The sequence below is a fragment of the Scomber scombrus genome, chromosome 16, assembly GCF_963691925.1.
Source record: "Scomber scombrus chromosome 16, fScoSco1.1, whole genome shotgun sequence".
Taxonomy (NCBI): Eukaryota; Metazoa; Chordata; class Actinopteri; order Scombriformes; family Scombridae; genus Scomber; species Scomber scombrus.
In genome coordinates this window covers 27,687,039-27,759,127 of record NC_084985.1, presented here as the reverse complement: position 1 = coordinate 27,759,127, position 72,089 = coordinate 27,687,039, and the positions used below count along the sequence as shown (strand labels likewise).

Here is a 72,089-nt window from a genome sequence, read left to right as displayed (position 1 = left end):
CTTTCTTACCTGAAAGACCAATCATCACTAAACACAGAGTCCACTGCCATCTCAGTTGTTCCATGGTGAATATCAGCCAGTAAACCTTTGTCTAATATTACTCTGATGATTTCAGTTGATCTCTCTTTCATGTTCGGGCTTTTATTCATTCAGTATGAGAATGGGCAGGGATTAGAGGCTGGTCCGGAAATGAATGATATCTCTTCTATATCACTGATTGCCCCATTCATATGTAAAAACACATGTGCCTAATGTACACCTTCAGTGTTTACTTTGGCTAGAAAAGAGAGCTCAACTAAGTTTGATAGATATGTGTGTGTTGTGTAATCTCAGTACTGCAATTATTATTTAATCTTAAATTTGCTGCTGTATACAACACTGCCAGGGTTGACTGAGCTGAAAGCTTTATGGGATATCTGCCTTTTTTTGCAATTAAAGTCTTCCACACTTTCCAAGTCTCTCAGGATGATTTGAATTTTTATTAAGGTTGAGGATTTTATTAAGATTTCATGATTGATATGAGCATGTTTGACATAGACTATTTCTGTTAAATATATATATTTTTTTATTGCCACAGAGATCCTATATGAACATCTTACTGCTTAGTGTTTTTAATAGCTGCTCACTTCTTACATTTTTTAAATTAAAGTTTGAAAGTAAAGCCTTGTGATGGGCGTATTAATAGCTCAGTATAATCACCACTGCTGTGTTGGAGAACGCTGTCCAGGGTGGGGCAACACAGTGCACAAAAATTAGTCCATGCCCCATACCCCAACCCTTCCACACCCCACCCAGCATCCCTGATGGGTGTGTTCAGATCAACAGAGGAAACTTTATTTGTTGTCTTACTTCATCATCGACCATCCAAAGCATTCAAGAATATGTGTAAGTGTTCCTGCAGGTGGCCTGAACAGTGTCCTGGACCCAGTGAATGTTCTGATGTCTGTTTCTGCCTCCACTCCTATTATTTTTAAGTGTTGATTGATTGTCATTGTGCCTCTCTCTCACTCTCTCCCTTTTCTCCCTATCTCTCTTTCTCTCTCTTTCTCTCACGCCCTCTCCTTGTTACTTTTCCTTTCTCCCTCTTCACCTTCTCTCCATTTCCCTCTCTCGAAGATTTTCCTTGACACTGTCACCAAGTGCTGCTCATGAGGGAATGTCAGATCTCTATAAATTAAACTAAAGTGTACAGTCTAGACCTGTTTATGTGAAATATGCCCTGAGATGACTTTTGTTGTTATTTGACGCTATATAAATTAAGATGGACTGATTGATTGATTGACTGAAATATCTGCATAAGATACAGATACAGAAGATGTGTGTGATGGTTTATGATAAATGGGGCTTGGACACAGCTTTATTATCATCATATTGCTCTACTGTCCTTGATTAAAATACATCACAGAGAATGGAGTGAGAGCTCCTATGCAGCCTTTGTTGATACATTTCAGATAGATTTCAGTTTGTAAATGTTAATGATAAATCCTCAATGCAAACAAAAGTTAGACACAGTGTTCCTCAGGGTTCAGTGCTTGGACCAACACTATTCTCCTTATATATGCTTCCTTTAGGAAACATTATTTGGAAACACTCAATAAATGTTCATTGTTATGCAGATGACACTCAATTATATCTATCAATAAAGCCTAATGCAATCAACCAGTTAACTAAACTACAAACATGCCTTAAGGACATAAAGGCCTGGATGACCTGTAACTTCCTGTTATCAAACCTTATTGTTCTTGGCCCTAAACACCTCAGAAACAAATTATCTAATGATATAACTACTCTGGATGGCATTACTTTGACCTCCAGCACCACTGTAAGGAACCTAGGAGTTATATTTGACCAGGATTTGTCCTTTAATTCACATATAAAACACATTTCAAGGTCTGCCTATTTTCATCTGCGTAACATTTCAAAAATTAGACACATCCTGTCTCAAAATGATGCTGAAAAACTAATTCATGCATTTGTTACTTCAAGGCTGGATTATTGTAATTCATTATTATCAGGCTGTCCTAACACGTCTCTAAAGACTCTCCAACTGGTCCAGAATGCAGCTGCACGCGTTCTGACAAAAACTAGAAAGAGAGATCATATTACTCCTATTTTAGCTTCACTGCATTGGCTTCCTATAAAATCTAGAATAGAATTTAAAATCCTTCTCCTTACTTTTAAAGCTCTTACTGGTCAGGCTCCATCATATCTTAAAGAGCTCATAGTACCTTATGTACCTACTAGAACACTGTGCTCCCAGCATGCAGGCCTACTTGTGGTACCTAGTATCTCTAAAAGTAGAATGGGAGGCAGAGCCTTCAGTTATCAGGCTCCTCTCCTGTGGAACCATCTTCCAGATTCGGTCCGGAGGGCAGACACCCTCTGTACTTTTAAGAGTAGGCTTAAAACTTTCCTTTTTGATAAAGCTTATAGTTAGGGCCGGCCAGGCTTGTCCTGGACCAGCTCCTAGTTTATGCTGCTATAGGCTTAGACTGCCGGGGGACTCCTACTCCCATGATGCACTGAGCTCCTCTCTCCTCCTCTCTCTCTCTATCCATCTATCTATATCCAATAACATTCATGTACTATTAATGCATTCAGTAACCTAAACTTCTTCCCCGGAGTGGTCTGTGCTTTCTCGTCTCACAGGTAATCTGGGCCTGTAGACGTCCGGATGACAGATTCCAGTCCCGGACCTTCTAGCTTCAATGTTTATTTTCTATGTGCTTCTCTCTCTCTCCTATCCTTCCTCTCTCTCCTCTCTACCCCAACCGGTCGAGGCAGATGTTCTCCCACTTTGAGCCTGGTTCTGTCTGAGGTTTCTTCCTGTTAAAAGGGAGTTTTTTCTTGCCATTGTCGCTAAGTGCTGCTCATGTGGGAATGTTGGGTCTCTTTAAAATTAAAACCTGAAGAGTTCGGTTTAGAACCTGCTCTATGTGTAAAGTGCCTTGAGATAACTTTGTTGTGATTTGGCGCTATACAAATAAAGATTGATTCAATGGAAATGTTGCCAGTGTGAAACCAAACAGACCCAAAGGCATCATCCACTGATTCAGACCAAAGCAAACAAACTATGGATGTGAAAACGCCCTTACTCTTATCAATACCTCGGAAATCCATAAATTCCCCATCTGTCATCAGTCATCATTTGATTAATCCGTAATGAAGCTGTCAGAGTGTACTCTATTTATTAATGGAAAAAACATTGGGTCTATTTTGGTTTCACACTGGCAACATTTCAAGTGAATCAAAATGTATCAACAAAAGCTGCATAGGAGCTCTCACTCCATTCTCTGTGATGTATTTTAATCAAAGACAGTAGAGCAATGTGATGATAATAAAACTGTGTCCAAGCCCCATTTATCATTAACCATCAATGAATTTAATTTATTCATTTGCTCAGTCTCTTTCTCTGTGACAATGCATATTAATGAACACTGAGACATACATTTTCCCAGGTCAGAATGTTACATTTTTCCAGTATGTTACAGTGATGAACACTATTGTTTCTTATTAAAGGTTTTCATGATTTTAGTGCAGTGCCCATTCAAAACATGTTAGGAACAGACCGGTAGTTTGGCTTCCAGCTGCTGCTTCTATGTATAGAAAAATGAAAACAGTTGATATGAGGTGTGAATGAGTATACATACCAAAAACATGAAATAAACTGACACTGTTATAAACAGATGATATACATAATAGGGTAAGTACTGTAATATTAAAGACATGTTCATTTTTCATCTGTCAATGTTTGTGTTTGAGAATAGAGTTTATTACTGTGGTGCTGAGGATCCTTTATATTATTATATTAGAATATGTAAAGTATTAAAAAGTACCTCCAGTGTGTTCTGTGGCTGTATTCTGAAATCTCAGAACATCTTATTGAAGAGATACGGAGGGATGAGAGAAAATGTGTTTTTGTGATTTGGGTGAATGGAACTATTAAATAAAATGTTTAACTTGCTTTTATTGAACTGGAGACAATATGTGACATTGTAGACATTAATGAATGCAATTGTAATGTTTGTACGCTAAAGAACATTTGCAATAAAACTATGAAATATATGAATGTAGCAAAAAGGAAAATAAAGAAAAAATAAGCAAAGCAAAGACTGGTAATGGATTAACACCATACTTGCATGACCAGCCTAGATTTGGTTTCATTGTTTCAGCAGTGTACACAATTTATGGAAGTGACTGCACCGTGGATTCAGCAACTTAAAGTATATATCTCTTTATTAATAAAGAGACTTTAACTGATAGGTTCTCCTGACAATGAGAAAACATTTATAGAAATACAAATGCAGTACAGTCACTCAGAAAATGACCAAGTTAAGAAACTGGAAATGCAAAGTATATATACATTATGAATACTGTATGTAGGCATTTGTGCTGATAAATGTACATAAAGATTTATTCCAAAATGAAAAACTTCAATGACATTTCAGCAGTAAATCACTGAAGGTGGTTATCAGTGATTGGTGAGACTGATGTCTTTTTAATATGTCAGCAGTAACTTTATTTACACTGTGATTAAAATGTTAAAACAGTCATTTACATTGGTGTTAATCATGCTATTCTGCAATTTCCACAAAGAATCTGAACAATACTAACAAGCCAGGACAGGAAAACAGTGTCTGACACAGTGCTGAAGCCTAGAGTTTAGACATAATGAGTCGCAAATCCTCCCCTTGTATGAATGACAGGGTTAGGGTTAGGATTGTTGTCTAGTTTGCTTAAAATAATAAACAGCTATAAGAATTATTTTTTACAATATCACTGTCAGACAGATTCTTCTATCTCACAGACCTATTTGATGGTGATCCCTTATGACTCAGCACATTCCTGTGCAACACCTATATACATGTGAAATCCCAGAGCCTATTATTAATGAAGGCCATTACATATGGCTGACATGGACAATACATTCAGAACAATAAATTCAGTATACAGAGGATGCTTCCTGTTTAAAAGCATTATGTTGCTTGTATGCCTCGGTGCTTTTTGAGTGTATAATGTTGATATAGTGATTATGGCGTCTTAATCATTTTGTAGGCCTGCTATCTAAAGGTCACCACTTATTGTTATCTTGTGATTACAATTCACATTTATTATCTTATTGTCTCCAGATAACAAGGGCTGGACAATCCATTTTAGAGGGTTATTCATGTAGTGGAACACACACCCTTCTCCCCAGCCACTTTCTTCAGAATTTCATAGGGTGCCTTGAAGGATTGCAGTGGCAGATGGGATGTGATATGTAAGCCCTCCAGTGTGTTTGGGGAGACATCCAGTGGACATCCTTATCAAATGCACAAACCACCTCAACTGGCTGCCTTCAGTGTGAAGATGAGCTCTTCACGCTGTCAAGCCAGACTCTTATATTCTCTGTCATTATCAAAATCTCACAACCATGTGAGCATTAGACTGGAAATCAAATGGTAAATTATGGACAATCCCTGTCTGCTGTGACAAGACCCACACATCCATGGAGTCTTTCATCTAATGCAGCAATTCCCCCATTGTTCATGTTTAGCTTTTTAAACCAAAAGAAGCATCACTGAATATGATGAATTGTGATGTAATAGTTGCTTTCAAAGACCTGATTCTAGATAATGAGGTATCAAACTGTTATATCTGGATTTTACTGTTAAAAATAATCACATAAAAATAACAAAACAGAAAATCAAGGTGTGATCACAATAAAGTAGTTTGTTGGACCTTCCACCAATACCTAATGGTACATTTCTGTGTAAACAGTTGTGTTATATCTGTAGCTTCAGAGGAGCTGACAGGTCTGACAATATAACTGCTGTTACATGACTACGATGTCACAATAACACTGATGACATTATAATGTTGCACTGTATGAAATTTATAAGAAAAAATACTTCTGTTTCAAACAGAGTGACTGGAGACCAGATTCACCTGGCAGGGAGGGTCTAGCAAGAAAATGCTATCAAGCTGAATTATGGGAAATGTAGGATCCAATGTTTCTGAAACTTGATTCATCCAAGGGACTAAAAGTCAAGATATCTTGACTATTCATTTTGAGTCTCCTGACTGCAACTGAATGCATGTGTAATTTTTTGATACTAGCCATAACATTGAATGGACAATAGACAACAGATGGGCGGCTGTAATACCTCATCAATTCATTTTGAATGAGCATTAAGACAAGTTTAGAATAGCATACAATCAATAAAAACATTGATTTATAACCAAAGAACAAAAAAATTATTATTTATGTAATACCATTATTAATTCTATTTAAACTATATCATATTTTAGGCAAGAAAGGTAGAAGATGTTTGAAAGGCAGAATGTTATTATGAGGAATCTGCGTTCATTCTAATGAACACAACATGTACACACACTGTGAGTGAAGTGAGTATATCATACTGTGCATACTATAATAGTGACCAAGCTGTCTCAGCTTTGGGTAAAAAGCTTATTTCTCTGACTATACTGATATTAGTGGTAGTCAATATTACTAATAACACAAATCCATAACATGATCACAACATACTGTCGTGCAGGTCCAGTAGTGCAGACACTGACGCTGTGCTGTGTTCATGTCATGCCAGATGTGAAGGGACAGGATGACAGCGTTTTGTTCCGACAAGTGTTAACATGTTGAAATTTGTTGAGACATTCACATGAACTTTTTCATATTATTACTATTTTTCTCACCTTGTACTGCAGTCATCAGCAGATTTGTCACCCGAGTTGATACATCATTTATCAAGCTAAGTGGGAGATAACTGAGTCCATATTGTAATCCCCTGTTTACATCCATATTTACATTCTGGCTGACATGACATGACTCCACAGGTTGAGCAGTGTGTGTTGATGTTCAGGGTTCTGTGGCATCCTCTTCTATCGGCTCCACCTGGGGTTCAGTTGGTGGAGTGGAGAGATCCTCCAACTCCTCTGAATCGGGTTCAGTCACAACTACAGCCACCTGTTGACACACAGAGAGCAACGGAGTCACTTTAATCAGAATGTTGAGGAAATACCAACTTATGGAACTGTTATTTAAGAGTGTGTTCACATGTGTCCTATTTGTTGAGGTTGAGAGGAACCCTGCTGTGTTCTATCTATACCTGTATTCAGATTCAAGTTATCTTCTTATCACTACCAAACACTATCATGGAGGAGATAAACATGCTGCACACAGAACACAACAAAGCTTGGACTGTATTTGAACACAGAACAAATAGAGTGAGTCTAAACTGAGTCTAAATATGAGCTGTGAATCACATGTTTATTGTTCATGACTTAAATGTAACGTATTATAACATAATTAATGCAACTGTCACCACACTTTCTGGTGTGCTGAAATGTACAGTACAAAATAAAATAAATCTTGTGGCACCCATGGCCCATGTCTTAAAGGCCCCCAGTGTCCAGTAGCACTCACTTTGAGAACTACTGCCCAAAATAATGACTGTGTTTGTGGTACCTGAGACACAGCTGGCTCAACTGCAACTGCAACGGCAACTGCAGCTGCAGCTGCAGCTGGAGCAGCCTGCACAGCTGGAACATGTGGGGGACGAGACTGTGGATAGACGGGTCGATGGCTGGAAGCCTGCAGGAGACACACACACACACACGCACACACACACACACACACACACACACACACGTTTTGATGTCCATTCCTCTGTCAAACTACTGACAGTAACAGGAGCAGCTGTTAATGGCTCTAAACAGAAGATTTTAAACAAATCTTTATATAAACCATACTAAAAGCAAGAGAACACACTAGACGTTTATTAAGTAGCAGGGGACATTAAATCAAACATTAAAACCATCTCTAAAAAAGAGTTTTTTTTAAATTTATTCTTGACCTTTAAAAATCAAGTTTGACAAAAGGGTTTCAAAGATTGTAACTGCATCTCATAGTTTGACTCCACTCAGGAGATTTACCTTAGTCAGCACCCATCCACTGTGACAGCTGACCATCTGATGAAGCACCTCATAGTTAATGTCATATTTCCTGGCATTTCATTTCCACCAGTTATTTCACCAGTATATCTTTCCCTGTCTGTGCACTCATCACCATCTAATCCAGTTTACCATGTACCTAATGTTTTATTATTTAAACTAGACTAGTACTGTGCTACCTACCCAACTGTCCAACTAATAACTAATTACTGTATTTTGATGGTTTATCACCTAGTATATGAATAGATGTGAAAAGATGATCTAAATGGGATTCAAACTCTCAACTTTCACTGTTCGGCAAGGTGACGCTTTGCAATTGCGGTGACAAAAGCTTGAGTAGTTGTCATGGTGATAGCGTTCTGATAGAGTGATTAAAAACAACAGTTGTGAAGTATTTCGGTGTCTGATAAGCCTTCAAATTCACAGATCTGTTATAGATCATATTTCATTGTCTCACTGGAAAATGAAGCACCACCAGTACAGCTACCTGCATTGCTTTAACACAATGTTTTTTAACAGTCTGAATTCCCAGTTTGTCTTTGAGTTTCCCTGCACTCTACAGGTCAGATATTACTTGATGTAACTTACCTGAGATGAACCAGCAGCCAGAACGCTGAGGCCGAACAGCATGGCAGTGATACAGATCAACAGCTCCAGCACCAGAAAGATCACCAGCGTCCCCAAGATTCCATCAATCAACAGCTAGTCAGAGAAATCAAACAGAATGGTCAGAAAACAGGACTCGTACTGATTCCATGAAAAGATTTAAAAACTTAAATATCAACTCTGGACATCTATTCTATCAGTTAAATACAGTCTGTTCTCTACATGCACTCCACAAGACTACACATGATAGCAGAGAAAAAGAGGAACCTATCTGACCAAAGTGGTAACAGACACTTACTTTACACTTTTGCTCGATCAGCCCGGTGCATTTCCTGAAACAATGTTGCTGCAGTGGACAGTAAAGACAAAGAAACATGGAGTCTGCTTTTTCACAACTATCAATTCACGTGATTCTATTAAATCGAATGTGCAGTCATGCATCAGCGAGGGCTCTGCAGCCTGGTGCATGAAAATATCTACAAGCATGTTTGACTTGGTTACATGAAAAATGAAGGGGACATTAAAATGGGTTGCATCTGTTCTCCTCTGTAGATCTATAGACTTTGTGTATTTCATCATGTGACAGCATCTCAAGAAAAGTTGAGTTCGATTCAGAGAAACTATGACAGGTTAGCATGTGCGGGAATATTTCTGTCCTGCAAACATTGTTTCAGTCTTGCACCAGGCAAGACTCAAATTAAGAGACTGTTTCTGAGAGCATATTGCATATTATGATATTCATGTTCACCTTGAATATGTAATTCAGTGATGTACTGTGTACATTGGTCGTAATGTACAGACTGTAACATGACCTGCTACAGAGCCAGAGAGACTCCATGCTAAGTTTTCTATAGCAGCAGCAGTTACTGACATCGTTGTTCTGTGTTACCACACATTGCTCTGTTATCATTAAAACTTTAAACCTAATGAATGTCATATGGTGCCCCGGTCATGTTGTGTATGTTTTAAAGAAAATACCACGGCATGCAGCTCCAGTCTGCGGCAGTGTTCACAGTGGTAAGAGTCCTGTCGGTAGGGGAGGTGTTTGGACATCAGACCCAGAGCAGCGGTGGCAAACGCAGCACTGATGAGATGCAGCACCAGGACACATTTCACCTGTGAATGATAACAGTAGTGCTCATGTACAGTTAGGTAATCACACAAACCCTGCAAAACATCATGTTTGTACAAAGGCCATTATTGATCTTTTTTAAATCAACTGTCAGTAACAACATTAATATTAACGAGAAAACATTTGATTTACTTGGAAATTGTAGAGAAAAAGAGAATAAACAGCAAAATAATATAGAAAATATATAGTGGAGGGTAGAGGGGTTTGTTTTCCATCTAAACTCTGCACATCTGCACAAGTAATTACACAAATAAAGAAGACAGTGTACCTATCTGAATGTCTCACAAGAATGGCAGATAAACACAAACAACTGTGTGTAATTTTCACACAATGAAAATACACTATATAATACTATATACTAATATAAGAGGCAAAGTTTGAATTTCTACTGTTATATAACATTACAGATTAATATCTTAAGTAACCCCAATGTAAACCTATTGGCAACTGCTCCAGCCGTCCATTGACACAATAAGATGCTAGAAGACACTTCACAACATCAATCTAATTCCCATGTTGTTGTTTTTTAATGTGATGATATACTCAACATCTTTCAATACAAAAACACAAAGTGTCCTTGATAATTCAACATTGTTATGGTCATTAGTTTTAATTATTTCTCCTTTCATTCTGAGACGTTCCCGTTTTTTGTTACTTTTGGACAGCAGAGGGCTCTACAATGTTTAAAAGATAGAATTTTAGTCATGCAAGTCTCAATGTCAATGGAGCATTCATCACACACACACACACACACACACACACACACACACACACACACACACACACACACACACACACACACACACACACACACACACACACACACACACACACACACACACAGTGTCATTGATTAATTACAGAGCACTTGAGATGGTCAGCACTGTAACACAGAGCTCTGGTTTGACTCCATAGGAAACAGTCTCACCCAAAACATAGTCGGTTTCCTCCCACTGTGGACCAACACTGATCCAGACAGGGTCACCTGGTGGGTTACAGTTAAACTTAGTTAAACACAACATTTGCAGTACATGTATGGAAAGTTCTGATATAAAAAGCCAATGAGTTATATTTTTGATTAACTTTCCATTCAGTAGCCTATAACTGACCTGTATGACAACAATCAGGAAGAGGGCAACATCTCCAGTGAAGTGGACCTCATGGATCTGGAGCACAGAGGCACTCAGACAAAGAATCAAAGCCCCAATAACGATCTGGATCGCCTGACAAGTGGGTGAGTAAAGAGCAGTTAGAGGGGCCCTCAGCATGTAGGATCCAACTGATGAAATAAAACAGCCTCTAATTGGGATAATGAAGTGGAACAGCAATATATCACACACTCTCCTGACCTCTGGAACACGTATGAGGTTATAGTTACAGTATACACATCCTGCTACTTGTACTGTATGTCATGTGAGTTTGTATGGGACACAGCCAATCATCCATTGACAGGTTATGTTGTGTGTGTGGTTTGGTTTCTGCTCACCCCCAGAGTCTTGGGTTCCATCTTGAGGTGGGACTGCAGCTGGGTTGGGGAGAGGGTCGCCGTCCCCACTGCAGGCACCTCGTCTTTCTGATCATTAGCCATCCTGCTGCTAATGGAGAAACAACAGCTTTAACAGAATGCCATACTTCAGTTCACCAAACTTTGAATAAAAACAGCTGAGACATAGTAGAACATATCAGAGAGGATGAATGTTGTCATCATTTTTTATTCCAGTGTAAATAATCCAGTTAACTGATATGTTTTCACTATAAACATATATATATGTACAGGTATAAATAAATACAAAGCCACCCATAAAAAGTAAAGCTTAAATATTGTGTTCTCAAAATCAGAATCTCTTATAGAAAAAAACATACATTCATATTTTCTTAAAGATTTTCTGAAAATTCTGTGAATATGTGTGATACATTTGCTCTGGGCCACCATGGGGGCCCTTAAAGGTATATTACACAAGTGAAGTCAGCCAATGTGTGAGTTATTATTTATTAAAGTATTATGTCCTTTTGTACTTTTTGCTCAGTCAGTAAAGTGAAAGATGATAAGATGCTATATGTCTCTCCTATCTTCTCCCTGTTATTACTCTGAGATTAGTGAACTCTGATTCATGCATAACACATTTGGAATATTAGTTCAATACATTTTCATCAGACTGTAAAGCATCAGCGCTGTATGGTCTGAGAGGAAAGATGCTGAACTAGCGGGATGTCTCATGTATCTGTGTTGAGGCCAAAGCCTGCAGGCTGACTTTCAGTCCTGACATGCAGCCTTGAGTCAGCAAAACCAAGGACTTCTGCTATTACCTGCAAGTCTCCATAAACACAGTGTTGGAAAAACACAGGCTTCCATCATGACTGTATAAATATTTAAGTGCGGACTTGCAGAATATTCCAGATCTGCAGTCGACCTTTAGCAGCAGCCAAAACGCACAGTTTAAAAATCATCCGTCTCTATGAAGTCATATAGACAGATATGGGATGAGAGATGGGTGTGGGATGATCACACAGAGCATCATAGGGAGTTGAGAGGAGTCCGGTAGTGCGGATCTTGGTGGAATCTGGCATAGTTCCAGGAAGATCGAGCCAGGCCGACTCCCAAATACTAATCTGGACATTTCTACTCTAATATCGTCGCTTTCCATAAATACTAAATACTATGCCCATGCAAACCATTCTGATGTATAATGAAGCCTGGTGATCGGCTTCTCAGCGCTGTTTTCAATGACAGTCCGTCCTGTCGCAGTTTACCTGTCCCGCTTCTCCTGCGGGACAGAATGCGGCGAGCAGAACAGATGATCTTACCTCAGCTGTGTCTCAGCGTGTCTTTCTTATGTGTTTTCAGTGCAGATGTCCAGCTGATGCTGTCAGAGTCAGTGCGGTGCGGCTGCTCTGCAGGCTGCAGCAGGGTGTGTGTGTTCTGGAAGCTGGATTTCACTGCAGCACACTGATGCGGCTGCGACTTTTTTTTTGCAGACTTGCTGTCTGGTGCAGTACATGCACGACTGCAGACAGGGGAGTCTACAGCAGGCTGAGCTGCGATTATGTAATCCTGTGCATTTCTAAAAAAAGTGTGATACAGTTCATCCTAAATCATTTACAAGTTATGCTTTACTTTAAGTTTAGCATCTCAGCTGACTGTGAGAGGACTGTCAGGGCCAACATGAGGGGTTATTTTTGGGACCACACAGCCTCCACCCCTCATGTGTTATTTATCCCAGCTCTGATGAAACCAGTCTCTTGTGTCTAACCACAACCATCCTCTGTTAAATTCTTTTTCATGACCCAGTTCCTCTACAGTCCACACAGAGAGTATAGGCTATTTGGAAAGTTATGATGTATTTGTTTGACTTCATATTTCTCCAATTACTTTTGAACCTCTAAACTTTGGTGACTGTGTTAAAAGGGCTTCTGTCTATATTGATATAAACCCACTGAGATTAAAACTGAGACGTGGTACTTTAATATAGTATTCAATATTTAACAAACACGTGTAACTATCTAAATCCATACAGTCTAGAATGTAGCCTACTGTATGTCCCCAGTGACCAATTAAGGATTAAAGTGGTAAAATAATAACTGTAGTACATTTTGGATGATATTTCTTACAGTAAATAAACTAATATGACAAAAATTTAATTGACGACTTTACATTTTTAATTGGCCTTGTTATGGCCAGTTATGGGCCCTTAGCCACTCACGTCTAACTGGTGGGGACAACATGCAAACTCTACACAGAAAAGAGTAATCAAGCTTCATTGCATGACAGTTACACTTTTTGATTAGTCAGTCTAACTTTAGAAAAAAACAATTCAAAACAGAGTGGCTCATATTACCGTTACCTGGTAACTGGTGACATGGCTGCACTCCCTGTCCTGTCTGGTCTTCACTAAGTCACACAATGAGTTGGTTTGAACTCAGTTTAAAAAAAAAAAAAGGGTGTAAAAAGTTTAAGTAAAATTGAGTCTCCTGCAGCTCTAATTTCTCTTAAATTTCTGTTAAGAAAAAAAAAGAAAAGTCAACTCCAGTTACGCCAAACGTTCTTAACCCTTACATACTGTTCATATTCTACACTCTCACAGTATGTTCTAGGTCAGGTTTGACCCGGTCTAAGAATCTCCTCATAAAAATTATCTATACCACTTTTTGAACCACAGATGTGTTTAGAAAACATCAATAGTGGATCTGACTGATCAATAAATGTGTGATTAAATGATTCATGTTTCAGAGAGCAGAGAGAGAAGAAAAAACAGCTACTATCACACAATATCATCATGTCCTATTTGACCTAAGACATGAAAATATAACATAGCAATAATGATGTAAATGTATTTTATGTAAAGTGAAAATGACAAGAACTTTATGGAACTGTGGGGTTTATTGTATAACCATTAGAGCCATCAGTCTTCACTGCTACATCATAAAAAGAATGATTAAAACTATTAACTATTCATTTAACATAAACACATGTCAATAGATAGTACGGCTCAAATTTGACCCAGAACAGACTCAATGGACAAACATTTGTAGCACCTGTCTAATGTCAAAACGGGTCAAATTTGACCCGAACAGTATGTAAGGGTTACCCAGCCAAATCTTCTCTTACTGATGTGTGCCAAATGATGAATCCCACTTGATTTTAAATTGGAGGCATGTGGCTGATCGTTACTTATCAGCATAGGTGATGCCCCCTAAACACTGTATAAGTGCAGGTGTTGTGTTCATGTCCAGGAATCACAGAGATGCCACCAAAAAAAAAGCAGTAAGAAGATGACGAACTTTAGCAGTAATAAATAATCTTACTTTTATTATATGATATTTATGTGTTTTTTATGTTACTCAAATTTAAAGCATATGTTTCATTGTGTTGTAAAAAACAGTTTGTCCAACACAAGATTCTTTTTCTTGTCTTGGTAAGAGTGTTCTGACACACTTACAAAATAAAAACACATAGTAGATACAAACAAAAATAAGTAGGAATTTGTTCATATATGGCTTCTTACATGAGGTCCAGTGAATCCTACAACATTCTCTCAGTATAGATGTGCATATCCTCAAACACCCATAATGCTGAAAGTTACTGAAAGCTCCTTAACTCATAGTCACTGGCATAATGCAACTCTGCCATGGGAACAACAGATGTAAAATACTTCAGTTAAATGCAAATGCAAGACTTTTACCATGAATCTATTCAGTGCTGCTCTTACTGTTCCTCTTCTCTGTACATAAGAGCACATGCGTGTAAAAACTATGAAACTATGACTTCTGAAATACAAAATGTGGTATTAATAAGTTAAAGTAAATTGAACCTGGTGTACAGATGCTTCTCTGAGTCTTCATGAGTTTTACATAAAGGCAGATAGAACATGACAAACTCTGACTTAACATCACAAGCTGTCTGTGTGACACAAAATCAAATATCTTTACAAGCTGTCATGCTACTAGTAATAGTGGTTTGTATTATTATGTGCATCCATGACCATGACAGTTAAAAGGTTATTAAATGGAGGATTTAAGTTTGGGATTTAACATGAAATGCATTTTGTCCACAAGGTGGAGCCAAGAGACAACCAGGATTTCTGTGACTATAATAGTGTAGCTGCAGCATTGTCTCCTCTAGCAGTCTCTAGCAGTCTCTAGCAGTGGTTTTCAAAGATTGACACTGTGAGCCTTCTCTCTGACAAAGCCTCACCCCTACTTAGTTTACTTGCTTAGTTTTGCTCAATTACTACATAACTTCAAACTACACCAAATACATTAAGAAAGTACATCTGAAGGCATTTACTCATTTCTGACTTTTTAAAAAAAATCTCTAAAACTAATGATCACTTTTACCAATTCACACACATTTAGGCTATTCTATGTGATCTCCTGTTGATAACTAATGTAAATGTGATGTCATATTTTTTCACTTCCATTCACTAAGCCTCCCCTGAAACCGTCTTCCACTTTGAAAACCTCTGGTCTTTCGTAATGTTGAGTCCAGTAGCTTCCCCCACTGCCTACACTAAAAGAAACCAGATTCACAGATACATACACATGGAAGCCTGATACAGTGTACAGTATGTGACATTTCTGAATGTACTTATATTGGGTTTATACAGCGAAAAGAGTGAAATTTGCAAGTTGCATCTTGCCCAACATCGTGATCTTTGAAGCATCAGCATCAGTTATCCACAGTGATCTACCTCATGTTTGATTTTATGGACAGACATACAGTGTAGGATGCCACTTCTTCACACAGTATGGAGACAAGCTGCCAGTTCTTACTCACATCCTCATAGTATATTGTTCACATTTCATCTGTTGAGTATTCACTAAGCTCTACAGGGAAGTGTGTCCTCTGCATTTGAGCCATTCTAACTATTTGGGAGAAGTGGGCGGCAACTGTGGCCAAACATCATTACTAGGGGTATTCCTGTTTCCTTACATGCATGTGTTAAAAGGGTCAAAACTCCCACATTAACAATAGGCCTCTCTTCTGAACAAAAAAAAACATCTTGATGATCTCTATCTGCAGAGCCAGCAGCCAGCAACTCTTTGTTTTGTTGTGACAGCTGTGTTCAGTGTCACGCTGTGGAACAAGGAGATGAGTTTTTTTCATTTTTTTTCACAGTTGACAACTTTCAGCAGACTGGAGGTGGCCAGATTCTGCAGATTTAACATCACATTCCAACACATGTCACATTCTAATGAGTTTTCATTTCAATTCAACACTAGATATGAGACACACTGGGTTCTTTCAGATTGGTTATTGGCTCCATTTCTCTCAGAGGAGACAGATGTGCCTGGCTGACAGTTACGGTAATAAATAAAATGATTGTAACACTGCCTCACACTCACACCTGCACCTAATGTTCTTCAGGAAACTGTTAAAGCAATGCAGAGATATTTCAATGAAAAATATTAAAATTTCCCAAATATGTGACAGTATATTACAAAGCAGAGCAGCTTGATGGAAGCTAATGATGACTTATGAATCTGAATAATATCTATTCCATATTTTTAAAGACACTATGACATGTTGTTGTTGTTCATTTACACTAGACATACTGTATATACTGCTCCAGTAGGATAAATGCGTGAAAAATGTGACAGATTCAAATATAGTTTATACATCACACACTGTCTGTTTGTGTGTGTAGGAGTCATGTGAATAAAACACATCGATGCACACCCTCTATAGACCAATCATTAGCTCATTGGCAACACACAGGCTGAAAATGTTGGACTGTTCCTTTACTTTAACAAGATTCTTTCAAGTCCACCTCCACTCAGGAATATGTTTTCCTTGTTCCTACAGTTGGATGTTTGAGCTCCACTGAGCAGAGTTTGACACTTAAAGGCTGTTTTCACATGTATCAGCTGGAGTGTGTGATAGAGCTTTTCCACTGCTTATGGCTCAGTTTGGGGTGTCTCAAATATCACCACTAGACATGTTTTAAAATGTATATAAAATATCCTATTTTAAATAATAATGTGTGTCTGATATGTTTTTTTCAACAAAAAAAAAGTTCAATTAGGAGCTCCATGGTAGCTGAGTGGAAAAAAGGAAGCGTCCCTGGTTTGATTCTGGCAAAGGTTAAAGTTAACTACTCCTTCTCTTATTAAAAAGTCCAGAATCTTTAAGTATGTAAATATATTTCATTTCAGATGTTTAACAGCTGGACACAAGATGTCTCCTACTTCACTGTAAAGTCTACTCTCAGTGTTTGTGCACTGGAGGCTTCAAAGTTTCAACATCACTCTTGTGTAATTTTAAATATTGGACCACGACTAGCTTCCAAACTAATTGTGATGTCACATGATCAGCCCTGTGGCTGACTGGTTACAGAGTATGCTACATACCCGCAATGTCCCTGGTTCAAGTCTGGCAAGAGACCTTTGTTGTAAGTCATCATACCCCTTTCTCACTCCACTTGTTTCCTGTCAGCCTCTCTGACACCAACTGTCCATGTAAAAAAAAAATTGTGATGTCACAAATCCTGCTCACAGGCCTGCCCTTTAAAATCAGATTTTAACTGAGCAAAGAGAAACTTTCCTCTTCCAGCAGATGATGTGAACACAAACTGTACATCCATCATTCTACACAGAGAAGCTCAAACATCACACTGTAGGAACAATAAATAAAACACATTCTTGAGTGGAGGAGGACTTAAAAAAAAATCATTTTTTACTCTATTCTATTCTTATAATAATTATACATTTTATTTACAGAACACTTTTAATAATACTCAATATTCTTAATTATTTCAGATGATTCCATCTTTGCAGTCAAAAGCTACTATCTGAAATCTGAAGGATCCATAAAACCATAAAATACATAAACATATAAAATGGTTTACCTGAGAACAGAATTAAATAAAACTTGTTCGTTGATATGATCGATGACTTTTATTAGTTCTAGATTTCCAAAACAACAACATGGAGCTGGTCAGAATGACCACTGGGGTGCAGGGTCATCAGCTGTTCATCAGCTGTTCACACCAGTGGCACAGTGGTCAAATACAGTCTCCTAAACACATGAAAACATCGTCAGTGACCCTGATACGATACAAAGTGAGTGATGATTGTGCTGAAGGTAAGAAAATAAAAGGCAAAGCAGCAAAGAGTCAGCATGATGACAAACACTAAACAGAGCTTCTATTTATGAAGCATGTCAGAGTCAAAAAAAAATATGTGGGAATCATTAAGAATTCCGACTGTAATGTACATTTGGTCCTGAGAGGAAAAGTCTCCTCCTTCATGAATCTGTCCAGTCCTCCCATCAGCTGTTGGATCACACCTCAGCTTAGAAGGACTGTAACATTTCACTTAAAATATTTAACCCAATTTAAAGTGTCCAGAGTTTGTAATTCACACACATGTGCAACATGAAGTACATAAAACTTGTTCACAGCTAAGTGTCTGTAGATATATATACAAACCAAACATGTGATGGATCATGTGGTACCTCACACATCCCGACAGTGTTCCCAACATGACGAGAGATAGTTTGAAAAAATGACTTTAACTGGTGTCCTGAGATAAGACTGAAGACTTCACACACTGTCACTACATTCACAACACGAGAGAGCAGCTTACTCAAAGAAATACTCTTATTAAATCCATGTGAACATACAGTGATGCTGCTGATTTGATCTGGAGCTATGATACAAGACGTCTCCTGATTGTGTGTGTGTGTGTGTGTGTGTGTGTGTGTGTGTGTGTGTGTGTGTGTGTGTGTGTGTGATAGGCAGTGAGAGGACAGACAATGTGCCTGGCTTATGTATTGTTTTAAAGGGGCTACTTAGTGGCAGTGTCAGTTTGTACCTTTTTCTGTCTCAAATGTCACCATCTAGTAAGTGAAAACACAGAATATTCACAACATCACAGTTAATAAAGTTGAGGCTGTGGCAGCAGTAAAGAGTACCGTCTCAACAGTCATGTGTCTTCATTAAGTACCACAGGTTGTCTTTCATCCTGTTGGATCCATATCTTTCTAATCTGGATCCACAGGAGTCCACAGGGTTTGTACTTCATCGCTGGCTGTGCAAACAGAAGCTCCGTCACCATGGTGACCGTTGTACCTGGCAGGGCCTTCCCTCACCTCAGTCATAAAGTCTGGGCATGTTTAGATAGGGGTGTTGGGTAAATGCCCGTTAGAGCCTGTGAGTGCCCCGTTACAGACCAACCCACTGGCCTGTCCGCTGTGCAGGGCTTGTCCGTTACGCTTGCTCATGAACTGATTCCCCCTGAGGGCCTCCTGCTCCACAGGGGTCCTTCTGTCAGAGTCTCTGCTTGGAGTCCCTGACTGCGGGGCCGTCCGGCTGCGGCAGCGCTGTCTGGCCACGTACAGGAACATGGTGATGAGCAGGCTGAGGCAGAGCACCAGCAGAACTGACACTATCACCAGCTCCTTCAGGTAGCTGGGGCCCCGTGAAGACAGCAGGGGCTCCCCGTCCCGAAGCTCTGCCTCCTTCTGCCCGGATCCCACCGTCCACAAGGTGGTGAAGTTCCTGCCCAGCTGTCTGGTGGTGACCCGGGTGTCACCGCTGGTTGGAGTTGGCTCAGTCTCTTTCTGTCTTGTTTCTGTTCTTTTAGGGTCCGAAGACGTGTGAACCCCGGGCCTGTCAGCACGCGTGGTGGGGATAGGGGGCGACTGAGGCCGGCTGTAGCTGGTTGGAGTTTGAGGCACGGGGCTGCTCTTCTGTTTGACGTGATAGATGGCCATAGTCTGCTGGTAGCCATTCTCAGTGGACAGACAGAGGTAGTGGCCCAGCGTGGCGGGGGTGGCCACGAAGCTCAGACTGCCGTCCTCCAGGTGCAGGTACAGGTCTGAGGAGAGCCGGCTGTTGGGACGTTCCCACAGCTGCCGGGACAGCCGAGACGCGGCGGGACACTGCAGACGCACCACTTCGTTCAGAGACACCGACACCAGCTCACCTGCAGGACATGAGGCTGATATACAGATTACAGCTCAAGACCCTCCATACACCATTACATAATATCACCAGATACAAGACTCTGCTGATGGCAGCAGCTGCATTCATGTGCTCATTATCAAAGCAAAGGCTGCAAGCAGTCTCTTTTGTTCCACTGGCTCAGACTCATTACATACTCCATACACAGTGTGCTAGCTAACATGAGCAGATACACACACCTGCTTTATTGTGTAATCAGGTCAGTGATAATTAAGTGTTGGCAAGATGAGCAATTCAAGATCAGTTAAAACTAGATTTAAAAGCAGCATCAGGTTTGTTAAAATGTACATTTAGTATTTTTGTTGGTTTTATATCATTTGAAATGACATTTACACCATTTTTAACCAAAAGTAAGACTGAATGCTCCTGAAAATGTCAAATGGTGTAACCACAAAAGAATGATACATATTACATATTTTATCACCTACAGTGTATTTAAGTGTACTTATACTAATAATGACTTCATTTAAAACATGTAAATGTTTCCTGATCTCCATGGTTACCAGATGAAATGTAATATTTAGAACAATTGTATTCCATTACATTTATTTAATATAAAAGTTATAATGTAAGATCATGCCAAACTAGTTGATATGGTGTTTTATTGACAATTTAGTGTTTTTATGCAAGTTGAATTATTTGGTACAAAGTTTTTATGGTTACACCACTTAGACATAATAATAATATATTCTCTCAAAATGTTTGCCATAATCCTCTAATATATTCTCTTATCTTGTTATGGGAACTAAGTAGTTCTTGAAGTACTTGTACTTTTTGAATATTTAACACATTTTTTAAAACTTTGCTCTGCTTCTATATGTATTTGTACTTTTCTATCCATTACCGTGAAAAAAACTAACTAAAGTCACATGAAAAACTGTGAGAATGGAACAAAAGAAAGAGACAAATCATCAGCAGAGGAGAAGCTGCTGGTGTGTCTGCAGCAGAGCTCACACTGTTAATGTTCTAAATGTACGCTGGCGGAGCATCGGGGGGGAGAGGGGCTGGGCAATACATTTAAGGATGATGTCATTATGTGTTTTGGTTATGTTTGCATTATAATAGGTAAAATAACAGGTCATGAATCAGTGACTTAATGCACCATAACGGCCATATGTATTCAATCACATGTACATTTATACTTTACTGACTATATTATTTATGCTTGTTGTAAATGTACTGTCTGGTTGCTTTGTGCTTTAGTTTCTAGTTGGAAAAAAATAAAAAAATAAAAAAATAAAAAATAAAAAATAAATCAGTTAATTTAATGATGTAGCTTAATAAGTGATTGTTACACCTGCCAGAAAGTCAGAAGTCCTTTTTATTTATTGACAGTAATTTTAGCTGAACTGTCTAATCTAACAGTTTACTATAAATGACAATCATCATATAGTAACTCCCCCCCCCACACACACACATTTAAAGCTGTAAAGCAGTAACGTCTGAAACTGACCTACTTTTGACTTTTACCTCTACCTCCAGCACTCTTCCCATCTCCAGGAGTATTTAACCAGCTTGAGCAAAGCAAAGCATTTAGAGATAGATCAGTGTCTCTTACCTGCAGGAAGGTTGTTAGGACCAAATCTGGCTCTGTGTGTTAATGTAAAACATGCTTCTTCAACATTTCCTCTGTCAATGTCCTGGCCTCTGAGGAGGGAAAACACAGTCAATAAATCAATATTATATCCATATCGTGATATTTTATAGATATCATCTTAGATTTTGAATATGGTAATATTATGATATGGAATGAGTGATGTCTTTTCCTGCTTTTAAAGGCTGCAATACTTTACCAATGTAACAGACTGTTCTATTATCTGCCTTCATCCACTTAGTCATTATATCCACATTACTGATGATTAGTTATCATAAAACTCAGTGTGTAAATATTTAGTGAAAGCACCGATATATTGTAGATCTCTACAATATTGTCAAAATATCAATATGGAGGTATTTGGTCAAAACTATTGTGATAATTGATTCTGCTCATATCACCCAGCCCTCCAGTCAACAGATTTACTGCTGATGGATGCAGTTGGGGGTCAAACACAAACATGCTGTGCAAACAGCCCAAACATCAGCTGATTCTCAGCTGAGTCTCAGCTGAGGTCAAGATAAAGGAAATGAGTCAGTGAGGTCTGATCTCATGGTTCAGTATGATGCTCTGATTTACATGTGTTCATCGGTCAGTCAACCAGTGCTCAAAGTACTAAAGACAGTGCTGGATAAATAGTTGGTTGTTACATCTGTTACAGCTGTGTCAGTTACTAAGAGCACAACACACACTGGATGCTCAGTATATACTGTTCATATCCTGACTCATAATTAGTCTCTACACTAATTCACATTCATACATTCACCATCAGTCATTAATAAATGTTTGATTCATCTTATGGAAAAAAAGACATTCTCAATCACTATTTTATGGTCCAGCAGAACCTTTTATAGAATATGATGAATACAACATTTCTGAATGCTGATTTTGGATTTTTTGAAAAAGAAGAAGAAAAAAAAAAAGAAGCATGCATTATATTTATATTTATTTTTCATGTATGCTGCTGGGATGGGATGCTGAACTAAGTTTTGTTGTGTGTTTATGTGCAATGACAATAAAGTATCTATATATCTATCTATCTATCTATCTATCTATCTATCTATCTATCTATCTATCTATCTATCTATCTATCTATCTATCTATCTATCTATCTATCTATCTAAAAATCGTTTTTTACATTTTGACCCTGAACAGTATTTGAAGGTTACAGTTAACTAAAAGACAGAAACTTAATCTGAATACTTGAGGGAATAGTGTCATCATGCTCTGAAAACCTGATTTTCTATAGTTGCAATAACTATTTTTTTGTGCAATATTAAGGGAAATTGTGCAATGTTTGACAGCAGCATGTGGAATGTCTTGTGTGTGTGTGTGTGTGTGTGTGTGTGTGTGTGTGTGTGTGTGTGTGTGTGTGTGTGTGTGTGTGTGTGTGTGTGTATGTGTGTGTTTCAGCTTTTTAGTTTTAGTACTAAATATTTATTTTTTTATAGTTACACTATCTTTTATGAGCACTTTTTTAAACTTGTGGCACTAATAAGGATTGCTTTCAATTTCACTGTACATGTACAATGACAATAAAGACTATTCTATTCTATTCTATTCTATTCTATTCTATTCTATTCTATTCTTCAAAGTCCACCACAGTCTCAACAAAAAGAGTTTGACTCTCAGCAGCACCACTCTCCTCCCTCTTCTCTCATCCCCTGGCATCTGCCTTCAGGCGCATATTTGATAGGACCCGCCTTCTTGAGGCATAACAACCAATCAAAAACGACAAATGACAACATGTGACTGAGAAGTAATCAATGTCTGTGAGGATTCTCAGTCATCCAGGTCCTGCAGACTCTAGCTTTAGATTCTAAAGGAATCTGAACCAATCCCAGTTGAATAACTCAGCATGTCTACATTTGCCAAAAATGAAAATTTGCCTTCAATCATTTTTCTGAGTCACCTGATGAAATGTCTGTTACTTTTTCAGTTAACTAGATGGGCTCTATGTTTCACCAGGCAGCGATGTGACACAAAACAGGAGCTTTGATGTCCACAAAAGAGAGAGAAGAGGAACATTATCTTCTAAAAAAGTCAAGAAATGCTGCTTTTGTCAAGGTGCAAAAGTTAAAGAGTTCATTATAGTGGCTACATGATAAAAAACAAGAGCAACACACTCTTCCTAGAGAGCTATGTATCACTCTTGTGTTACTCACAGGCTGGTCTGGGTGCTAGAAGTCTCCACACAGGCCCTGCTGGCAGGGTCCCAGCCACAGAAGGGGTCTCTGGACAGAACACACTGAGCACAGGTCCAGTAGAAAGAGCAGTTGGCTGTTGGAACCCTCATCACACCCTCAGATGTGCCGACATAGATCATACCCTGCAGCGGGATACAATGAGACAAAAACCATTAGAAGAGTTCAGTAAGAGGGTTTTACATTGTAATCCTCCAGAGAGCAGCAGTGTCACATACAGTATATGTTTACTTGTGGTGTAACTGTATGACAAAGACAAATCAGTGAGGTGATTCAACCTGGATGAGTCTCTCAGCTTTCAGTGATTATGATGTTTATCAGTGAATAACAAGTAAAAACAAAGTGTTTCACTGAGTCATTCATTCAGTCGCTGACTTCAACTGTCGGTCAATGAGGTTTATTAGTTGTGGTGTAGTCAAATTTAAAGGGGTTAAAATAAACGTATGAATAACTTGCACACATTCTTTTTTTTGTGGACCCAGCATCAAATTTCTGCTTTTAATCCATTTAGAGAGAATATATTAGAGGATTATGGCAAAAATGTCTAAGTGGTGTAACCATAAAAACTTTGTACCAAATAATTCAACTTGCTTAAAAACATTAAATTGTCAATAAAACACCATATCAACTAGTTTGGCATGATCTTACATTATAACTTTTATATTAAATAAATGTAATGGAATACAATTGTTCTAAATATTACATTTCATCTGGTAACCATGGAGATCAGGAATATCTTTTAAAATGAAGTCATTATTAGTATAAGTACACTTAAATACACTGTAGGTGATAAAATATGTAATATTTATCATTCTTTTGTGGTTACACCATTTGACATTTTCAGGAGAATTTTGGTGTAAATGTCATTTCAAATGATATAAAACCAACAAAAATACTAAATGTACATTTTAACAAACCTGATGCTGCTTTTAAAACTAGTTTTAACAGAATTTGAATTGCTCATCTTGCCAACACTTATTTGTCACTGACCCATACACAGAAGTTTTTATAAATAAATTCTCTGACTTCTTGACTTTTATTGAACCAGAATCTGACAATCTTTTCATTTAAGGTCATTTTAATTTTCGCTGTCTATTAAACTATGCAGCCTGTAGTTTACTTTTTCAATCTAGCCCAGTCAGACATGGGTCCTCCTCCTGTATGCAGTCATATTCTCAGCCTTATCTCAACTTGTGGTGTTCCAGTCTCAAATGTCCAGATAAACCATGTCAGTTTATTTGGTCACTCCCCTCTGTCCCTCCTAACCCCATTTTATCAGGTCTATGACCTCTTTCACTGCCAGGCTGTTCTCTGATGCTTTCACCTCTGCTGCTGTTAAAACTCCCCCAGTAAAGCAGTTTACATTATCCAAATCCATTTGCACAAATATTTTAGACTCAACTGACCCAACGTCACAAAACTACAAGAATGCAAATAGAAAAAAGATAAAGTCCAAGTGTTCTATCAGCCTCTGAGAGACTGTTTGCCTCAATATGAAGTGAGAGTGTGTCAAAGCAGAGAGTGCTAAATATTTTTCTGATATGATCTCCAAACACACCCATAGACTCAGAGTCTTATTAAATACAATAAATACAGGGACACTCCCCTTCTACAAGCTCTAGAGTTAAACTAATGCTCCTCAAGTTTGAACCCATCTCTCTGCTCACTGACCTCAATATCTCAGCTATGAAACCCAGCTGATGAGCCTTACACATTATTCCCACAACAGTTTTTTATAGCAGTGCTAGAAATGACTAACTGATTAACTCCTTGTTGAGCAGCAGTGAGGATGGTAGATGGACTGTACTTATACAGCACTTTTCTTTCTGACCACTCAAAGCACTTTCACACTACATGTCACATTCACTCATTCACACACATTCATACACTGATGACAGGAGCTACCACACAGGGTACCAACCTGCTCATCAGGAGGGAGATTAACATTCACACACTAATTGAAGCAATTAGGGGTTCAGTGTCTTGCCCAGGGACACATCAACATGTGGACTGGAGGAGCCTGGAATCAAACCACCGATCTTCCAATGAGTGTACGACCCGCTCTACCTCCTGGACCACAGCTGCCCATGTAAAGTCTTTTTTTCTGCAGCTAAACCAGAACAACGGGTCCTAATCTACGTCCCAGCAGACTTCCTCCCACCCATAATGAACACTACTGGGTTTGTATCGTCATCAACTCTCATGAAAGAAATGTAGGTGTTATATTTGATTCTGGTTTAAGCTCTGTTGTCAGTACCAGCTTCTTCATGTTTGTTTAAGCTGTGATGAAATTAGATTAGACAGAATGTTAACTCCACATTAATATGCACTTTCATCTTTTCCACACTTTACTTCAGCACACACTTGATATTCTATGCCTGTAGTTTTTGATCTTGTTTTATTTTAAGCTACACTGCTCTCAGGTGTGCAGGGGAGGAACAAAGTAAACAGTTTAGGAAATGAAGGATCTAACTGAGAGAACTGTGGCTGTGGAGGACCACAAAAAGGTATCCAGTCTAAATCTGACTTAAATGAAATAATAAAGCACCTTTGGTATGGACAGCTTCAGACTCTTGACAGGCTGAGGCTTCTCAAACACCTGGATCTCTTCAATAATGTGGGCACCACTCTGCAGCAGCACCACTTTGTTTAGGTAACCAGACTCTGAAACAAAGTTAGTGAGAAAACAAAGTACATATTTACACAGTGGACTGATGTACTACTGCATAATATACATGGAGCTGATAGAAACATTGTATTATAGTGTTTTGATGGTAACCCAGCCCTAATTTGGGCTGCAATATGGGTCCCATGTGGGTTTGTCTGCAGTTTCCATGGAGGCCCAACCTGTGTTTACCCATTTGGGCTTCATGTGGGTTCTGACTGGGTTTCAGGTGAGGCCCACTGGGTGAGTTACACATGTGGGGCCCATGTTTCTGAAACAATACAATTTGCTCTGTTTATGCCCATGCCCACTTAGCCCACTTACATCCCTTATGGGGCTCATACAGTCAGCTCACATGGGCTTCACATGTTACTGAAACCATGTGGGAACCGCAACATTTGCCCAGTTCAAGCCCACTCAGTACCAACGTAGCCCACAATTAACCCATGTGGGACCCACATGGACATGCTGGATGGGAACTTGTCTGAGGTGAGTTTTGACACAACACATCACAAATCAGCATCATCAGCATTTGAACCTATGCTATGTAATGCTATTCAACTCCATCCCTATTGTGTTGCAGAGCTAAGGCATTTGAATAAGACAGCAGGGCTGTGCCAAGTAGAGAGTGTGAGGAGGATAAAGGACACACGGTGTCACATAAGTGCTACCTGTGAGTAGAAAGAGGACAGTGTAGTCTCTGTTGTTGGCAGCTTGGACTCTCTGGACAGTCAGGTGGCTGTAGTTGTGCTCTGTAGACACCATGGTCAGACTTCTTCCCACCGGCCGAACGCTGTCGTCCGCCAGGAAGTTCTCTTTGACGAAGCGCAGGGCGTTGTCTGAGGCGTTGTGCAGGCCACACTAACACACAGAGAGCAACACACTGATGACACTGTTCACAGTTCAGCTGCATTAAAAGGATATCTACTATTTATGTCAAGGAAAGCAAACCACTTTTATGTAACTCGGTTCTTATTTTCTTTCTTGTCATTAAAGTATTATTTATTTATGTATACCTGAACAGACATCATTACATTACAGAGAGAGAGAGAGAGAGAGAGAGAGAGAAAAGAAATAAAGAGAAAAAAAGGACATATATATATACACACACACACACACACACACACATAGAGATCTCAGAACTAAAAACTTGGATCTTATTTTCATTGTGTTGGTACCATCTGTATTATACTGTCAGAATTTTAACAATCCCATAATGTTCCCTTCCCTCCCAGCGCAGTCTGTTATACACTCTGTATATCAGAGCAACTGATATACATTAAACTGCTTCTATACATCACGAAGCTATTTCCTTGCATCAGTTAACATCCTGTTCATGTTTTCCTTTCAGTCTTATCAGCTGTTATCATTATTAAACATGACTCAACAGCTGTTTGCACAGTAGTAAGCAGACGGAGAGACGTTGACTCGGCGAATAGTCATCGTCTCCTCAAACATGATCATCAGTCAGCACAAGCCTGACGTGTGTTCAAACTACAGTGACTGATGTATACAACAAATCTTTTGTTACATCAGCTCCCACTACCTCACCTGCTCTGCCCACTACTTCCTATCCTGTGTCTCCTACTAAACCGTGGCCACGCCCCCCTGTGGTTCTCTCTATCTCCCTCCCTATATGTCTGCGTGAGTCAGAGCAGAGTCCAACCAGCTGCACCCCATTCCATAATGAAGATATATACTAATACTCAGCCTAGTCAGATATTAGACTCATCCTGGCAGTCTATGCTTCAACCTCATTTCCTCCTCCCTTATGTATGTGATTTTATTGCTGTCTGTTCCTGCTCCCAACTTGCCCAATTCTGCCCCAGCCTCAGCTTGAGCCCCAGGTTTCCAGGTCAGAGCTTCCCCCTGGCTCTCATCCCATTTCTCCCTCCTTATAATAAATAACCTTGTTCTACCAGATTCCTGTCTCCTAACCTTTGTCTGCAATTAGGTTCACCTTCTCCACCCCCATATAATACCTTTAGTGTAATCATGTAATCTTTCTTTTTCTCAAAAGGAAAAAAAGGTTTCCTGTCTGACTGCTTTTTTTTTCACCTGTCAAACTTAATGACTGTACCCAGATCTCAGCTGATAACTGAGTGCTCTGTTTTTCACTGATAGGAAATGACAACAGAACAAATGTAAGACCAGAGTTGTAATAAAGTGGAACTACAGTGTCCTTCAAATTAGGAGCTACTGTTACTCAGCCAGTTTAATTTGCTAGAACATCTTTAAAACACAAACATTTGAAAGGCCGAATAAGAAAAGCTGCCTCTCAAACTTTCTTTAATAAGTTGGGATGTGAACTCAGCTTGTTAGAGTCACAGGCAGTGCTGCATATCTGCCTACATGTCTTCATTTTCTTCCAAAAGAGCAGTCTCATGTCTGTTTCTTTCCATTTTCATATCAATTACAAGCAACCAATTACCTCTCCTGGGTTTGCAACCTTCTCTTGAACCCGTGTGCTCCACTGTAGCGTGTCTCGATTCAGGACTTTGTAGTTACCAGAGAAAACTGATTTGATGTCACTGAGGCGGAAAGAACACACTGCAGACTGTCCGGAGTTAACAGACCTGGTTAATGGAAATAAAACATTGGAGACAATATGAGTATGAACTGCAGACTGAATCCACATGATTCTACAGCACACAACTCATATTGATCCTCCTGTATAAGGGTCAGTAATAAGTGTTGGCAAGATGAGAAATCCAAAAATCAGTTAAAACTAGTTTTAAAAGCAGAATCAGGTTTGTTAAAATGTACATTTAGTATTTTTGTTGGTTTTATATAATTTGAAATGACATTTGCACCATTTTTTACCAAAAGTAAGACTGAATGCTCCTGAAAATGTCAAATGGTGTAACCACAAAAGAATGATAAATATTCAATATTATATCCACCTACATTTCTACATTTACATTTTGTCAATATTGAGGAGGACATATCCTAAAAACAACCATTTTTTCTAAATAGGTTTTGACAAATGATGTAAAATGTGTTACAAACCATAATGTTGTGCTGCAATAGTGGATTATATTTATTCCACATTTTAGTTCACAGTGGACCAGGTACAATATAGATCATGTAATGGCTATTACTGACCACTGAGATGTGAAGATGCCATAAAAGAGTGTGTCATCTGCAGGAGCTCCGTCTACTGGTGGGAGGCTGTCTATGTCCTGGATCACATTGTAGGGCAGCTCATTGTCAGCCTGGCACAACAGCTGAGCTTTGGCAAACGTAGTCCAGCGTCGCTGCAAGGTCCTCTGGCCTCCGACATCACTCTGACACATGAGAGAAGAAGAAAGCATCAAGCACAGCACTGCACTGCAACCTGCTGCTGTCACAACTTATACAGGCTTTCCTGTTAAGCCAGTTTGGATTGTTTTTTTTTTTTTTTAAAGGTATACTATGTAGGATTTTTCTAAAAACAAACAAACAATATAAAGACTCATACACAAGTAATCACTCTCAATCATCACTTTAACCCACTACAAGTGCGTGGTGGTATATTTATCTATACAGAGGATCTACTCTCTGCCTGTAATTCATTCTTTTCTTATTATTTTGCAGTGTTTAGAATACATCTGAGGGTCAACCTTTGGCCCCAGCCCCCAGCCAATAACAGCACCCAGGTGTGAGGTCAGGACTCGTAGAGTAATGACCAGGTTACATTGTTGTGTTTTATTTGATTTGGTGATTCTCCGTCTACCTCTCTGCTTCATGCTGCTTTGTTTCAGCCTATATATTGTCATATTATATACCCATCCTAACTATTGAGGAGCAGTGGGCATGCTTCATGCTTCCTTTAGGGGCTCTGTAAGTCTATACTCTTTGATTTCCACATTTTCTTTGTGCTACCATATGACCCCCAACAAGCAAAGTGATCTCAGAGGTTTCTCAATACACTTCCATTTTCACTATACTGTGTGACTTTAAGACATGTAGAGTTAGGTTTTGAAAACAGTAATGGTACTGACAAGTGTTGCATATCAGCTAACATTGTAACAATGTACAGCTTATAACTTTTAAAAAGGTGGCCATCCCAGGTGCATACCAGGAACGGTACATGTTTTCTTACCATGCAGATCTGAGAAACACGAGAGACGATAAATTTGTCGATGAAGTCGTACTCTCTGCCCACTTCACTGAAGAAGAAGTAGATTTTCTCCTCATCAGGGATGAAACTGGAGCTGATGAAGGTTGGATCTATGGGGTAACAAGAGTGTGCCGCACATGTAAGTTTGTCTGATATAGTATGACAACATCATAACAGCTGGAAATAGAAGCAACTTGATCACATTAAAATAAGGATATGATAGAGCTTATCAACATGTTGTCAGTGATGCTAGACGTTAGGTACATAACTGCCGTAACTCCCACAGTAAAAGGGGAATGTACTCCATTCACCGTGAAGCAAGTTATAAACGCAAGACGAGAGAAATGTTTATCGTTTGTCACTAGATGTCGTGTTATCTTTAATTCATCACATGTTGACTCAAATCAAGAATTTGGCAAATTTAGAAGTGCAGTGTAATACTCCTAAACTGTACCTTTGGACTCAAGTATCATTCGGTAACTCACTCACCCTCCAGCCATCCTAACGTATCATCCAACTTCAGGTCAACTCGCCTGCCTTCACTGAGGTGTCTGGAGATCACTGGCCGGTTCCCCCTGTAGTCTGCCACTGTCCCAGTATACAGCTCTCCATCTGCATGACATCAGGAGCAAAATGAATTAAATATGAAAGATGCTTCATTCTAAAATAGGAAGGTGAAAGAAATAGAAAGAAATAGATGGTGCATGACAGGGTTGATAGTTATATGACGTCATTCTGCAAAGGTTTAAATCTATCTGCAAAACTAGTTAGAATGAGTTAAGATCCGTTATTATGCAGACGACACATAACTTTACATGACATTTCCCCTGATAACATGAGCTTTTTGCCCTTCTTTAAATTAGTCCTACTGTATAGTAACTGTGCATAAAGTTTAGGTTGAACTACAGGTTTTATAAGGAGATGGACTCATGCAGGATCAGGACATTATCATTTCTTTCCTCATACAATCTGTACACTTACTGTAACTGCACCTTCCTGTGACAATAACATCTGGTTTTGTGAAGATAAGATAATTACATCTTATTACCATGCTCACTGAATTTATCTTACTCAAACTGCCTCATTCTAACTTCAGATTAACTTTGGAATTTACAGTCACCGAGCACACAGGAACACTTGTGCAATCAGTATAAGTGATGTGGGACAAAAATCACAGTTATGTACCAATACAGACTCACTGAGCACTTTATTAGGAACACTTGTGCAATCTGGTACAATACAACAGCTCTGCCATAATTCTACTTTATGTTTATTATTGAGGTCATAGTAGGTGGTGGTCAGACAGAGACATGTGAGTATTGTTTTGCAACACACTTGAACTAGAAATACATTACACATCCATGTCTGTCCAGACTCATAAGATTTGAAATTCACTTTAGGCTTTCTGTACAGGCTCAAGTCCTGTCTATCCACTGTATCAAAACAGCATTTAGTTGCCGACCTTTTTCTGTCCTAGGCTGATTTTGGTGATATCATTTACAGGTTTGCGAGGTATCCACCTCATCACTCAGTCCTGAGATACATCACTAACTCTGCTTTCAGGACCCAGCACTGCACTGTATATGGCTTGGTCAGATGGTCATCTCTCACTTTGCATAGACTGCAACATTGGTACATTTGACTTTACAAAGTGATCTCAGGCAACTTCCCTACATACATGAGTCAGAAGTTCTCACGACAGTTCTCACTCTCACAACCTCAGGTCACGCATTCAGCTTCATTTCAAAGTTTGTTCTGTCAGAACTGAAACTGGAAAATCAAGCCTCTCTCATTACAGTCCCTGGTCCTGGAACCAAACTAAAGCTTGACACCCTCGTCCCTTTAAATGATTTTAAATGTAGGATTAAAGACGAAGTCACTGCTAGCTGCAGTTGTCTCAACTGAACAAGAACATTGTCTATTTATTACTGCCTGTTGTTCTGTTGTATTTTGCACTTTTATATATTGTTAAGTTGTTGTTGTTGTTGTTGTTGTTGTTGTTGCTAACTGACCCTGTCTTGGCCAGGTCTCGCATGTAAAAGAGGTTTTAATCTCAATGTGACTTCCTGGTTAAATAAAGGTGACATTTGTAGGGAAGACTTTGAAGATCACAAAATGATTATGACCAGTTCAATATCTGACCACATGTGAAATACGCTCACAATCTGCCCCTCTATTCCTGAGTTATGGTTTTGAATAATGGGCAGAAAAGTGTTTTTGCAGAACATTATGATGCTGCAGCTGTAAAGTTGACCTTTGACCTTTTGGATATGAAATGTCTTCACATGTTTGTAGTGTAGACACACTTTAGAGCGTTTAGGTCACATCTTGGCTGCTGAACTGTTAAGCGTGCTAACTCAAATTCACCATGACTTCACCACAGACAGGTTGTAGCTGCTCTGGCAGTGGACCAATCACATGTCACATTAAATCCATGAACGCTTGCTTTGATTGGCTGAGAGCAAGTCCATACAAATAATCATATTTTCTAGCTCTGGGTTCTAAAAGGATGGATTGCAGGTATAGTTTGACGGGAGACGTTTCCATACTTCTTGGTATCTATTTATTTCTGCTGATAAGATAAGATAAGATATTCCTTTATTAGTCCCACAATGGGGACATCTGTCCACTGTAATACAGCCTTCAAAACCAGACGTTCCTGAGATATCGTGTTCATGAGAATGGGACGGGCGGACAACTCGAAAACACAATGCCTGTAGTCATGGTTGTTGCCAGCAAGGAGGCATAAAGATTGTGCCCATTGAAGCTCATTTTCTGGACCACTTTACGCCATGTGACTCCCAAAAACACCTGTCAAATCTGTACGGCTGATCATGCAGTAATCTACAGTTATGACTTAGCTTTCAGTAATCCCAAAGGAGCTTTCCCATGACAAGAGCCCAGTGCTGCTCAGTGTTACCTCTGCTGGTCACCACACACAACAAGGACTGAACGCTTTTGTGATGGCACTTGAAAAAAGGTCAGAGTCTAACTAAGTTTAAACAGTCTGCAGTATGCTGAGTCAGACCTCAGTGCCCCCTCCGTGACTAAATAAAAAGTATTGTGATGCTGCTCATGCTGTAGTAAATGTCTTCATGTACACCTTAGTGTAATGTTAATGTATACTGAGTTCTCAATATAAATGTAGATTTATCTTTAATTAAGCACTTTTAACCAGTACAATGGGTTTCTTTAAACGTGCACTTTATTACGTCATGTGTTTTTATAACAGATATTAGCATCATATTTATTTATACACATTACATATGGTTTTTATCTTGCACTTTATAATCATCTCAGTCTTCCTTTGCTGGGATATATTGTGCAACAGCGTTGAGTAAGCAGAGCTGCTTAGCCAAATGCCAGATGGCTCATTCGTTGGAGATGGTTCATGAGTAAAAGATGCTGATGAGGAAATAGAAATCATCATAGAAACACAGTTTCTCCACCTCCACTGTTTGGAGCACAGTTGGGGTAACAGGAGTGAGGTGTTTGTATGTTTGGATGCAGCAGGAAGTGTGCCGGAGGTGCTCTCCCAGATGAGCCTGGTGATGTAATCCCTCCGCACACAGGAAGAAGCACAGAGCTAACGGTGGCATCGTTGTCTTACCTACGATGATGGCGGTGTTGCGTTGGTAGGGGTCATACGGGCAGCGACCTCTTCCTTCATCAGGCTTGACGCTCATCATTAGAGACTCTGTGTTCTGGACAGAAAGGAGGGAAAAAAAAATCAAGCTGATGTGGAACTAAATGAAACTGAATGGAGAAATCAAATCATCCACTTTTAAATAAAACTTGCTGATGTAAAGAAACTTACAATATAGGTGCAGCATGGACTGAAGGCAAACGTTCCACAGGCGTAGATGTGGGTGGTGTTCAAGAACTGCAGCACACGGATGAAATTTGGACAGTCGGCCTGGAAAACATGTAATGATGTAAAACAGAACCCAGCAAGTAGAACCGTTGTATTCAAGAGATACAGAGAGCAGAGATATGCACATTTACAACCTCACTGTGTTTCTGTAGCTGTATGTTACTGATAGTCTGGTCCTGTGTGTACTTACCATCTTCTTGCCTTTCATGGAACACTCTTCAAGGTCTTTATCTGACGGGCTCCAGTCCAGCTGAAACACACACACACACACACACACACACACACACACACACACACACACACACACACACACACACACACACACACACACACACACACACACACACACACACACACACACACACACACACATTTGTCCGTTATTTTGTGACATATTTTAGAGAGATGTTACCCATTCATCATCATCATCATCATTATCATCATCATCATCATCACCATCAAGTGTTTATCATTACCATTATTATTTATAGCTTTTATTCTATTCTATCCTTCTATTTATCTAACTGTTTAGTCTGTTTATTGTATCATTTTAGTTGTTTATATTATTATGTCCTTGTATTAATTTTAACTTTTTAATTCTCTTTTGATTTTAATTTTTATTAAGCCATCTTTTAATTTTTGAAAATAAACTTTGCATTTTTTAAATTGTATTTATTTATTATTAGTTTGAGTCTCTGGTGTTTCCTCACTGCTAATTGTTGAGAGTGTGGTAGCGCTTCTTCTTCTTCAGTTTTCAGTTGCTTTCTTTCAGTGTGCGTGAGAGTGTGTGTGTGTGTGTGTGTGTGTGGTTTTTGGTTTTGCTTCTGCTTTATTCTTGCTTGCCTTTATTATGTAAAGCACTTTGTGATACATTTTATTGTATGAAAAGTGCTATATATATATAAAGTCAAATTGATTGATTGATTGACTGATTGATTGATTACCAGGACAGCTACACTGTTCTCACATCATCATCATTTTATTATTTTCATGCAGGCATGAGAGTCTCACATGTTTCCAAATAATTAACTTTTTTTTCAAATTAAAGATAAAGTTTCTCACACGTAACTGACTCTTCTGTTTCATATTGTAATTCAGTGGATTATAAACATGAGTGATTGTTTGACACACTGCAGCATCAGCCTCAAAACTGGACCTGCTTTACTGTTTCTTCTAATGAGAGTCCAGTCTGAATCAAATCATAGTGTCAATAATCAAAAGACATCATGAGATCAAACTGTTTGACTTCTATCTTCTCATCTGACTCTAACAAACGAGTTTATCTTTTAAAAACTGCAGTGACTCTCAAACTGAGCATAAAGAACTACATGTTATCTAACCACACTTCTCTTCCTGGGCTTATAGTCTGCAGATCATTTAATGTTACAGCGTTGTGAAAATCTTCAAATTCTCATTTGAATCTGAAGACTTTTTTCAATAGGTTGCGACTGCTTTTTATCAAATCCAAACTTTAGGGTTAATATCTTGCACTGCGCTGTAACCTTTTATTCTCCTGTTACTTTTATTTCCAATTTAACTAAATCATATTTAAATGTCTTTTCATTTTGCCATGTGTTACTTTTATAGCCTTTATAGCCTGGTGCATTTGATGTTTTATGGTAAATGGACTGTACTGTCCCGTTACTGGGGCCAACAGTGTATGAATGTGTGTGAATGTTATGGCGCTTTTCCACTACATAGTTCCAGCACGCCATCTCACATGGCAGCTTAACTCCCTTCAATGCTCACACTTCAAATCCTTTCAGGGCCTCAAACACACTCTTCAACTGCTTTCAGCATTTCATCTTACACTAAAAGTCTCATTAAACATCTCACACACAAACTGTTTGCACCTGCAATTTTCAGCATTGGTGCAATTTCCTTAGTCAGTAGCGATGACTCCCCCACCTTGCTCCTCAGTACGATGGCTTCTTTGAGGCTCACATCCAGCGCTAACACAGCATCCCGAGCTCCGACATACAGCATATCTCCGTCCTCGCTGAGCAGCAGTGTGGTGGTGTTGCTGACGTCAGGGCTGCTGAAGCGGGTGAGATGTCTCCCAGGACTGCCTGTTGAAGCACAGCAGGTCACACTCTGATTAGTGGCTTTCATTTAAATCAGCACAGGTTTACATTATCTGTCAATGAACTATAACACCTAAAAAACAAAAAAGCCTGTGCAGAGAAACTCAGCATGCAATTTGCAGTGAATCTACTCCCAAACTCTCATATGTCAAATCAGCTGTTTCAAGAGTTATGAAATCATCCTTCACTGGAAAATATATGACACACACACACACACACACACACACACACACACACACACACACACACACACACACACACACACACACACACACACACACACACACACACACACACACACACACACACACACACACACACACACACACACACACACACAACACGATGCAACATCTACCTCACAAAACATTTGCACAGCTGTGTTTCATGTTTTGAAGCCTGCACTTTCCTACAATCTGCTTTTTTTCACTGCAGACATTTAAACATGCCGGAGCAGGAAAAGGTGCAATTAAAAACATTATTCATGACTGAAGTTTGACTGAGTTTTTCCAAAATCCTGACCCTGGTGCTGTACATTATGGTTCATCACCATGGACACCTGAATGGAGCTGAGCTGTCATCCATGTCATCAGTTCCACCTGTATTTCTCCTGATGTGACAAGTTAAAGTTATGTGTGTGTGTGTGTGTGTGTGTGTGTGTGTGTGTGTGTGTGTGTGTGTGTGTGTGTGTGTGTGTGTGTAGAACTCCACATCAGTGTGTTTTCAGGTTGTATTAGGTAGTATGAAGCTTTTTGTGTCTTGTGAAAGCTGATACATTGCTTCAAGTGATGTCATTTGAGTCAGATCAAGTGACATCACATCAGTCAGTGTTAAGACTACAAGATTAAAAAGTTAAAAAAGTAGGGCCTGACTGATACTGGATTTTTGGGGCCGATGCCGATACCAATATTAGGGAATTAAAAAAAATTCAGATATTGATATATTGGCCAGTTATCTTATACAGAATATGTATGTTGTTGTTTTTTTTTTCAAATCCCTGTGATAAAGATATGTGATGCAGGCATGATATTTTACAGTTGAACTATAAACACAGTGCACTGAAACTGTTAACTACACTGGGAATTTAATCATTATTCTTTCCTATACATAATTAAACATATTTATAAACATGAATTAAGAAAAAGGATTAAATACACATAAAACGCTGCGTATGTAATGTAAAAAAAAATCTGTCAAAAGTCAGTATTGGTCAATAATATGGTCTGACTGATACATGGGACTGGCTCTATTAGAAAGAAGTGAGGTTAATCTGTAGTTCTGCTGAATCATGTTTGATCCTCTTTTTAATAAACTATCCACCATGAGTGTGATGATGATGTTATATGAGTGCAATACTAAATCTGTAATAATCCCTCCTGTTGTCTTCAGGTCAAATTTGATCAAAGAGGATCAAGCGTTAATTTAAAAATAATAATAATTGACTGTGGCTGATTGGTGATAAATTCCAAAAATATGTGTAAAACATGCAGTAAGAAGTTAGAATGAAGTTGGCTAAAAAGGTGTAACACATAATTGGTTGATCATTTCTACCTTATGCTTTATAAACAGTCAAACCAGAGCAGAATTTAAAAGAATGAGAAGTGTGTTACTCACCCACAGGGAAGGAGACTCTGGGAGTCAGTGTTGTCAGACATGGGCTCAGGAAGCCCAGCAGAGCCATGGTGAGTGACAGCAGCCTGTGATTCTCCATTACAGCAGGAATGAAGGGAGTGTGACCTCAGTGACAGTGAAGGTCTGCAGGAGAGCGCTGTGTCTGATGTTCATCCAGAGTGTCAAAGACTGGTTAGGAGGGGTGGAGGTCCTATCTGAAGCCACATCCTCTGGTTTCTACAGCAGACCATCACTGTATCTGAGACAGAGAGACACACATATGAAAACGGAGGTTAAAGAATGCTTGTTTCTTCTTGTTTCTTACTCCACTGATTCATTACGGTCCTATCAGGACATGTTTCAGTCTAGAGCCACAGGTTTATTTAGTCCAGTGATCCTCGGGTAGGTTATATATCCATTAGGGCTCGGGTGAAGAGGTGGGCTCGGCCACGGTTCAGTTGGACTCGGGGACAGAAAGTCAAACACGACGTCAATTACGCGACTGTCGCCATAGCAACAAAACTGGCATAGCAACAAACCGATGAACGTGAATTGTAGTCGGCAAAGTAAAGCTGCAAATTCCTCCCTCAACATCTGCTGCCTCTGTAAAAAATCTTATACGCCCACAACGACTCAAAGTAAGCAAAGCGGTTAACTCCATTGTACTGTGTGACAGCTGTTTCACCAACACTAAAACAAATCGCACTGTGATGATGAAAGCGTGCCTGGACCCAGATCATTATATACTGGCCAGCAGGGGAGTGTATCTTTGACATATCTTTGTCATAAGTGTCATAAGGGGCTCATTGCAAAACAAATGTATGTTTATGTAAATATTCTTCATACATAAAACTATCAGGTGATATATATCGTTATCTGAATTTGTTTACTCCTGAATATCTGTATTAGCATCGGCCCCAAAAATCCAGTATCAGTCTGTCCTACTATCCATATATTTCATCAACATAGAAGATTCCTCTTGTGAATTCCTGTCAAGTCTTTTTTTCCTGATTGTACTGCTGTTTATTGCTCCAGGTGCATCTTGTTGACTTTTTTAGTTCAGTGCTTTTGTATGGCTGCCACAGTCTGTCTGATGTAAGCACACTGCACACACAACTGACCTGAAGGATCTATGCAGCTACATCATTCTTTTCTTTTCAGACAGCAGGCAGCATGATGGGGAGATATACGACATGCAACAAAGGTTCCAGGAAGGAATTGATCAAGAGACTTTGTAGCTATATGTAGTGAGCCTTAAAGGACAGGTTCACAGTTTTTTAAGTGTGTTCTAAAACATCAGTTTCCCTCTCTGTAATCATTCCTCCTGTTCATACTGACTATTAAAAGATCTACTTCACATGTGCTTTCAATGGAAGTGTGTCCAAACAGTCATTTAATGCAAACATGTAAAAATCGTAACTTACACTACACTTTAAAAGACTTGACAAACTGTCATTGTCAGACTACAGTTCTAAGTGTTATGTTAGATAAAAAAACACACAGTGAAGCAGCTTTTTATTATTACGCTCCATGTCTGTGGAACGGCCTTCCTGAAGACCTGAGAGCAGCTGTGAGTGTAAACTACATTTTATTTAAAGGTTTTATTATATTATATGCTTTTATTTATCTATTTTAACTGTTTAGTCTTTTAGTTTATTGAACCTATTTATTGCATCATTTAAGTTGTTTCTATTATTATGTCCTCATATTGATTAACTTTTTAAATTCTGGTTTGAATTTATTTTTATTAAGTCGTCATCTTTGAAAATGAACTTTGTATTTTTAAATTTTTTAGTTCCTTTTATTTATATGCTTTTATTTCCTCACTGCAAAATTGCTGAGAGTGGAATAAAGCTTCCTCAGTCTTCATTCAGCTGCCTTCTTTCAAGTGTGTATGCATGTGTTATGTGTGATAGAACGTGTGTGTGTGTGTGTGTGTGTGTGTGTGTGTGTGTGTGTGTGATGGTGGTGGTGGTGGTGGGGGGGGTTGCTTTGTTTTTGCTTGTGTTTATTATGTAAAGCACTTTGTGCTACATTTTACTGTAAGAGAAGTGCTATATAAATGAAGTCTGATAAACTGTACTTATATAACACTTTTCTAGTCGTTATGACGACTCAAAACATTTTTACATTACATGTCACATTCACCCATTCACACACTGATGACAGGAGCAATTTGGGGTTAAGTGTCTTGCCCAATGACACATCAACACGAGGACTGGAGGAGCCAGGAATCACCAATCTTCCTATTGGTGGACAACCGCTCTACCTCCTGAGCCACAGCCGCCCCATTGATTGATTGATTAATTGATTAAGCCATCAGTTGTCTATATGTAGGTGTGTGGTTGTGGAAAAATTGTGAGAATGTTTGGATCACAGCATTTCCTTATGGATTGGTTGTTTATTGGAGCAAGTTGCATTATTTTAACAGTTAAAAGCAGGTATCATACCGTATGCTAGATGTGATTGAGTGAGGTTGAAGACTATAAAGTGATGTATGAGTGTTAGTACACAGCTGCTCATCTACTGACATCACTTCACAAACCACATGTCACTTGGGTTCCATTAGCAGACACTATGATCCAACAGCATTACACTTACAGGTATAGTTAAATACCACAGAGCAACAACACATGCCTGCTAATTATCACTTCCATACTAAAACTGATCACTTTCAACACTATTATATCCACACATGTTTAGTCCACGAGGATACACGAGGGAGGCAGAATATTAGGAACACCTGTTAACACAACGCACTCACTACAACACCAACAACTGCTCAACCAACCATTGTTCCATTAGCTCCTATAAAGCATGTGTATATACAGGAATTTGTTGCACTGACCGGACGGAACAGATTTGCAGCTGATTGGTTCCTGCGGTGTAAGTAGATAAAGACAGTGAACGCACCACGAAGCTGACATTAACAGAGCCAGCTCAGTACTATGACAGCAGCAGGGAGTCAAGTTAACAGTTAAAAAGTTATCTATCGTGTACGTCAGCGCTGATCAAACACGTGCTTCCCAAAGTTGAGCTCAACAGGCTCAAACCTGCTGCTTAACAAACACATTGTGCTCTTTATTAAAGCCACAGCTGCCTGCTCGCTTTACAAAGACACGCTGTGATGCTACATGCTGTCTGACGTTACTGCTCTGATCAGCCTCATACAATCACCATCAACTCAAGACACGTCTCCTCTATGTGCAACAGGACGCCAAAAAAAAACTAAAAGCAGCTATCATGTTTTGGTTCTTCTTTAAAGAGCAGCAGCAGAAGATGTGACACAGTTAAAGAGATCTTACATGTGTGTGTGTGCGGATGGTTTCCTCCACCGCGTCGCTTCCTTTCTTCTCCTCTTCCAGCACTCTATCCTCTCTTTGTGTCTGCCTTCCTTTGCATCGCTTTGGTGAAAAGTGGCCTGAAGAAACGTGACCCGGTGAGGAGAAAACGCTGACCGCGTTGAGCCTTTACTACAACAACAAAGCCTGAGAGCCTCCTCCCATCTGAAGGTCCAGCAGACTCCAGCCTCCACCTACAGGACAGCCACACACATTACAGCCACAACCGCCGGCCAAATGGAGCCTGTGCCACATCTGTTGAGCCCCAACACTCAAGAGAAAAGCTGCTGTGTAGCTCTCAGATCAGTCATGCACAGGCAGTGATGGACAGTAACATAGTGCATTTACTCAAGTACTGTACTTAGCCTAAATACAAGTTTGAGGTACTTGTACTTGAGTATTTCCATCTGATGTTATTAGCATACTTCAGATGTCTATGAGTTGTTAACAGCTGGTTTCATTTCAATAAATGTTCAAATGATCCAATATTTCAACAAAAACTGAAAACACATTAGTGTATCAGAACTTAGTTGTTTCTTCTTTCCTCTCCCATTAATCATCTCACCACCCCTCACAGTTATCTGCTGACCCTTTGGAGGGGCCCCACCCCTAGGTTGGGAACCACTGGACTAAACTAGCTAACTGTATATAAAGTAGTGTAAACTAGCTCCACCTCCAGCAGCTACAACAGTAACATGCTGCTCTAACACTGATGCTTCACTATTAATAATCTAATGATGTCATAATAATAATATATCAGTCAGAGGACCAAACCACTACTTTACTGTAATACTGCATACTACATCACTCATAATACTGCAGTACTTTTACTGTAATACTGCATACTACATCACTCATAATACTGCAGTACTTTTACTGTAATACTGCATACTACATCACTATAATACTGCAGTACTTTTACTGTAATACTGCATACTACATCACTTTAATACTGTAGTACTTTTACTGTAATACTGCATACTACATCACTCATAATACTGTAGTACTTTTACTGTAATACTGCATACTACATCGCTCATAATACTGCAGTACTTTTACTGTAATACTGCATACTACATCGCTCATAATACTGCAGTACTTTTACTGTAATACTGCATACTACATCGCTCATAATACTGCAGTACTTTTACTGTAATACTGCATACTACATCACTATAATACTGCAGTACTTTTACTGTAATACTGCATACTAATCACTCATAATACTGCAGTACTTTTACTGTAATACTGCATACTACATCACTCATAATACTGCAGTACCTTTACTGTAATACTGCATACTACATCACTATAATACTGCAGTACTTTTACTGTAATACTGCATACTACATCACTCATAATACTGCAGTACTTTTACTATAATACTGCATACTACATCACTCATAATACTGCAGTACTTTTACTGTAATACTGCATACTACATCACTCATAATACTGCAGTACTTTTACTGTAATACTGCATACTACATCGCTCATAATACTGCAGTACTTTTACTGTAATACTGCATACTACATCACTCATAATACTGCAGTACCTTTACTGTAATACTGCATACTACATCACTATAATACTGCAGTACTTTTACTGTAATACTGCATACTACATCACTCATAATACTGCAGTACTTTTACTATAATACTGCATACTACATCACTCATAATACTGCAGTACTTTTACTGTAATACTGCATACTACATCACTCATAATACTGCAGTACTTTTACTGTAATACTGCATACTACATCCCTCATAATACTGCAGTACTTTTACTGTAATACCGCATACTACATCCCTCATAATACTGCAGTACTTTTACTGTAATACCGCATACTACATCGCTCATAATACTGCAGTACTTTTACTGTAATACTGCATACTACATCCCTCATAATACTGCAGTACTTTTACTGTAATACCGCATATTACATCCCTCATAATACTGCAGTACTTTTACTGTAATACTGCATACTACATCACTATAATACTGCAGTACTTTTACTGTAATACTGCATACTACATCGCTCATAATACTGCAGTACTTTTACTGTAATACTGCATACTACATCATTCATAATACTGCAGTACTTTTACTGTAATACTGCATACTACATCACTCATAATACTGCAGTACTTTTACTGTAATACTGCATACTACATCGCTCATAATACTGCAGTACTTTTACTGTAATACTGCATACTACATCATTCATAATACTGCAGTACTTTTACTGTAATACTGCATACTACATCACTCATAATACTGCAGTACTTTTACTGTAATACTGCATACTACATCCCTCATAATACTGCAGTACTTTTACTGTAATACTGCATACTACATCACTCATAATACTGCAGTACTTTTACTGTAATACTGCATACTACATCACTCATAATACTGCAGTACTTTTACTGTAATACTGCATACTACATCACTCATAATACTGCAGTACTTTTACTGTAATACTGCATACTACATCGCTCATAATACTGCAGTACTTTTACTGTAATACTGCATACTACGTCGCTCATAATACTGCAGTACTTTTACTGTAATACTGCATACTACATCACTCATAATACTGCAGTACTTTTACTGTAATACTGCATACTACATCACTCATAATACTGCAGTACTTTTACTGTAATACTGCATACTACATCACTCATAATACTGCAGTACTTTTACTGTAATACTGCATACTACATCGCTCATAATACTGCAGTACTTTTACTGTAATACTGCATACTACGTCGCTCATAATACTGCAGTACTTTTACTGTAATACTGCACACTACATCGCTCATAATACTGCAGTACTTTTACTGTAATACTACATACTACATCACTCATAATACTGCAGTACTGTACCCATTCACACAGTTGTACCCCCAACCCAAATGTGAAATACTGCCTGTGTATACCTCTATTAAGTAGGATAATTGTAAGGTGTTGGAGAAATGTATACAGCTTCATTTTGTCATGTTGTTGCTAAGATTGAATATAAAACTTAAGACGTTATCCTCCCATGCAAAGAAACACAGAGAGGTGGACGAACTTTTAATTCTTTTTTAATTCTATTTATTGTGGGCATCATTATTTACCTTACCTATCATCGGATTTTTTGTTTTCCAAAGGTTTCTTTCCTACAATGTTTGTGTTGATGCATCAATACGAACATGTCTATCACCTCACTACTTCACCACTGTATATTAAAATTGTGAATTGACTCTAAGCCTAAAAAGATTGAGATTGGGTTTTTTAGACAGATCACCCAGCCCCTGGTCTAACATGCCAACAGGATCTGCTGGTAACTAAACTTCAGTTTTCTCCAAGACATCAGGCGGCTCAGCTGTTACACACAGATTCCAGATCTGTACAGGGAAATCATTTGGAGTAAAGCAGTTTCTCAGGATGGGTCCTCAGACCTATCTGGACAGTTTTATGTGGCTAAAAGTCCAAACTAGAGGCCTTTCTCAATCTGCACTCTTGTCTGTACTTGTGCTCTTGTGTATTTGTGAAATGTCATCAGTTGCAGCCCAACCACTCTTCCAATTCGAAGGCCCAGGCCAAGCGTCCACACCCATGGGCTCACAGACTTTGAGGTGTGTTCTATGAGAGGTTAGGTTTGTCCCGCTGTCAAATCATCAAGTGAATGAGGGCTTCCTCACACTCATTTTCAGCCCTTCATGTACACGTTTGTAAGTCTGCATCTCTGCAGACTTTGCCTGAGGGATTTACCCACAGTTCCTAGCAGTGTGACACTAAAACAGCGTTAAACACAGGGTTACCACTTACCACTTAGGGGAAGCATTAAAAAAGAGGGTAAACAAACTGGTGTGGCGTTGTGGGAACACTGTAATGCCTACATTTACAGAGAAACACTGCATGAATTTTTAGATTGGAGACTGCAAACATGGCTTATATGACACACTTAGTTTATTCATCAACCATTTCTCTTCATGTTGGACTAATGATGCTGGTACGTCTCGTCCACTCTCTAAGCCAAGAGCCTGGAAAACATTCAAATCAGCCAGTCGGTCCGTTACTTGACTCGTGCACATCATTATTTTATAGGTTTTTTATTTTATACATTGTCATAAAGTTTTACTGTCATTGTCTTTTTCTATTTGTGTTTAAGTGAGCCCACTAAGACAATGAAGCATGTTAGTATTAGTGTTAGTATGTCCTACTCCTTCCTACTTCTGGCAGTAGAGCACTTAGCAGGGGACATCAATTTAGTCCTTGAGGGTTCAGGGCTTATGGTTTAGGGGGGCATTGGGATTTGGGCTAAAATCCACATCCAGCAGAGAATAGTTCAAATGCTCAGATGTGTACTTGCTTTACTTGTTTTATCATGGATACACCAGGAGCTGACTTGTATGGACTTGGGAAAGCCAAGTATCCAGTTTTACTGCTTAAATGCAGTGTCTCAAAATATCTGCTGCAGTGGCATCGCTGCACACGTGGAAGCATTTCTATATACTAAGCAGCTCAGTAAATAAACATTATGTATTACAATAAGTTAGTTGTTGTCTGATTGGACAGACAGAAATATCTATTACTCACAGTTCAGTGTTGTTATTGTTTTCTAGGACTTGATGACATTTGGGCCTCTTTGATACTGGTCCATTTACTGATACTGATACTGGTCCAAAGTTCACCCCTTTTTTTCTTTCTCTTGTAGTATCCCTCCATTCAGAAAGGTTTTTTCCCTCCCAAAATGTGACTATATAGATATTTATAGGCGGGGGACAAATGAAAGGAAAAACCAAAAGTCTCTGAACCGCTGTCTACCATTTTGGTCCAAAATCTCCTATAGGTGTTTAATTAGGTTCAGATGTGACTGTGAAGGTCATAGCATAGGATTTACATCATTTACAAACTTAAACCCTTCAGTGACCCCTAGTGCCCTATGGATGGGGGCATTGTCATCCTGTTTCATCATAGGATAAAGATGACCCTTCCCTCTAAGTGGACAAGGGGAACCTGGGTTCAACTCAGTTCAACGGGTCTACATTGCACAGAGATTTGATGCTACTGGTAGTAAGTCTTGGAATTGTCACCATAAAATACAAAAATGTCATTATAAATGTCATTTCCTGCTGGAGAGAATAGAACTGAGCAATTAAATGCAGTTGCAGTTTTTGGTAAGCCATGTTTTTAGTTGGAAAAGTCATAATTTACTCAGAGCTTGTAGAAAACTAGTCCCACTAAGATTGTCAAGAACTCAACAGATGAATTTAGATGTCAAACTTAGGTCTGACTGGTAGTTCGAGAAAAGCCACAGATAGAATCCTTTTTTTTTTTTTTAAACTGGACCCAGGTTTTTGAACCAGAATGATCTATAACATCTCTGTCTCAATGTACAAATGCATTTTCCTAACTTCTCTAACTACCCTGTAAATTTGCCTAATCAAAGGCGCTCCTGCTAATGGCTCATGCCACGCCTCTAACCCCAAACCATCTGACCAGGTCATGATAACGTCTGGTCCTAGAAACAAATATATATATATATATCACAACACAGCAAGGAAACTGTTTTAAAGGGGAAATTGTTCAAACCAGCTTTGGTCTACAGTGCCTAATCACCTGTTGGGTATCTTGATGTTTTCCTTTATTTCCGTCTTGATATGCTGCAGAACAATCCTCTGATGTTTGCCTCCACAGCCTGTCTCCACCAGGTTATCTCATGTGCTCAGACTCCTCCACATGCAAACCAGCTTTTGTTGCAGAATTGGTCCAAACCATATGGACATGTGCAATAACTTGATTTTGCTTGTTGAGACGGTTCATTCCCTCGCTTCTCTCTTATTCTCCACCAATCTCTTTCTTCTCCATCCAGCTTCATCTCAGAATCCTTCCGTTGATCAAAATGTCTGCTACGCCTGTAATGTTCCACCATAAAATAGATTAGAATACAGCAGTATTTCCAGTACTAAACTTAGGTTCAAACTATGGCGTGTAAAATTAGACAGAATTAGTTGTAGGCAGGCTTCATCATGAGCACAGCAGGGAAAGGAGTGGGTAAGATGGCTAATGAGGAGAAAAGAAGATTGGAGAGGATTAGCACTGACCTGGAAACAGCCATGTGGTAACAGCCTGTACGCCTCCCAGCGTCAAACGTGAAGCTGCTGGCACTACAAGGACGCGGCAGCATGCATGACATTACCAACAGGTTCCAGAGGGTGATGTTAAATAGCTCTGAAGGCAGCAGATATTCCAATGAAGTATGAAGTGAGGGTTACTGGTCAATCTTCATGTCCAGTAAATTTCCTCCTGAGAAGACAACATCTGTCAAGTCAAGAGATGTGAGACCACAAGTATTTAAGAGTCAAATCAATGTGTTTGTTTTAACTGCTAAATAATTATGTGTGTGTATGTGTGTGTGTTTGTAGGTTAACTTCATCAAATTGGTCCAGGTCAAAGTTGAAGAGTTCAAGATTTTTGATCAGAGTGACTTAAATCAATAGAAACCAGCTTAACTTAAGTCTCACATAGCGGTCAGGAAGCAGTAGGGATGCTCTAAAGCACTGGTTCTCAAAGTGTGGTCCAGGGACCCCTAGGGGTACTTGAGGAGGTTTCAGGGGATTCCCATAAAAAAGGGGAACAATTTATTTTCACCATAAAGACATCCATAATTAACACTGACTGGTTTCATACACTTTCTGTAACAAAACAACTAAAAGCAAAAAATCAGATGGAGGTCCATGGTCTAATTTGTGTCAGTTAGTGTTTCAGTCCTTGACATGAAAAACTTTTCTCCAAAGCACTGCTTCAGGTAAGTGGATGAAATAGAATAGATGTAAAATGAAACAGATCAACTCAGTGTAGAAGCAGAACAACATATTACCTTTCAGAGTGTCACAAGTTATTTGCATGAAACTTCATTGTTACTTCATGCACAGGCAAGCCTTATGGCCTTGTGTCAGGTGGAAAATTGAGACATATTTTTTAAAGGCTTCCTCTTGATCTGCTCTTGCTTGGATTATATCTCATTTGCATGTTGTTTTTGATACAAGCAAATGAATGAATTCAAATGTAAGTGTCTCCATCCTCAAATTATGACAAAAACAATATAGACAACCAAAGACAATAACAGAGGAGCATACCTACTGACATGCCACCCATTCCTCTACCACAACACCAGAGTGATGACAGCTCTGCTAAATGAAGCAAAGTCCAAAAGGATGTCAGGAATTCAAGGACAGCGTCAGCTCCAGGACCAAATGGAGTTCCTTGCTGTATAAGAATGACACAGATGTCCTGAGGTTTGTATGGAGGCTAATGAAGGTGGTGAAGAAAAAGAAAAAGATTCCAAAAGTATGGCAAAGAGCAGGAGGAACATTAATCCCCAAAGAGTGTGTATCCAGAGGTGTATCTCTCACCAGCTCACAATCTGACAGCCTCAGAATGATATACTCTAAACTCTATTTAATTCAAACCTCACACCAGAAACCAGAAGACTGGACACACACTACATACCATAAGGCAGAGGTAGGCAACATTTGGCTCCTAAACATCATTTTTCACAAATCTACACGTAACAAAATAAACATAAGGCTCCTTTTAATCCCAATTATTGTCATATATCATGTTACATCTAATCCTGCCCCCACCCCAGCAGAGACATTCAAACTGTCATACTATCTTAAGTCCAATAAACCTTCCAGAAATCAAAGTTTAATACGTGAATTCAACAACTTTTATCAGTGGAAGAGAAATGCTGTGTTGATGCTAGTTTCCCCTTTAGATAGACATCTTTAACTGTGTTGTAAATCTGATTTATTCTTGAATGAATTAGAAGAAATAAACATATAAACCTGCATTTCCACTGCATCCATTGAAGTTTGTTTTTCACACTAGTAGTGAAATGTGACTGAGGAGTTTAACCGGGAGAGAGAGTCACAGTGACAAACACTCAATCAACACTGAAAATAATAATAGCAGCAGTCGTGGGCTCAGGACATCCACAGGGTCCAGGACATCTCATACAGGGACTGACATGTGTTTGTTTGATGGCTGAACTCTCTTTAACTCTTCCTCAATGACTGTTAACCTTTGTTTCTGTAGATTTGAATAATTTGAATTCACAGCCTCTGTGTGACCTCAGAAGAACTGCATCATTATGAAATTGTAAGTAAGAATGTGTAGTTTATGGTGTACTTTTATATTTAAGTTTATTCATGTATATTCTTAAATAGATTTATTGGATATTTAACAGGATTGTGTGTTTGGTTGTCTCCTCCCCTGTCCTGCTCCCTGTGTCCTCCCCAGCCAATCAGCTCCCAGCATGTCCTTGTGTCTTATCACCTCTTCCTTATTGTTTCATTAGTTTAGTTTGTATACGTCCTGGTTTTCATTTTAGTGCTTGTTGGATCCTCAGCTCTGTTCTGCTTTGCCTGATGTACTTGGATGAACCCTTACATACTGTTCAACGTCTAATTTGACCCATTTGTACATTTGAGAGATGAAAAAACATCTTACAAATGTTTCTTTTAGACAGAAATGTGATGACTTTTCTTCACGTGACTCAGAATATACAAAAATGGAAATATTTCAACTTTCTAAAAAAAAATTTGGAGCAGCTTTTGTTTACTTGACTCATAATTAACCACCAATTTATGAGGTATACATCAATGATTTATGGTTCTGAAATGATGTATAGAGACTAACTATGACCAGACACTGTGAAATGTCCAAATATGAACAGTATGTAAGGGTTAAAGCGTGATACTTCACTATCTCTTGCATTTATGTCCATATCCTGCTACTTCCTGACAGTAGTACAATTAAAATAGTGTTGCATCTGTCATTTTAATGTCTAGTATCATGTTAGACACCTGTAGTTAAAACACTTGGACGTGTGAATATCTCTCTATGAACTAAATATTCACTCAAACCATGAATGATAAAGAATTCAACAAGTGGAGCATTCAGACAGAGTGACAACATTACAACCTGTCACAGCTGGCAGGTTGTAATGTTTAACTGATGAACTGGGATGTCATAGACGTTATTTTGTCATTTTCATTCTTATCTAACCAAATGTGGATTGAGATATGCTCTGAAGCTGCTCTGCCTGCTGAATTCACACTGACCTTTTACTTCAGCTGCCCTGTGGGGAACCTCCAAGCCACGATGGAGCTCTGGGGATTTTGTGTTATGATTCAGCTGTCTTTTGCTGCAGGAATGAATACTGGTAAGATGATTATGCTTATTTAGAAGACAATAATAAAATAGTGTCTCTCCTTATATTTGGTATTTTGGCAAAGCCTCTAAGGACAGAAAGACAGTGAGAAATAATGACATTGTAGTTTCTGAGTATTTAACCTCTTACACTCTGCTGCACCCATTCCTTCATTTATTATCCTTGTAAAAGAAGTTAAAAAGAAATTAATCGTTTACACTTCAAACTTTTTAAAACCTTTTAAGCTTTAAAACTTTTAACCCTAACATACTTTTCAGGGTTAAATTCGACCCATTTTTACATTTGAGAGCTGTACAAACACCTTACACACATTTCTTTTAACTAGACTTTTCCTAAAGTGACTCACAGTATACAAAAATTATTAAAATATTTTTTTTTATATATGCAAATGTACAAACTTGACCTGTGTTTTTTTTTTTAATTCAAAAATCAGCATTCAAACATGTTGTATTCATCATATTCTATAAAATGTTCTCCGGGACCATAATATAGTGATTGTGTATGTATTTTTTCCCCACAAGATCAGTCAAATATGTATTAATGACTGATTGGGAATTAATGAATGTCACTTGGTGTAGAATATGAACAGTATGTGAGGGCTCAACTTGAAAGGGAGAGCAATAGAAAAAGACACATTTTTATTTAGACAAGACTTAATGCAAATATTTGAGTCAATACTATATTATTATGTATTTTTGTGAATGTGATATATGTCTTATTTAAAAAAGAATATCCTAAACTGTCAAAGCAAGTCAAATGGGCTGTTTTGACTCTACTTACTGCATGATAACCAGTGACTGAGCATCATATATAAGCTTTAATGTGCTGGGTTTATCATTACAGACTGGAGTGTTCTGAGGACTCCCTCTGGCTCTAACACAGGAGACAGGTGAGACATCAGCTGTTTTAATGTGATACACCTGACATAACTACACAGATGATCTCTGACAGATAACTGTAATAATATAACATAGCTTTTGATATACACCACAATACTGTCAGTACTAATTTAACTCATACAGAATAAAGAATCGTCAGAGTTAAAGGGACATTTTACTTTAAAGAGTTATATCAGCCCCATTCTTCTTACCTTAACAGTTTCTATTTAACAGCTACAAGGCCAGCCTACAATATGAACACTGCTGAGTTAGTTCATTCTCTAAGTGTTAAAGCAACATAAAACAAGGGGGCGTGAGGATACGTATAAATGAATAAGAATATCTATATATATTTACTTTACTTACTGTATAATTACAATTTGGCACCATTCTAATTATGACATTACAACACAAAAACTATATAAAAAAAAATATAATTACATTGTTAAACACAAATGGATGAAAAGGAACATATCAAGACTGGACTAGTCAAAACCAAACACTATGACTCAGCACACTGTGCTAACCTGTAGGACTGCTGTTAAATACATTGACAGTGTGGGTGTGGTGTATGTACTGTTAGGAGGCAGGTCTGTAGGAATGGGAGGCCAGGTGTCTTCAAAGGATGGTATACAATATTTAAATGATGCTTTGAGTTTCTCCAAATATGAATGCTCTGTAATTAAGTTTTGAATGTTTTGAACATCATTTGATTCTGTCTATTGTGTTCTTGGCTGTGGTCGTTGAGATTAGTAGAAATGGTTTGAAGGGTTTGTGAATTTTAAAGAAATATCCAGGTGGAGATATTCAGATAGTCATTTTGTACTATTGGGCAAAATTTTACACAAAGCCTAATTTTTATATGCTTGCTTGCCTACTTCTTGGTCATCTCCTATAGAAAACACTGTACTTTATCAACAACACTCGTGAAAACTTCTGTGATTTGCTTTGTGGCACCACATGATTGAGAAATAGACAGTATTATAATATGATATACAAATAGCATTACTGCAAATTAAGTACATTTGGGGATTTTCAGCTCATATCTAATAGCTTTGTGTTGCTACAGTCTGGCCAAAGAGTGAAATGTAATGTACAAATATGTTATAGTGTATTGTATTTTGTTATAATATACTTTATTTTTTATCTGGGAGAAGCCAGGACGGGACCCTAACCTGTAAATGGTTCCTTTTGCACACTGTACATAGTACATATAGTTAATTCTACTGTAAATTGAATAGAAATCAAGCTAAGTTTACTGCCTGCAAAGCACAGGACTCTGTGTCAAAGTGTGTCTCACTGTCAACACTATCATATCCAAATGTGCAACTGTGGCTGAAAAATCAACTCAAACTGGATCAGTGAGCTTATTAAAGAGCATGTTTACCACTGCTTCTAATAGACTTGAGTGAAACCCTGCTTTATTCAGTCAGCGTGAGTATTTGATCCACCCATCACTTATCTTTTTTCCAGGTTCTATCTTCAGATGACTCCACCAAGGTTTGACTTCCTCCCACGACATTTTGATCCTGAAGACCCTGCGACTGATCCTTACATAGACACCAAGCTCAAACACATGAGCGCAGTCGGTGCCGGTCTAGATGTATTATCTACAGAACCCCTGATCTCATCTATGATACACACACAGAGATTCACTGATAGCTGGAATCCTGCTTTTCATCCTCTGTCCTCTCTAAATCAGAGAGTACATGCTTGTGTCGGAGGTACTTGTCTCATTAAGGAGGCCTTCCCAGTTTATCTGACTCATTCAGACAGGTTTAGATTCAGCCATAATCACACACTCGAGACAGAAATTAAGTCTAACCTACAACATATGGCCCTTTGGGCAGGTGAAACTAAATACAGCCACCAGACTATAGTTATTATGGAAGAGGACACTGCAGTGATAAAGTCAGCAATTTACCTGTATGAGAGGCATCCCACTGTATCTACTCTGTTGAGCTACCAGAAGGGGGCGCTGCATATTCTCAGGGGAGGTCATTTCTGTTCTACTGGAAATCATGATGTTATTGTGGTTGGTCATGGCAGTAAGGATACCAATGGAACAGCCCAGCTAGCAGGCTATGGGCCAGTGGAACTTGCCAGATTTGTGTCAACCTTAAAAACGGAAAGCTTCTTCGGCCAACTTGGCACCGTCAGCCTCATCAGCTGCAACCTTGGAAATGAGCCACATTTTATGCTGCAGATGCTAAAAACTCTCCAGTCTCTCCGTGTGGAAACAAAGCTGCACATACACAACACATTCCTGTCTGTCAACTCAAATGGAGAGATAATGACCAAAACTGACAAAGTCTGGAGGTCCCATGACCTCAGCAGAAGAGTCATTGCTGAACTGGACCAAAGAGGTGACCTGCTGACTACAGTGGAACTTGGCTGTGCAGGGCCAGAGTTTCCTGGTTATAAAGGAAATGTTTTGTACCTTCAGACATTGGAATGGCCAAGCCACCCTCAAATGTTTGTTCCAATGGAGCTGCGCAAAAAATACCCTTCTATTGACTGCCTGGAGGGGCTCACTTGGAGCTTGTTCTTTGAGGAGAATGAAAGGAGGCGTGCTCCTGATTATGACCCAGAACGTGATCAAAGACACCTGAAAGCTATTTGGCTTAAAGAGCCAGGAGCAGAAGAGGACATTTTTTTCAAGCATATCACCAACATTCAGGATCTACTTGTGGAAATTCGATACAATGCCAGAGACGAATTTGCCTCGGACCCTTACTATGTTCTCAATGACTGCATTTACAGGCTACACGGCAAAAATCTTACTGTAAGTCTGGTGGGCAAGTTCATGAGCGTTGAAAATCCAGCTGAAAATGAAAAGTTCCAGCAGGATTTCAATTACCATCGGAACATTTCCTCCCTGCAGGAGCTGAGACAGGGTCTCAAACCATCCAAATTCAATGACTTCTGTCGTCAGACATTCCAGTTCCAGCAGTGTAACTACAACTGTGAGAGGTGGGGCCATTACTTCATGTCAGCAGTGTTCTCAGCATCTGTGCGTAACTTCAGAACCTTCTCGCTTTTCCTTATGAGTGTGATAGGCTGTGAAGTAGGCCGCTCTCGGGGGACTGACAGCTCCCTGTGCACAGCATTTGTTGGAGATGACCATCCCATGGTGACTGACCATCCCTTGCCTTACCATGTCCATCAGCGACGAGGATTTTATGGCTGCACTGTCGACAACTATGAAATGGCACCGCAGGAAAGGAGGACTTGGTTAGATAAAGTCGTTGCAAAGGAAAATTCCTTGTACATCAAATCAAAGCAGGTGATGAACGCTGTCACCCACGACGAGCAAACGGAGCTGGACATCTTTGGGAAGGTCAAAGTCATGAATAAGTACGTGTTCTCATCTTATCTAGAATACTTTCGAGGTACACCTGAGGGAAAGAAACTCAAGAGAGGATGTACTGCCTCTTTCTATGTTAATTCATAGATGCGGCAGAAATGCGCGCTTAATTTCATCGTGTATTGGCTGCACAGTCGGCTCTAGTATGGTTCTATGGTAAGTGGTGCATCGTGTACATTCCACTGCTTCAGCTTGCTGGCACAGCTTCACATCTGACAACGCTCTACATAAAAGGTATAAAATATAACACTGGTTAAAGCAGCAGATAATTCACAATGTTCAAAATAAACTACTTCAATTGTGTCAGATGATTTCTTTTCCTGTTAAACCAATAAATCATTAAACAATATATACAGTGTCGGTGCTTTCTTTATATGTTTATTACATCATTTGTCTTATGGTGTCACACAGCTCAGAATACAGAGAATTACAAAATATAAATACATAGAAAATGCAGGATCACAGAGGGTAAAGCATTACTAGTAGAAACTTATAAAGGGACTATATACCACACATTGAGATGTCTCTGTCTAGTTTTGTTTTGTTACTGCAAACATATGAGATCAAATTGAGATGATTAGTGTTATATACTTTAAAGATTAAGACGAGGTTTAACACTGCAAGTTACTGCGTCAGTTGCCGTTGTTAACACAATAACAGATACTGTGGATTGTAAATTAGAGCAATCATTTACCCTGGAGTCAGTTCTGCACAAACAAATAAAGAAATTCTATTTAAAATATTCCAAAGCTTCTGAAAGTTCAACCGTAGTTCTTCCCCTATTTCTGATGGTCAGGCTTCAACTCTGCTCTCATACTGACGTGCCTTCTAATGGTATTTTGGAGTTGACTACACTACATGACTGGATGTTAACTATATGCTCGGCATTAACGTGGGTAACTAGTGAGATGTCCATTGTTCGGTAAGTGACAAGAAATGGATATTGTGAGACCCTGTTCTTGTTCCCTTTTCCAAAAATGATGATTGATTTTTGTGTCTTCTGTATTTTAATGTCATCCTTATTTTTCACAGAGCGCTCCATTCTTAAAAAAGTTGATCTATTGAACAATTTATTCATGAAGTTGTTAAAAAGACAACGGTGGGCTGTTAATCCTCCTATGATTAGTGACGTGAACATGAAGGCACTATCAAATATTACACACTGGAAAACAAACATGAGACCAAATTGAAGTGAAGTGAGGGTTAATGTTGATGACTGTGATAATGTCCAGCTGCTTTTTTGCACCAGTTAAATTCAAACTAAGCACGAGGACCTCCAACACATGAAGAGACTGTTGGATCATGTAACAAGGGTTCATTATGTAAGAGAATGATTTATTGTATTGTAAACTTGTTCAGATTCTAGTTCGATTCTTATAACTTTTACAAATAGTACCAGACTTGGATAATGTCATCATTAAATGCAAACTAACCTGAATTTGAGCTTTAACTGGCGCAAAGGATGCTGAGCACTAAACTGGCAGAAGTTTGATGTTGGACTTGTCAGATTGAGATCATAGCTCTTAAAAAAAGTGTAACACTTTAGTCATAAATGTTGGGAACAGCTTGCTGTGGGCGGACTAGACTTGGTACCTTTGTATTCTGTCCGACACCTGATTAGGGAGAGTGATGTGCATGTTGTTACTCTGTTTAGTTAAATTCCAGGGTGGAAACTCAGAGCTTGCTGATGTGTTGGGCCGAGAGCCTGGTCTTCACAGGAGGATGCAGCTGCATGAGGAGCCCTTCTGGCCGCTGAGGAGGCCGTGCTGGGTGGTGGCTACCGACTGGATTAAGTTCCAGAAATGCTTGAAAGAGATGCCCTCACCGTCACCTACACCCATCTTTCGCATGATCTCACCCAGTCCCTGCTCTGTGCCGATCCCCTGCAGACACACACAGCAAAGCTCATTTAGAAATGACTTGTGTAAAAGATAGTAAAGCTGCTTCCATCACTTCTGATAGTTCCAATAAGACAGTACTCATCAAAGTTATAACTGAGATTACAGCCATACTGCTAAAAAGAATTCCTAAAAAGCAAGAAAATGAAGAGCCATGATCAGACAGCAGGGATGTAGCCAGGATGTAGTACCACCACATGACACCATTTCCTTTAAATCCCTGTATGATGGCATTGTGCACTCATTAATGAATGGAATTCCAAATGCCTGTAAACAATTACAGAGTCAGCCTATACAACCCATCATTCATCTTCCTTTTCTCATCCAATTAGGTTTGACTAATCTAGAGGTGGTTTGATTGTTTGACCGCTCTGTCTGTGACCTCTTCTCAGTGATGTCATGGTGTTTCCAGACCTCGGCTGTTCATTTGGCGAGTTTAGTGTTATTACAACTGATAAGAACGATGGCAAAAAAAAAAACCCTATAAAAATAAGACCCAAGCTTCTGTAAGCTACAAGTATCATTCATAGACATCACATTCTTCTTTTGCACTGTACTGAGTTTACATAATGCTCATTATCACAAGACTTTGCAGGTCATTAACTTGCACATAAACATGTGACATCACATAATGTTATATTACAGTGTTCTCTGTAACTAAATGTTTGTGGATGATTTATCATATATTGGATATGTGAAATACAAAAAAAATCCAGATGTTGCTGCGAGTGCCCAGAGCCAAAGTTGACGTCTCTCCAAAAACCCCCAAAAGATATTCAGCTTACAATGATAACAAGATAAAAGAAGAAAAAAGCCTTACACAGAAATGTAGCTCGATGAACAATGAACAGATTATTAGTAGACAGTTTTAGATGAACAGTGACAGAGAAGTGAGAGTGAAGGTACTTTTAACCCTTACATACTGTTCATACACTGACTCATAACTAGTCTCTACACCAATTGACATTCATAAATCATCCCAATCAGTCATTAATACATGTTTTATTAACCTTATGGACAAAAGATTAAATTCACAATCATTATTTTGTGGTCCAGGTAAACATTTGATTGAATTTGATGAATATGACATTTTTGAATGCTGATGTTTTTAATTAAAAAAAAAAAAAAAAAAAAACACAGGTCAGTAATTTTTACAAATATAAAAATGTGTATAAGCTGCACAAAAATTTCAAAAAAATGATGCTTTTCATTACTATTTGTGTATACTGTGGGTTACACTAGGAAAAGTCTGGCTAAAATAAATATGTATAGGGTGTTTTTACCGTCCTCTAAAATGTAGAAATGGTTCAAATGTGATCTTGAACAGTATGTAAGGGTTAAACAGTGAGTTGTAATATTGTCACAATGTTGTCTCTCTACATTGTGAGTGGGAGGCAGCTGAGTTTAACATAGTGAGACACTTCAGAGAGATACCATTTACTAACTAGACCATTGCAGCTGACTGTTGCTTCATGTCCAGTTTTCTTATCATTGTTGTCTTTCAGTTCAGGTATTTGAATACCAGTAAGTCTACACATGCATCACTACAGCTGTGCACTCAGGGGGGTGGCTGACAGGAATCATACTAATACAAATTGTATCCAACATCAAGATACTACACACTGAAATTTCAGATGAATGTTCAGTGGGAGGAACTGAGCTCCACAAACAAACTCATTTGAATAGCTTGCTTAGAATAAATCATTTGCTTTTAAAAACTGAAAAACTATAAACATACTGTATCTATGACTGTCACTATAAACATACATACTGTTTATATAAAGACTAAATGATTCCCCTAAAAATCAATAAACCATAATATTCAGTCACTGCCCAAACCAATCAGGTAGGTGTGTGTGTGTGTGTGTGTGTGTGTGTGTGTGTGTGTGTGTGTGTGTGTGTGTGTGTGTGTGTGTGTGTGTGTGTGTGTGTGTGTGTGTGTGTGTGTGTGTGTGTGTGTGTGTGTGTGTGGAAGTAGCAGCAGTAACCTCTCACCATGTAAAAACAGCTACAGAATAATGCTGTGCTCCTGTGTTTACACTGAGTAAAGTGTGGATTAAACAGAAGCACTACAGACACACGTTTGAGCTGAACATCAGTGATCAGTTAAGACAGCAGGCACAAATCCAACAAGATTTTTCCAGGGTTGTATCAGACTCACTGGTCCTGTGGGGGGGGGGGGGAGAAAAAACCTAACCTTGAAAGGAATACTCCACTTAAAATAAATGTTTGAATTATCAAACATTCATACTGTGTCTTGCTCCTTTGCTTTAGATCACAGCTGTAATCTCATTGGATTTCAATGACGACTCAGTTTGATTGCAAAATACAAGCCGCCGATATTTTCCCACCCATGTTTCAAGCCTAACATTCAAAAAAGAGTATATTCATTTGTCAGTTAAATTAAACATAGGGATGATGGGTTTTACCTAAAAGTCAGCTTAGCCTAGTTCTTATGTGTGTGTTAAAGTCTTTGTACTGTGTGTGTGTGTAACTGTTGCTGAGCATGTCTCTGACTGTCTTTGTGTAAAGCGCGCTGCCACACCCAACTGCTGCAATCACCAGTAGGTCTGGCTGGGATGAGAGAGACTGAGAGAGGTTATACCTTTACCAGGTTTGGCATCTGAGAGGACAAGAGACCTTTGAATTCATCTGTTTTCAGCGTTGCGCTTTTGTCAGCTGAGGCAGAGTGGAACTGGCTGACCAGAGTGTCGATGGCCTTCTCCAGGTCTGAGAACTGAGGAGAAGAAGAAAGACACAAAGAAAAAAAAGCGTGGTCATTATACCCAGATCTAAGAGCACTGTTATGATAAGAGATCTGGTCCCGAAACTGGCTTTGTTTACCTCAAAGCTACATGGCTAAGGTTAGGGGGGGGGGGGGGGAGGGGTTGTTGGCAGGGTTAAATATGATAATGTACATTTTTCTCATACCTTCCATGGTATCTGCCCCTTTGACTATGTGTGTGTTTGACTTGTGAGCATTGTTGCGAAACAATGAGCCAGCCTGCTTCATGCTTTTTACATGCGCTTTAACATAGCTTCATTATTCAGTTATTTAATCTTACTTTAATTTACCATCTTATATATCAATAGCACTACATAAAGTACTTATTCATACCATCCACTCCTAATTAAACCCTTACATACTGTTCAGGGTCTAATTTGACCCATTTTAACACATTGAAAGCTATAAAAACATCTTATAAACACATATCTATTCCTTTCAGGTGGATGTTTCCTAATGTGACTCTGATTATACGAACAATTGAATAAAATGCATCATTTCTTCATCATTTTTGTACAGCTGATACACATTTTTATACCACATAAAATTCAAAAATAATGTAATATTATATAAAATGATTGTGAATATCTTTACAATACAGTTTGCTCTCTGACAGCCTCATCAAGGATTAATCAATCATGTATTAATGGCTGATTGGTGAATTTATGAATGTGAATTGGTGTAGAGACTAATTATCAGTAATATATCAGTATTGTCAGAATATGAACAGTATGTAAGGGTTAAAAAAATACCGACATGGTTAAAAGTGTGTGGGGGTGTTAGTGGTGCATGACATGGACTTGTGGAGGTGGTGTGGGTTTAGCTGCAAAGCCCAGTGTGATGAGCGATGCAGGAGATCATCAGCCGTCACCATCTGTATTATATCAGTGTTGGACCTGTCTGAATGGTGAATCATCATGTCCTGCATAGTTTCTAAGTTAGTAACTCTAGAAAAAGTGAATGTCATTTGTAACTTGAGCATTTATGCTATAAACATGCTATGCTCTAACATTCCAACTCTTTCCCTCCTCTGCTCACAAAGACTGGAACTACTTGGTTGACAGGCTGAAGCTTACACAGTTAGAGAGCTGTTAAACAAATACTAGGAGAGCTCTGTTTGCATAAGGTCCTGAATGTGAGAAACACACTTCTTCACTATTCCAAGTCTGGACTGACAACCAAAGGTGATCGTCCTTTTACTGTTTGACCCACATATAGAGCGATCTATCTGACTTCATGCAGTCACATCTCTATCTTTTCACAGCACGTTCAAAACTGTTGCTTAAACATGTATTGTGTTGTATAACAGGGGTTGACAAAAGAATGTAACCACAGGGTCCATTTAGTGGCTGTTCTGGAGCTTTTCCTCGTTTCAAACGGGCTTCCTCAATGAAGTGGATCTAAGCTGTTCTTTGCGATATGGACAAAAAGTCGTCAAACTCCATCTACTGGAGGAAAAATTGCGCAATCCAGTTGAAAGATCCATAACAGCTACTAAATGGACCTTGAATCAGATTCAACTTCATTGTCATTATGCAGTAAAAAACAGCTCAAGCTTTAGATCTCCTCTGATAACCATTACTTTCTGTAATATTTAGTCATATGATTTATAAGGGAAGTATTGCAACTGTTTAAAAGCAGTGATCATGTATTTTTAATATTCTGGTCGTTACAGTTATGATGTACATGTTAACAAACACTATTTATCTGGTGAATCTATTTACTATGCTTTCAGCTCTGGTTTGTTTAGCTGCTAAATGCTCCACTATGTTCACCAGCTATAGTATCTAACTGTGCCTATCTGTCTGCTGATTCACTGAAAACATGAAACCGAGCATTAAACGTACAGTACAGTAAAAGATGAAACTTAAAAGACAATAGAGAATCATCACCACGAGCGACACCTTTCACATCACACACAGTGGTTTTAATGATTGTAGATTGTTAACGCTGATTAGAAACGGTGTTGAGAGTATTGTCTCTCGGCCATCGGTAGAAGCTCCGACCTTGCTACGGTTATTCAATGCATGTGGGCCAACAGCTTTGTCAAAACCACACCCTTCCTTTAAAGAATGACTGATGTACCACAAGCCACTGCAAGTCCTTCACTTCAACAAACACCACTGTCCCACAGAATGTACCAATATCCTGACTATACGCAAAGTCTAATGTTAACCGCTGTTGACTCATTGTGTGAACTAAGGCATTACACTGGAGATTATGTTAAAGATAACAAAGGAATCAACCAGTCTCTGACATATAAGCACTGCGACAGCTATAGTCGAACGCTACTTATACTAGTCTAGTTGTTTGGAGCATGTTTTATTTGTGTGTTAGCTTTTTAATAATAATACATTTGATAGAAAAGGATGAGTGTTTTGTGATTTCAGTGAGAACAATTAAAGATACACTCCCTGTTTTTGTTACAGTTCACATTACCACACCCAAATCCCCACATTTCTTCCCAGCTCCCTGGTGATCTCTTAACTCTACACAGTTAGGCTTTGGGATTGTTTTCTGACTTTATAATACACTTCTAATTAAACGTAACAGCGCAGCGCGGAAGTTCTACAACACTCTCCCTCAGCAGCAGTTCCAATACAGCAAATGTTTCTTTAAAAACATTGGCGGATGTCCTCAGGAAAAAGTCTGCTCAGCTCTCAGCTGTTTTTTATCATTTATTTTAGGCTTCAGGATCTAACTGGTAGCTGTGGAGTGTTATGATATGGGTTGGTCCTGTTATTCTTTTAAGATTTGGGACAGAGGCCATACAAAGCGGGGACCAAGAGTGGCACGGGCCCTTGCTGGAAGCTGACAGACCACCCACGGTGTCCCATTCCCTCCATATTCTCATTATGATTCATTTATCAGTATTGATGAAGGAAGAACAAAAAAAAAGGTCCTGAAATCAAGCGGAAGCTGCATTGCACAATTATGTTCCACATGCAACACACACACACACACACACACACACACACACAGACAGGTGGATGACTACCTGCTCTCCTGTGCTGGGCCCCAACATTCAAAATGAGACACTGCCCCGATTCAGTTCCTGTATTCATAATCATATCATAACTGCACAGATCACCACCTTAATGTATCTACTTCGGTTGATTATTATTGTAATGTTTTTTAATAGATTCTATTGTTGTTCCATGCTCCAGAGTGTTAGTATTAGTGCAGCAGTGGAGCGTGTGCTCAGGGAGGGGCAGCTGGCAGCGCGTCTACTCTGCAGAGCCTCCACCATGAAAGAAGTTAGGAAGCCTACTTTTCAACTGCTGAGATCAATCTGTGTCATTCGTTGCTCAGCTGCTGGGATACAGTGACTCCTGTGTCCAAATGGAAGGAAAAGATAGAAAGAAAAAAAAACAGCCAAACTCGACCTGTGTGCGAGGTTCAAGTTCCTCCTCGGCGACATTTTTTTTTTTTTTGGTTGCCTGGCGTGAGATGGCACGTCTATCAGCGGCTGATCTTCCATAATCTACTGACCTGTACGCTCTACCAGCCGCTCATATGTTACAGAACGCATCCTATTAGAATCTAAATCAATGCCAATTATTATTATCTCCCTACTAATCCACACAGCACAAAACTTTTTTTTCTCTCTCTCACTCTCTCTCTCTCTATCTCTCTCTCTCTCTCTCTATCTCTCTCTCACACACACCGTCAAAAGTGGATGTAAAGTTTTAAAAAGTTTAAAAAGTTTGAGAGCTCAAACTAACTTTTACTTCTCAGCAATAATTAAAAAAAGAAAAAGAAAAGTAGATTGTGTTTTATTTCTTACCTCAGGCATGACGGCTGTTGATTTGTATGTGGCAACTTTTTCTTCCTGCGTGTCTCACTGCTTGCTGCTGTTGTGTGTGTCAGGAGCATTGCTTCTGTCACCAGCTGGCAGCATTCCTGGATCCTCCCTCAGCAAGACAGAAAAGCCAGGAAGAAGGAGCTGTAATCCGAGGCAATGCCATAAATCTACCTCCCTACACCACTAGGCTCTGCCATAATGTTATAGATCTATAGACATATGTATGGGTCTATGCATGTGGTTAGAACAGGTAACTTGTTAGTGTATATACTGTATAGAGTGATGTGATATTCCACAGGGGCAGCTCAAATCCAAAAGACAACTCATTCCACATCTGGAAACCTTTAGTAAAAGTTGGACACCGTTGTTTTACGCAATAACGGCCCTGCAAGTTTAGGCTGGTATTCTACTTTTCTTCCAGACTGTCACTGTGTTAACCTCTTCACTACCTACTGTTAACATGGAAACAGATACTGCACGTTTATATGCTAAGTTAGATTAGATGGGAGACATGCAGGCTGTGGGAAATGAAGTTATGTTCCTAGTAAAGAGTTTTGAAAGAAAAAAAGAAGAGAGAAACAAGGGAGTGAGAGAGAGAGAGAGAGAGAGAGAGAGAGAGAGAGAGAGAGGGAGGGAGGGAGGGAGGGAGGGAGAGGGAGAGAGGAGAAAACAGGCACGACCACATTCTTTCTATCCGGTTTTATGACTGCAGACAGTCAGTGGGGTGGGTGAGTAAGTGAGGGGAAAGCTGAAGTTTGGTTCAAATTTACCACAAGAATTTATCTACACACAAAATCAGGAAAAGAATCAACTGGATTACAGCAGGCAGCTCTGTGGAGGCTGGGGTATATAGAGGCGGATGTCCTCAGGGTGAAGGGTGTGTCACAATATATGCTCTCTATGATCACCCCACCCCTCCCCCTTCTTCAGGTCCTGGCTATCAGACTGGGAAGGCTCCATGCCACACCCATTCACAGAAACCACAGTGAATTGTTGCAGAGACCATCAACCTTTCCACTGTTTCATCCTCAGTGAGACTGCACTCAGCTGTTCCCAGATGTTTTGTATTAACACATACAAGCACACACAAACATGAACACATGTACACAAATGTACACACAAACATGAGCACACGTACACTAATATACACAACTACACACACACACACACACGAACACACGTACACTAATGTACACACAAACATGTACACACGTACACAAATATACACACAAACATGAACACACGTACACTAATATACACAAATACACACACACATGAATACATGTACACAAATATACACATGAACATGAATACATGTACACAAATATACACACATGAATACATGTACACAAATATACACATAAACATGAATACATGTACACAAATATACACATAAACATGAATACATGTACACAAATATACACATAAACATGAATACATGTACACAAATACACACACACATGAATACATGTACACAAATATACACATAAACATGAATACATGTACACAAATATACACACACACAAATATGTACACAAATATACACACAAACATGAACATATGTACACAATATACACACACACACACAAACATGTATGTGTGTACACAAATATACACACACACAAACATAAGCACATATACACAGATATACACACACGTACACAAATATACTCACACAAACATGAACACATGTACACAAATATATACACACACACACCAAACATAAGCACATATGCATAAATATACACACACACACAAACATAAGCACATATACACAGATATACACACACGTACACAAATATGCACACACACAAGCACACGTGCACAAACATGTACACACCTACAAAAATATACACACAGACAGTAGTGAGCACATGCAAACACAAACCAGAAACAAACTGAAATACACACACACAAACATGAACAATGACAATAAAACACACACACACACACACATACACAATTGAATTTCAGTGGACATTCTTATGATATGACATAATGCTCCCTACAAGTTCAACTATTACAAAGGACAGAAGAAAAGACAATATGTTGCATTATTTGATGACATGGTGTGTGAGATGTGTATATGTCAGAGATATTAACATACACAATTAATCATATTCAAATATTATTCCTGTCATTTTATCTCAATCAAAACAAGAAAACTCAAAGTCTACACCTGCAGTTTGTAACTCAGCCGTTCTTCCATTAAAAACAAATAAAACAAACATGAATATAGAATTTTGATCTATAAAAAATGATAGAAGATGATATTAAAAAAATAAAGTGTATTAGTTATTAGGAAATGTCATTCTGTAAAATGGCTTTTAAAATGAGATTTAAAAGCAGAGGCAGTGTAAGTCAGCCTGATGCTCAGTGGAAGGTTGATCCACAGCTGATGAACCAGTACAATATAACCCTGTAGTTCTGAACCTGGACGTCTGTTTATCCAGACAGTAAGGGATGTGAAGTTCACGTATAAACTCCAACATCAGATATTTAAAAAAAATCCTTGTATGTGATTGATAGTAGATGAAATGGATTTGGCAGAGCAATGAAGCTTACTAATGTGTGAGAATCACTTTGTTCTGCTTCACTGTTCAGATAAAGTAAACAGTTAGAATAACTGAGTGAGTGATTTGACTGTCACTAAAATACAGCATTGATTTCATTTTGAAGATATTCCTCAACATGACTAATCTAATCTGATTCTGTTAGATTTTGAAACCAATGATCAGAGTTAAAACCTTCTAGAACATCCACTCTTTTACATCTTCTATTCATTTTTCTCCCAGATGACATCACTGTGACATCATCAGGGTTATTTTTTTTTTTTTATTGATATAAAACATTATTTTGAGCCTCTATATTGTATATAAAATAAGAAAAGTTGATCTTTTATCAAAATGTGTTCTTTTTATTTGCTTTTATTAAGTGCAGTCATACAGTATAAGGGTCACTAGTCCATGGATCTCATAACAACATAGAATATATAGGCTAAATGAGGATTGTTCAGCATCACAATATTGCATTATGTGCAGTATTACACTGAAATATACATTAGAATAGAAGAATAGGTTGAGTACACATTACAAATGACAAGCAGGAAGCAGCTAGTGTATCATATCAGGTTGAGATGTAAGGCAGTGGAGGTCCATTTATTGTTCAGAATTGTTTTAATTGAAGAAGTCTATCACTTACAGTATGCCTTTCCTTTTTATTTCTTTACTTTATTTTTCTGTCTTTCTATTGAAATTATAATTGCTTTCTTCATAATCTTCATTCGATTTTTAAATGTTTTTATATATGAACTGGAATGACTGGTTGCTTTAATGTTCTTTTTTTATAATAATGTATATTCTTCTCAATACATAATAATAAAAATCAAAAATACAACTTAAGGATTATCCTTAACCAGAAACCTGATCTTGATGTGTTAAAATCAGAGGAGCATATTTTGAATAGAACTGGTTGTATCTTTAGTTGTGTAAACACTCACACTGGTAATTACACTGGTTGGCTTAACCTCAATACTTTACAGAATCAGAGCTTTCAAGGCGATTGAACAAGACAACAACAAACACCACAAACAGAGAAAACAGCTTGTGGAAATGATGACTTATGTGTCTCATAATAATGTCTTACTATAACTGTGAGAAAAGATTTCATAATTAAAAGATCAGGATCTCAGAATTATAACAAAAGGGGAAGGACATTTGAGAAGAAGTATGCCGGTGTTACCCCATCCACTCAACCTCTAACTAATTATTATTAATATTAGTGTTTGGAAAGTCATTGAGGTAAGTGAGGAGCACTCTGGTCCGCTGGAGCCCACTGTGTTCCTTCAACAGTAGCTAACATTACAGGATGCTTCATGATAGAAAGTCATACATCTGAAATCTGAGGTCTTTTCATGCAGTTGATCCTCTATAGTGTCACATCCAAATGTCCAACGTGTGTTTTTTGTTTGTCAGCACTAGAAATAGGTAAGGGAAGATTATGAAATGGTGTATGTTACAGCCTGGGTCTAAAAAACATGAATATTCAGGTTTTATTACTTTTTACATATATATATATATATATATATATATATATATATATATATATATATATATATATATATATATATATATATATATATATATATATATATATATATATATATATATATATTTATTATCCTTCTTTAGATGCCAAACTCCTCCCTCTCTGTGTTTGTACAGTATGTGTTTGTTTCTTTGTGTGTGTGTGTGTGTGTGTGTGTGTGTGTGTGTGTGTGTGTGTGTGTGTGTGTGTGTGTGTGTGTGTGTGTTTTAGTGTGCTGGTTGTATGGAAGAATCTGTCTAAGTGGCAGTTAATGGAGCATTTACTGATTATTATTATTATGATGAAGGAAAAGCTTACAGATCTGCTGTTCTGTTCAGCTGTGGGTTAGGGTTAACATGGTCATTTGTTAGGTGAAAAGTTCCTCTCCATTCCCCATAAAACAAGGGTTAGGGTTAGGCACAGTGGAAGTATAAACATGTAGACAGTGAACACTGTTCCACTTCCTGATTTTCTCAACAATAACTGAGTAATAAATGTTGGCCAAACAGCCTCACCCAGTTATCAGATGTGTCACACCTGATTAAACTCACAGGTATTTCATATCATTCACACAACAGTGATAACTAGACAGTGACTCATAGTAATATTAACTGAAAATGTCTCAAAGGATACTTTTGCATATTACACTCCAGCCTGCAACAGGAATCAGTACTGCAAAAAATAAAAAATAAAAAAAAATCAACCTTCAGTTTCTTTACTTAATTAATGGCTGAAATAAATAATCTGTCACCAACTGGCAACTGTCTTTAAACAGGGTGTGTTGTACATTTGGGGGACAAGGAAATAAAACGTTTAACAGATGTTTCATTTTCCCATGTTCCATGGAAGGCACTGCATACAAAAAATAGAGATGTAGAATGTAGAAATGAGAGAAATACTGCTCAGAAACAAGCCTGGAACACAAACTTCATCCATTAACAGCTAATTTAATGGATATTAATATTAGTGCTAGTCTAGCTTTATAGCTTTATATTTCTTTACAGCAACACAGCAACAGCCACAATCACACTTTTCACTGCTCTCTATCAGCCACACAGTATTTCTTTAAAAGCGGACACATTTTAAAATTAAGAGGTAAAATATACACTCACTGGCCACTTTATTAGGTACACCTGTGCTATCTAATTCAATCCAATACAACAGCTTTGATATCAATTCTTCAATTTTTTGAAGTTTATACATTTTCAGTTTTTGTTAATATTGTCAATGTTAATCCAACCTTATACACCACCATCAACCAGTATGACCTCAATAATTAAATAAATGATAATAATTAATAAAGTTGAATTATCACCTTCCTGACAACAAACTTAATAGATGTAGAATTTATATCAGAGCTGTTGTGTAAAAACTGAGTAATTTCTTAAAACAGCTGGTCACTGTAGTTTTGATCACGTTACTCAAACAGGAGGACATAGTGCATTTGTTGGGGACTATTTTCAGCAGCGGATGAATCCACATTTGGTGCTCTGGTGAGTATTTCTAGACAGATGTTTATTTGACAACAATAAAAGAACATGCAAGGCTGCAGTCACTCAGTCATGGCTTACTACTCAATTATATGTGAGGATAAAAATACAAAATAAAGCTCATTTCCATTGTTCCATCCTCTCAGGGGAAACGGGGGTAGTCGGGCAAGAGTGGTTAAAACAAATGCAATAACAATAAACAAAAACAGGAAAAATCAGACAAGTAAAACAAACTCATAATTGGGTTTTCATCAACCATACAAATTTCCTTCATAGGGAAATTCAAAATGTCAACCCTTCAGAGTTATTGGGTGATATTACATGACTTTCTTTTGTTTTTGTGACTTTTTTCAAAATGTTTATGTTGCAAATCAAAGTCAATGAAGTTACCATATGTGGTTCCTCGACCGGTCCGGGATAAAATATTTTCCAAAAAGTCTATACATAAAAATCCACATGGTTCTACAACCTCACAGAGAGGCATGGGGAGGATATTTTGGATGTTTACAGAAGTTACCAAATATAGTTTTTTGCCTGATAAAGGGTTAAAAGCACTGTTTCTTCAGAGACACTAGAGATCTGCTCCACAGAACTGTTGAATCTGAAAACAATGTTGTTTGTAAACCTATAGTTATGATGACGTCTGATGAGACTCTCATATAGTTAGTTAAATAACCAGGAGCTATGGTCTTATTGTTTTGTAACTCATTATTCTTCTTTCCACAGTGAGGTAATTAAGGTTTTGGAAGTGTCCCAGTTCTATGAGGAAGTTGAATTCTAATAAACTTGTTTGAGCAGCTTGCTTTTAATGAGCTGTGGGAAGCTGCTCAACCACAAGGTGGCAGTATAATCAAAGTGACAATTCTGTGTGGAACTCAAAAGAAAGGACAGTGTGTGTTCATGGTAATAGAAGACGATGTCACCCTGTGTAAGAGTGTGGCTCAGTGATGTGTTTTTAAAGGTTTCTGGAGAACAACAGAGCTCTATGGCACAGAGGAAGAAGATATTTCACACCAAAAACTATTGAGTGTGTATCTTATTGTTTCTACTGTTTCTACTGGCAGAAAAGACTGACACAAATTCATCTTTCAGTTATTTAATGGAGGGAAACAAAGTTCCAGGACTCCCTTGAAAAAGGAGATCTTGTAATCTCACAGTGACTGTTAAAGTGATTAGTGAACATACAGTCTGCAGTGTTCATACTGTCAGTTTATGAACTCAGTGCTCAGTTGAAGGTGAAACCCTTCCAGATGTTCTTTCAGTTTCTCCCTCACATCTCTCATTTCCACTGATGTGCTGTTGATAACAGAATTCTGGTCCCCTTGTTCATCATCACACACTGTTTCACCGCTGTTCTCTGTCAGGAGTCCAAAGTCTCTTTTCAGATCTACTTCTGACACCAGTATGGTTTGTGCTTCGTCAGCAACTCCTTCCATATTCAGAAAGCTTTGTAATCCATCTTTGGCAGGGACGGGAACCAGGATGACCTGTCCATCTGCGTCGTCCTGTATCCAAAACAGCTGTTGCTGCTGCAGGTCCACATGATGATCCTGACCCATGCTTTCAGACTCTGTTTCACACATGTCAGAGAGCAGCAGCTCCTGCTGAGAGCCTAAAAACTGCACACTCTGCTCACCAGTACCACACAGAGACACTGCAGCAGGATTCACATGCTGGAGAACTTGAGTTTGGAGCAGGACCTGTGAATTTGTTACATTTGAGTCACTGGTTTCTACTATTTTACCAGGAGATCTGTCCAGTCTGACTATCTGTATTTCTTTGTTGTTTTCAGCTGTGTCACAGGTGACAGTCTCCACACCTCTCTGGATCATCAGAGAGTCTTCCTCCACTGTTGGCTGAGCATCTTTCCTTGTCTTTGAAACCCTGTGTGCTGGCTCCCCATCACCCTGCACCTGCCCTCTTCCACAGTAAGAGCAGCAACCTTTCTCCTCTTCAGACCAGCTGTTGGTATCTGCAAGAAAACGACCCACAAATTCCATCTGATCCCCAAATCTGTCCTCAAATAACCCTGTGTCTTCAGACTTAGCATCAGTCTCACTGTCCAGGCTGTGACCTCCTCTGCCTGATCTGTTCTCCTCTCCTGGTGTCCAGCTCCCTCTGTCCTTAGAACCGTCTCGTGATACGAGCAGAGTGTGCTTCAGCCGTTTGTCACGGAGCCTCAGCATAGTGCTGCGCAGGCGGTTCTCCCTTCGTCTGGCTGCGTGGAGCTGTCGTAAAGCCTTCTCTAAGCAGTCGATAGCCTGGTCGTAACGTCTTCTCCACAGCAGGGGGCAGAGCTGGGCATAGCTGTGCTCTTTGGGCAGGTAGAAGCCTGGAGGAGGCGGCAGGCGCCTCATGTAGCGTGATGGGGAGACAGAGCGAGACACTGGTGGTGGTGAAGAGCTATGTTCTTGCTGTGAGAGCTGCTCCACCTCTGCTGTCTCTTGAGAAGATGCGGGTGTGTCGTCATTAGTCTCATCAGCTGCTGCCGCTGACCTCTGGACTGTGTCTTCTTCTGTAGTTTGACCCTCCTTCTCCTGCTGAGTGTTCGGCTTACCTGAGCGCGGACGCTTCCTACAGAACAAATAAAGATACAGGCTCCATTAGTGTTTCCTTCACATGGTAGAACATACACACATGACTGTAATGTATGACAGGTATGACACACAGGTGACAAATGTTCACATCCAGTTGTTAGTACTCTATCAGTATGACAGCTAATGCAGTATAGTGTACTTTGTATCGCTGTGAGGTTCCTGGGCTAACACTAACATTAGATCTTACAGCTTCTACTTGTATAATAACTGCAGGCCAGTACTGTATATTGTTGTGGTTATACTGTTGTTTTCTCTTGCTCCACAATGTGATTAAGCTCCCCTCTGGTGTGATAAAGTCATGAATTAAAAACATTATTAAGTGTG

General features: G+C 38.8%; 3 protein-coding genes across 7 annotated transcripts in view; all 3 read right to left on the bottom strand.

The window, feature by feature from the left end:
- Positions 1-19,295: 19,295 nt before the first annotated feature.
- sema4ab (sema domain, immunoglobulin domain (Ig), transmembrane domain (TM) and short cytoplasmic domain, (semaphorin) 4Ab) lies at positions 19,296-41,741 on the bottom strand. 4 transcript variants are annotated; one of them, XM_062436474.1, is made up of 15 exons: positions 41,591-41,741; positions 38,289-38,544; positions 36,499-36,659; positions 34,781-34,840; positions 34,534-34,632; positions 34,327-34,420; positions 31,206-31,328; positions 30,699-30,826; positions 29,720-29,901; positions 29,046-29,190; positions 27,286-27,475; positions 26,498-26,613; positions 23,911-24,074; positions 21,710-21,798; positions 19,296-20,128 (listed from the first exon to the last, which is right to left on the bottom strand). In XM_062436474.1, the coding sequence occupies exons 2-15, from the start codon at positions 38,383-38,385 to the stop codon at positions 19,302-19,304; spliced, it is 2,475 nt and encodes an 824-aa protein (XP_062292458.1). In that variant the 5' UTR covers positions 38,386-38,544; positions 41,591-41,741; the 3' UTR covers positions 19,296-19,301. The 4 variants fall into 4 exon arrangements, with proteins under 4 accessions (XP_062292458.1, XP_062292461.1, XP_062292459.1 ...); XM_062436477.1 differs by having other exon boundaries at positions 19,296-20,113; XM_062436475.1 differs by lacking the exon at positions 41,591-41,741 and adding an exon at positions 41,134-41,239.
- Positions 41,742-55,466: 13,725 nt separating this feature from the next.
- Positions 55,467-63,661, bottom strand: s100v2 (S100 calcium binding protein V2). Of its 2 annotated transcripts, none has more exons than XM_062436273.1 (3): positions 63,575-63,661; positions 59,608-59,739; positions 55,467-56,987 (listed from the first exon to the last, which is right to left on the bottom strand). In XM_062436273.1, exons 1-3 carry the CDS (start codon positions 63,581-63,583, stop codon positions 56,817-56,819), a joined length of 312 nt encoding a protein of 103 aa, XP_062292257.1. In that variant the 5' UTR covers positions 63,584-63,661; the 3' UTR covers positions 55,467-56,816. The 2 variants fall into 2 exon arrangements, with proteins under 2 accessions (XP_062292257.1, XP_062292258.1); XM_062436274.1 differs by having other exon boundaries at positions 59,614-59,739.
- Positions 63,662-70,284: 6,623 nt separating this feature from the next.
- Positions 70,285-72,089, bottom strand: part of thap7 (THAP domain containing 7) — a 4,769-nt gene continuing 2,964 nt past the window's right edge. Inside the window, exon 5 of the mRNA XM_062435480.1 lies at positions 70,285-71,766. Coding sequence (XP_062291464.1) covers positions 70,374-71,766 — 1,393 coding nt within the window. The 3' untranslated portion in view covers positions 70,285-70,373. The remainder of the gene's footprint in view (positions 71,767-72,089) is intronic.

Bases quoted from the DNA above. Each gene is read 5' to 3' on its own strand.
- s100v2 (XM_062436273.1), bottom strand. The intron at 56,988-59,607 runs GTATAACCTCTC...GTGTGTCTGCAG, and splicing joins AGATGCCAAACCTGGTAAAG to GGGATCGGCACAGAGCAGGG.
- sema4ab (XM_062436474.1), bottom strand. From the start codon at position 38,385: ATGGAGAATCACAGGCTGCTGTCACTCACCATGGCTCTGCTGGGCTTC. The intron at 30,827-31,205 runs GTGAGTGAGTTA...GTTACCCCATAG, and splicing joins TACGTTAGGATGGCTGGAGG to ATCCAACCTTCATCAGCTCC. The intron at 29,902-30,698 runs GTAAGAAAACAT...CTCATGTGTCAG, and splicing joins GTGTTTCTCAGATCTGCATG to AGTGATGTCGGAGGCCAGAG.